We start from the raw sequence: 72,089 nt of genomic DNA, 5'->3' as shown, positions 1-72,089 counted from the left end.
CGCTGTAGCTTGTGAGGACCTTTAAAGAGTGTCGCCAAAGTAATTTACACCTTTTTGTTTGTAAGTATTTGTCATTATATGTGTAGTATTTAGTCTGTGTGAAGTAAAGTAATTTTACTTTTTAAAATTGAAAGCACTGGCTACACAATCAATTACTGCTGAGTTTTGAGTCTCTCGCTCACAGTCTCTCTGAGTAATTCTTGGACTGCTCTGCTCTTCCTAGATAAGAGTTACATGCTAAAAAGAATATTTGGTTCCCATGTTGGAGGTTTGCAATACAGGGGCCCACAACACTAGAGGTAGTTGAAGATCAGCTATTGTTACGATTGGGGTTCACTACCTACGGATTGTCCTGTATTCCTCAGATACGGTATTCTCATAGATACAATCTCATTCAGATGCATTGCTCAATTAGTCTTAAATTTTGAGCCAACTTGGTTTACTTCAATCTTTTATGTTTATGTATCTACCTTGATAGAAGAGAGGAAGGTGCCTTCCGCTATGCTACCTGAGAGGTGGACTATGTTTTTGAGTAAAAATGAAGGGCCTTCTTTCTAAGAGGCTTACGCCTCCGGAGCGACACTTTTTCCAATGCTCTGGCAGCGCAAGCCTCTCAAACATATCTTTGAGGTGACACAAGGCCACTCTGTGTGGCTTCACATGGCCTTGTAGATAAAGAGTAAAACAAAGCAGCGAGGTTTGCTGCGTTGCCTTACTCGTTGCCTAGGAGGCTTCCTTGCCTTACTCCATATCTATGAGGCCATTCAAAGCTATCAAATTGTCTTTGTGTGACCTCCTAAATATCAATTTGTAGTTTGTGCCACCGGACCATCACAAAAAGTGATGCTGCGGTGGTATATGCCCCTCAGGATCTAGAGAGGACCAAGAGATTAGAGATGTTGATTATTACCATAGCATCCCACGGCATCAGTCGGAAGGTCTCACTTTCTACAATGTGATAAACTCATAGCTGTACACACGTTGTTTCTTGGGAAATGTAAAACCTGCAACAAAAAAAGGGAAACAAAGAAGGAGGAATCACCATCTCAGTACAGTATGTCAACACGATTGCAGGAAAATATAACCCCTCAAGTTTCGCTCTATTACCTAAATCAGGAGAGAACAAGCATGCTGGGATAAGGAGGGTAATGGGGATTAGTAATATTGTTATTGACAAAATTGATGCAAATGCTTATCATAATACACTTACAAATACAAATGAAATCGCATCACTGTTATCAAATACACCCATCATGAAATCTCCATCAAACCCAACTCAGAAATACATGGTCAGGCAAGCTCTGTAGTCTAGGCCTGAGGTAACCGATTGATAGGTCACTGTTAGCTCATAGCGGGCAGAAAAACAAGTGAACAGGAAACGCAGGTTCATCCCCCAGATAAGAGCAGCAACACCAGAATGGTCCAGGGAAATTGGCCCCAATAAAGCACACGTTCTCAAAACATCATAAATTCAGATGCCAAATGAAGTTAGAAACACATAGCCAATCAGAACACGGCAAGGACAGCACGCAGTGATCACACGCTCCTCATGCCGGACATCTAGACACGTTACCCACTGGTCCACCTTATGTCCATGAAAAGTAGAGGCCCACGTGCATTTGCTGTCAGGGGCCTTAGTTACAGGCCTGCATTATTTTACCAAACAAGGATAGCTGGACGTATCTTTATTATACCCAAAAACTGTATAAAAACAAACTAAGATTGATTGCACTTTGAAACACTGCTAAGACCCATTTCTGTAAGTGTGATTCCAGCCAAACTGTTTAACTAAACCAACTGTTCCTGTTTTGCCAAACGCCTCTTGTTTTTTGTTTTTTAAGGTAAATTCATATTCGAGCAACAGTAGACATGGCTAATTACCCATACAAAGCACATCACTATTGCACATACAATAGACACACGCATGCATGTGTGCGGGAAACACAAACGCTTACACACATAAAGCCTTTTCCTGAAACCTTTACAAAGAAACTTAAAAAACTGTAGTAAATGCCTTAGTTTTTAAAAAAATAATAATTCTGTTGGTTATAAATAAACCTGCACTCATTCATTTCAAGCTTTATTTGATTTTAAGATAAAATCATAAAAGCACATAATACAAACTTTTTTTTGAATAAAACAGAGTCAACAACATAAGCTTATTCAATCATAGAATCAAGGTAAAATATCATTAAAAAGATTCAGAGCATAATAATTCGGAACAAATTAGGAACATGAGGATTACATAGATTTTCTAAATTTAATTACTAGTTTTAAAAAACTTGAAACTGCATGAATAAGGGAATCATCTTCTAATAGCAATAATTTCATGTATGCTAATTTACAGGTACGAATCCCCCCAGGCCCTAAGAACAGGTAACAGAAGAGCTCTACGCGGGACTTTGTAAAATACACAAAAAAAGACACAATGTATGTCCGATTGTCTGGAAATATCATCGCATGGGCACAAAGGGATTTCAGTGGACCAGTCATTGCAAAGGGGGAAGGTGACTAAGTGAAAAAACATGCCTAATCTGAGGCGGGTCAGCAATGTGCGTGCATGTGGGCTTAATTCTAAGCTTAGATAATATTGGAGACCCTCGCACTGAGTAATTTCCTGAAACCGAAGTACAGTAGGTTTCATTTTCTCCTTGTCCCATCTTTCCGTTACCAGGTGATCAAGAGCCAACTTTTTCAAGGCGGCTCTCGATAGCCCATCCAAACTGAGCGGGTTATCAAAGAATTCTGGATGTCCTATCCTGACTCAAAGATTTTTCACGTAGGAGAGCCACCTAATATTGGCCATTCCATTCATTGTGAGACAGTCGGTGATTACTTCCCTATTTAAGGTTGTCTCTTCTGTCACCCAGACCTTGTGCCACAATAAAAGAGGGGAGATGTTAACAATGTCACTAATGTAGGGAAGGCCTACTTCTATATGGGTCATGTAAGTAGATGAAAATTTAGAGACTCCTAGTAAGTGACAGATAAACTGATTCTCACAGCTTTGTAACGTCTGCGCATTTTCTATCCCCCAGAGCCCTGCCCCATAGGTGGCTGAGGAAACCACTTTGGCCTTATAGATTTGTATTAGTTCCCTAGCAGGCTTCCCCCCGATTTTTGCAGAAAAATTGTTCAGGGCTCCGGCAGAACGTAAAAAGGCTAATTTCCTTGTTGCTATTGCCGGCTTCCAGCTCCCCCTCCTATCAAAAGTCACACCTAGATAACAGAATTTCTCAGTGGTTTCAATTTTTTGGGCGTCCAAGTAAATAGGACAAGGTGCACTTCTAAGGCTCCTGCCAGAGACCATGTTATAAGTTTTAGAAGTATTCACCTTTAATTCCCTATCCCTCATATAGGAGGAAAATTGGACCACCGCCCGCTGTAGACCTAACCTAGTATGCGACATTATTGCTGCGTCGTCAGCATAGAGTAATAGGGGCACTGAGGTACCCTTTATAGCGGGGTAGTCATATTGAAAATTACTTAGGTGTTCTCCAATAGAGTTAATATAGATGGTGAACAACAGGGGAGCCAATATGCACCCCTGTCTGACCCCCCGCGAGATAGTGAATTTGTCTGAGCATTCCCCCAGACGTCCGAATCTGACCCTTGCCCCTGCGTCCCTGTAAAGTTCGCGAATAAACGTGATGATTTGGGCATCAAGGCCCAAGAAAGAAAGTGTGTTCCAAAGGAGTTCATGATTCACACAATCGAACGCTGAGCTTAGGTCAATGAAGGAAATATATAACTTTTCGCGCTTCGCTTGAGTGTACTTTGCAATAATTAAGGCCAAGTTCAAGCACTGCTCAACCGTTCCCTTGCCCGTCCTAAAGCCATATTGTAAGTTAGAGATGGCCTGGTTTTCGGCCTCCCAGCTCTGGATCCGATTTAGGATGATCCTACCGGCCACCTTCATCAGTGCATCCAGAAGAGAGATTGCCCTATAACAATTTGAGTCGTTTCTGTCGCCCTTCTTAAATATTGGCACGACAGTAGCGTCAGGCCAAGATGCCACAAATCCCTGTTGATTAGACTTGTTTAAAACATTGGTAAGTAAGGGTGCCCATAGATCCAACTCTGCCTTATAGACGTCGATTGGGACACCATCGGGACCCGGAGCCTTACCGGATGGGCTGTCCTTAATAGCTTTAATGACCTCTTGGAGACTGAAAGTGATATTCAGCGGAAAAGCATTTCGCTCGCCTGATCCGCCGAGGTCCGTCAAACTGACAGTTAGCGAAGGAGGACAGTGCCCTACAGTCGGATTATTATATAACTGCTTAAAATGGTTCACCCAGGTATCCCCTGGGATAGCCACGTCTAAGATGTCTTCCGCTCTGCTTTGCAGGTATGGGGCATTAACCATTTTCCAAAATAGTGCACTATTGCGTTGTTGCGAGGCCTCACGTAAGGTCGCCCACGCCTCCCGCTTAAGGGTGGCTTTTTTCATTTTGATGGTCAGTTTGTAAGCTCCTCTGGCTTGACGGATCAGGTCTTGGTTTTTTGGTTTGGTATGTAGGGCCTTTTTGAGAGAAGTCAAAGCTTTGGTGCATTTATTGTCAAACCAACCCTGTGGGCGCTTAGCTGTTTGCCTATGTTCTCTAAATAAAAGATCTTTTACTGACCGTTGGATATTAGAAAAGGCAGCCACGACTTTATCAGGCTCCATGGCAGCTGTTAGACATACGTGAATATCCTCGAGAGACGTCGAAACCAAGCTCTTTAAGAAGCCAGCTGGCTCAACTTTATCCCATTTAATAACATACCCATTTGTAGCACCCAGATTAACCTTGGGAGCATAATTAGGGTTCTTCTTGAGTTGACTACATTCTCCCATTGTTTTTACTGAGAATGATATGGGGTAATGATCTCCGAAGAGAGCCTTTCCAGTCTCCCTGAGGATTGTGCAACCAGGATGGGCCGGAGACATTAAGGTGAAATCTATGGTGGAGTTACACCCTCGTCCGTTAAAAGTTGGTTGAAACGGAATAATCGGGCTGCACAGTTCATTTACAAAGGACAAATTCAAATAGAACATCATATTATTTAAGGAGTTGCCTAATTTTGAGTGGGTGAAATGGGTAGGGCAGTCTTCCCCATAATCTGCTAGACCACACAAGCCAGTTGCAGAAAGGGGACAGACAGTACAATTAAAGTCCCCTACCCAGATTAGCACCTTCTCACCTGCAAGATTATCTATTAGAGATGTTATGCTATGGAGAAGATTGTAAAGAACATGCTCTGTGTGGATAGATGGTACGTTATTATAAAAATTAATTAGAATTACATTGATAGAGCGGGGCCCTTTAAAGACCACGACCTGATAAAACTCTGCGTTAAGACACTTGATGGCCCTAAGTTCCGCCGTTGTAGCCACATAAGTACAAAGGCCTCCTTTATTCCTACCCTGCTTACTAATAAGTGCGGGCGAATGAAAGGTTTGGAATCCTATAATATGGATTTCCTCGGTCGTCCAGGTTTCCTGCAAACAGGCTATAGTGTGTTTATTAATAACATCCAGCCATGCTTGCTGGTGGACCTTTTTACTCAAACCTGCCACATTCCACGTAATCAGGCTGTAGGATGAAAAACTCGGCCTAACTTCCGTGATTGCTACACTAGATCTTATACTAAAGCTGATGTCGCTGGATAAATGTTGTGCCGTTAATAGCTGAGGAGTCACGGTGGAGGAAGAAAGCCTACATTCCCTGTTAGTTGTGCTTGCACCATCAAACGCCTGTGTCCTTATTACCCCAAACCCCTCTGTTTCGCCAAATATAACTGAGTTATTTAAATCAGGTGTATTAACATTACCCATAGTAGACTTTGGGTTAAAGGGGTCAATCAATGTTAGTGGTCAATCGACCATTTCTAAGCCACTGAATCGGTTATGTGTGGAAATACCGGACCAGGGAGCCCGGCGAGTGTGCTCGTGATTAACCGCCCTCAACGTATGTGTCCCACCCCAGCTGTCCCATTCTCTACCCAGATGTCGATGCCCCACTATTTGCCAGGGATTGTCGTGTTGGGGATGACAGGGACCCATTGTCTGCCTGTGGCTGTCATAGTCGAAGTAGTGGGGACCCATCGATTGCCAAGATGGCTCTTGGATGTTTGAGGACCTTGGAGGATAAAAAAAGGAAAGCCGTTTAATGCTTATTCCTCAAATTTCACATGAATATTCCCATGCGCAGATATTGTCGGCTGCTCTAGGATCATCAAAGGTTACCACGATGCAGTCGCCTGGCAGTGATTTCCTGCCATGGCCCACCCAGGTAGTTCTACGTACCATAAGGATCCTGTAGGACCTTGACGGTGGAACAGGGCAATTAGTATTGAGCCAGAATTGCACTTTGTTCTTAAGGGACCCTGTGGGTTCTGAATTATAATTCAAGAGTTCAGGGACACCCGTCATTACCACCACAAGGGGGTAGGCTTCCGGGGGCAAGTCAACAGGAAGTCTAGCCTGTTGACCTACCCTCATACCACCTGTGTCAGAAACTGGGGGTGCTGTTTTTGAAGCTGGTAGTGGCCGGGACAAGTTTTTTGAGGCTTGAGCATTTTGTACCATTATTTTTTGAGGCAAAGTACTTGCCACTGTTAAGGTGGTGATATTTTTAGGGGCGGGTTTTTCTGAACTGTTAGTTAGTGGATGGAATTAATTTTTCTAATGGGGCAGTAGGAGTAGATATACAGTTTTGTGGAAGTGCTGATTTGGCTGGGTTCTGAATCTGTTTTTTTACTCGTGGAATTTGTGTCTCTGATACCTGCTTAGTCTTATACAGATTTAAAAGATTGATCAATTTATTTTCTATATTTGTTAACCTACGTTCTATTGGGGTGAGTAGAGTTTTCAATAGATCCGCTATACTGTTTGATGACATCTGTAAATTATCAGACCGGAGTGGTTCTCCACCGCTAGGGACATCAGTCAATGAGGCCACAAAAATGGGGACTGAACTATCGTGTGCTGGGAGATGTGCTATCGCGGAGTGAACTACTTGTACCTTTCTCGGGTGTAAGTACTCAGTTGAACTAGGCCTAGAAACTGATTTATTAAAACCTAGTGTATTGGGAACTAGAGAAGGCTGATTTATGTCCAACTTCTTTTTCCTCACGGCGCCCTCCCTCCTCCCTCTATCTCTTCTTGTTTCTTCTGGCGTAACTTGCGAGGATAGCCGTGGAGATTGCGGGAGAAGGTCAGGGGATTTTTCCAGATCTGTGCTGGTCTGTAAGTCTGATAGCAAAGTTGCGGATAGATCCACCATGTTTGGTAAGCTACGCCTACCTTCATTAAATGACCTGGGATCAGGAGCAATAACTAGCTCAGGGGATCTTACACTCGCTAGAGCACCCAAAGAAGATCTGTTGGCGCGTGCAAGGTCTAAAGACACCCTGCCCTCCATAAGGCTAATACTCTGGTCGATAAAAGAGTTTGCCTTAATGATAAAATCGTCCATTGGACCTAAAAGGTTACCCACCCCTCCCGCGGCCTTTTTTTTTCCTGCCTCTTGTTAACACCATTGTAACAGTGGGATAAATGGCTTGCCGATGAATATATAGGGAGCAGGTGTACGAACCCCAGGGGGGTCCAGCAAGACAGGACAAATGAAGGGGGGGTGGCCCGTTCCCGGCCTCCACCATCCTCGAATGGCCTCAAACGGCCCGCCCTTTGCCCGGGCTTAGCCCCGGGCGCTCCCCCGCGCGCTCCCGCGCAGCGGGGAGGGATATCAAAGATATAATTAGTGTGACGTGCAGGGGGCGGGGCTGACAAGGAGAGCGGGCCAGGTGTTTTCAATCGGCCAGGCAGGGACTCCTGGCACACGGAGTCCCTGCTGAAACGCTCGCAGCCCTGCCCAGTACCCCAGAGCACCACAAGCCTCACGGACACAGCGCAGGTCTCCCAAAGGTAATACTGGTGAAGCGGGACCCGCAAAGCGGGTCCGGCGAACAGTTAAAATCAAAGGCAGGTCACCAGTGGTCAGAGGGCAAAGAGCAGCAGCAGGGCTTCCTCTTCAACAAAGCGTCCCAGTGAGGAAAGGCAGGCAGACTCCTTTTCACAAACCGTGTGCAGGGGGCGGGGCTGACAAGGAGAGCGGGCCAGGTGTTTTCAATTGGCCAGGCAGGGACTCCTGGGACACGGAGTCCCTGCTAAAACGCTCGCAGCCCTGCCCAGTACCCCAGAGCACCACAAGCCTCACGGACACAGCGCAGCTCTCCCAAAGGTAATACTGGTGAAGCAGGACCCGCGAAGCGGGTCCGGCGAACAGTTAAAATCAAAGGCAGGTCACCAGTGGTCAGAGGGCAAAGAGCAGCAGCAGGGCTTCCTCTTCAACAAAGCGTCCCAGTGAGGAAAGGCAGGCAGACTCCTTTTCACAAACTGTGTGCAGGGGGCGGGGCTGACAAGGAGAGCGGGCCAGGTGTTTTCAATCGGCCAGGCAGGGACTCCTGGGACACGGAGTCCCTGCTGAAATGCTCGCAGCCCTGCCCAGTACCCCAGAGCACCAAAAGCCTCACGGACACAGCGCAGTTCTCCCAAAGGTAATACTGGTGAAGCGGGACCCGCGAAGCGGGTCCGGCGAACAGTTAAAATCAAAGGCAGGTCACCAGTGGTCAGAGGGCAAAGAGCAGCAGCAGGGCTTACTCTTCAACAAAGCGTCCCTGCACTCTTACCCACCGCCCAGGCAACCATAAAGACTCCCTGACCACTATGGCAAAAGGTGACATGCACTTCTTCAAAAAACAGAAATTGAGAAAAAATGAAGAACACAGTCAGGGTTACTACAGTCAATGAATTGCTTTCTCTATACAACCCCCTGGTAATGTTGTCAATGATTAATTACCTGTCGATTAAGAAACACAAATACTATATACTATTAGTAGGTGGCAAGAACAAAAACTGAAAAAATGCAGTGCATTCAGCCACCTTTAAAGTCATTAGGGCATTAGACGGGCAAATAGTTTAAACAGGTAAAAGAACAGTGGACAAATACCCACCCAGGACTCAGCTTTAAACCTAGACAACAGAGCTAATTATCCAACAAGTAATTGCCTTCAATATATAATTTCAGCTCCAATTTAAAATGCTGCACTTGAATTTTTTGTGAAGTGATAAGAAAAAGTATTTGGGTAATTATGTGCTTTTTCCTAAGTTTTCTTTGTAGTAATAACTGAGTTAATTATGTCAGAAACTATTCATGGGGCAGCAAATGAACATAGAATGATTAATTTCTGTGTGTTTCTGTGCTTGACAAAGTTCAAATAGGTAGCTGCCTTTGGTAATTTGACGTAAAGTTCACCACTGAGGTTTGTTCTGAAACACATACTAGAATAGATCAAATAAATGAGAAAAATACAAGTTCAAACTTACAATTGAGTTCTTTCATGGGAAAATAAAGTAAATATACTGGTTGGTATTACACAATCTATAATTAATAACTAATTACACATATATTCTGTCTATGTTGTTTTTGGTAAAATGCATAATGGTATTCAAAACACAGGACCACATTTAGAGTATCAAACACACAAAAGATGATTTAAAAAAATGCTTGTAATACATCTAACCATTGACAATCACTTATGGTGGCATTCTAACCAATTGTATTTTTACAAACCATGCCAAATCTGTGTGGACCCAGCCGTTCCAAAAGGAACAATCAGGCTTCAGAACCAGGCCAGGTCCTTTTTGAACCAGAACATAGGCAACCGAAGACCAAGCTAATTTTGTCCCCATGTCTGGAAGGAACACACATCGCACTATAGGAAAGCCATTAACAGTCATGTGACTCTGGATACTGAGAGAGGCACTTTTAGTTTGGGCAAAACAATGCCAACTTTCTAAAAGTGGCATTTTCATAATGGTAACTTAAAATGCGACTTTACCATTAAAAGGGATTTTAAATTACAATTCAAATGAGTGCAAATGTATTTTTTCGGTACTTCCAAAATGAAGTTATCACTTATTAAATGTAATAACGTTGCCCAGTTTTAGTCATCAGAAAATCTAGCCTTCCTACATTGAAAAAAGTCTTTAGGATTTCTTTTACTGTTACGACATGGAAATCTTAAGTGCACAAATACTGCTTTTCAAATACCATACACCCTGCCCTATGAGCTATTACAGCCTACTTTAAGAATGAACTTATAAGTATTAAAAAGCAAGATGTAGGACTTATTTTGCCAGGGTGAAGTGGCAGGCATGAGACATGATTTACAGAGCTACTTTAGTAGGTGGCACTATGAGTGTGGGAGCCCACTTGCAGCATTTAATTTACAGGCCCTGGGTACATGTAGTATCATTTACAATGGACTTATAATTAAATTAACAAATGGGTGTATATGTTAGGGAGTGAACACAAGCACTTTATCAATTGTCAGAGGAGTAAAAGCTCACAGAGCTCTAAAGCCCTGCAAGGATGGCTTATCAAACAGACACACACAGACACACACACAGAGACACACACACAAAGTTCAACATTTTCAAAATAGGTTATTGTTTGATTATTTATAATCATCATACTACACGGACGGAAACCAAACAATATAAAGGAAAAAAATATTGCAGTTAAAAGATCCAACCCATTTTCTTAAGGCCATCAAAGATGCACATTTTAAAAATGATTTAAAACCCTTGTGGGTAGGTATTTCTGGTCAGCCAGTGCCAGTGACAAGTTTGCTCATGGACCAAAGTACATTTAGTCTTAAATTGCTCCCATTGGTAATAAAACCATTACATGTTCAAAAAAGAACACAGTAAAAGTTCCCATTCAAGATTGATGGTAAAGAAACATTTTGAATCCAAGACGGAAGGTACAATCATGCAACCAATGCCAACAACAAATTTACTCATAAAACATTAGGTGCAAAAGAACATCTTAACAAGCTCATCTGAAAGTATTACCATTAAAATAATGCCGACAGCAATGTACATGGGGCATTAAAGTTAATTTTTTGTTGCAGTTTGTTTACGACATTTCTCATGATTTGATCATCTGTAGATTTAGTCTTCCATTGAAAGAAGCTATAAGTCCTAGTCAGCAAGTCTGCACTTCCATAGTAATGAAGAATTGCCATAAAAATTGTTTTTGCTCTGTTAAGAAAGCAGAGCAAATGCAAATGATATGTGTTATTGAAGACCAAAGCTTAAGTTTAACTGACACAAAATCCTAACTTGACGACTTTTTATTATTTACAAAGGGCATTTAGGAGTGGTAAAGTTAGGATTCCTAACTTTATTACTCCTAAATGCCATTTGTGAATACTGAAAGTGGTAAATTTAGGATTTTGTCTCAGATTACTTTTGTGAATCGGGTCCAGAGATCTGAAGTTGAGAAATTGCCTAGGCGTAGACACATTATTTCCATTTTTTGTGAAGAGGATAAGTGGAGCTTAGGTATGTTTGATATGCTAGAGTCCTACAGGATTAGATGCTTACCATGAGTGAGCACACCTTGTGAAGATATTGTTGTTATCCTCCAATAGAGAAGGCTCCCAGGTGATTTTGTTGACTTGTTTCCTGAAGATTTGAAATGAGGTTGCAAGTTCCCACAAATTGTTTATTTGTAAAGATTCACTGCTGGACTGTAAAAAGTCACTATGCAGGCCCTTGTTTGTATACAGTTCAGTCAAGAGACAATTCCTTGTCTTACATATGTGTGCCTTACAAGTCCATACCCCATCATGATTTGCACTGGAGAGGCATTTTGGGGTAGAAGAAAGACCTGCCTAAAGTGTTAAGGTTTAGTGACTCAAGCTATTCTGATTATCGACCACAAAGTGCTTAGCAGTCATAGGCTCTGGTGAGTAATAGCTTTCTTATGATAACCTCAAGTATAGAGAGGATCGAGTTACCTCTTATCCTCCACTGCACGGACGGAAATGCGGCTGTCAGACACCTTACCTTGGCTTTCATTTATTACTTATGTAAAAAAAAAAGAGCCATTTGTGTCAACTATCATTCCCAGGTACTTAAATGCTTCCTCTTGGGTTAGTTTGTGACTATTTAACTATCAAGGCCCTGCTTTCATAATTCTTTTACTAAAAGATAACACCTTTGTATTTGTGAGGTTAATGTTCCGGTAATTTGTATGAGTATAGATACTTAGTGGCGGATTATGGTAGAGGTGCGGTGGCAGTCAAGGACCATTGAACCAGCTGTCCGACTGCCATATTACAAGTACAGCGGTTGGACCTCAAGGAGATCACCTAACTATCAGTAATCTGCGATTCCTGGGGGTCTTGTGGCGGTCTTTGGTAGCAATATGATTGGCGCTGCCTCTGCTGTAGGCCAAGCATATAACATGTTTCTCCACCCTCAGCGGTGAGCTGCCATTAAAATGCTTGTGGTGGGGAACAAAGGTAGCCCTACCTGCTGCCCTGTGTACGGGGATTGCATGCAGGGGGTACATGCTGTGCCCCCTGCATGCAATCCCTGTCCACAGGGGCAACAGGTAGGACCCCCTTTGTATCTCCATCCCCAGCCTTTTCATGGCAGGCTAGGCTTGCGGAACCGAAACAAAGGGGGACGTACTTGTTGCCCCTGTGCAAGGAGATTGCATGCAGCTGGTACATTTTGTGCCCCCTGTCTGCATGCACCCCCTTTCCGGCATGGCATGGACTACACAGTCCATGCCGAGCAGGAACAGCCTTAGGCGCTCCCATTCCAGTGCCTTTTTTATTAGGCAGCGCAATGGGACTGCCACGCCACCAACAACCTTTGCAGGCCAACCTTTGTTCTGCTGAAAAGAACTATATCATCAAAGTCAAGTCAAGTCAAAATTAGCTTTATTCGATAGCAGGTATTTTAAAGGCATTGACATTCATAGAAGCATAGATAAAATCCAAGTTATCAAAAAGCAGCAATAAAAATTTGCAAATCCATAAGCACAGAATAAAACTTAATATGCATGTAAGATTAATTCGATTCCAACTTACTTGCAAGTATTATATAAAGTGGCAGTGCAATATAAATAAGTCGACCAAATAAACTCTGAATAAGAATAATATAAAATCATGGGTAAATAGACATATTATCGAAAAAAAAATATCGACTGGACAGAATATCGAGTTTTTAATATAGAATGGACAGAATATCGAATTACCAAAATATAATGGTGAAGAATATCGAAAATCAGGTAAGAAATATCGATTTAAATAATATAGAAGTAAGTAATATTGACAGTCATAATGCAGTAGTTAAAAATATCGAATTTTTTTATAGTGTTTTAAGTGTTAGTATATGTGTTAAAAGTATGTGTCAATATTGGAATGTATGTTAGAATATTTTTAAAGTAATGAATTTTATGTTATTTCATTTTTGTGTAATATAATTCCGTAGCGGGTTGTGGGTTTATAGGGGAGTAGGGTTGGAAGTAATTTAATTATAGTACATTAAATAATAATTTATAGGAATTATTAATTATTTTTAATTTAATTTTGCGTTTTACTTCTGTAGCGGGTTGTGAGTTTATAGGGGAATAGGGTGGGAAGTAATTTATTTGTTATTAGTTAATTATTAATTAGTATTGAAAATTAATTGGTTGTTGATTAATTATTAATTGGTAAATAATTTGTATTAATTGGTAATAATTTGTATTAATTGTTTAATTGATAATTATGTTAATTGTATTCATTTAATATTTGTAGCGGGTAGTGGGTTTATAGGGGAATATGGTGGGAAGTAATATAATTCTAAAAAATTAATTATTTAAATAATTTGTGTATATTGATAATTAATATATTATTAATTAATTGGTATTATTTGCATTTATTAATGTTTGTTATAGAACAATAATTGATTGTTAATTAATTATTAATAGGTAATTAATTAATCAAAAATTTATTGGTATTTATAATTAATTAATTATTAAATATTGTGTGATTGTTAATTAATTTTAATACTTTTTTTGGTATTAATAATTCATTTATTTTTAATAAAATATTAATTTATTATTTTCCCTACTATTGCACTCACTGGAGTGGGAATAGTAATTTTTACCCCTATGCTATCCAATGCTTTCCCTACTATTGCACTCACTGGAGTGGGAATAGTAATTTTTACCCTCCCGCTATCCAACGCTTTCCCTACTGTTGCATTCTCTGGAGTGGGAATAGTAATTTTTACCCTCCCACTATCCAACGCTTTCCCTACCGTTGCACTCTCTGGAGTGGGAATAGTAATTTTTATCCCTACGCTATCCAACGCTTTCCCTACTGTTGCACTCTTTGGAGTGGGAATAGTAATTTTTACCCCTACGCCATCTAACGTTTTCTCTACTGTTGTAATCACTGGAGTGGGAATAGTAAATTTTGCACTCCCGCTATCCAACGCTTTCCCTACTGTTGCACTCTCTGGAGTGGGAATACTAATTTTTACCCCTACGCTATCCAATGCTTTCCCTATTATTGCACTCTCTGGAGTGGGAATAGTAGTTTTTACCCTCCCGCTATCCAACGCTTTCCCTACTGTTGCATTCTCTGGAGTGGGAATAGTAATTTTTACCCCTACGCTATCCAACGCTTTCCCTACTGTTGCACTCACTGGAGTGGGAATAGTACATTTTACCCTCTCGCTATCCAACGCTTTCCCTACTGTTGCACTCTCTGGAGTGGGAATAGTAATTTTTACCCCTACGCTATCCAATGCTTTCCCTACTGTTGCACTCACTGGAGTGGGAATAGTAAATTTTACCCTCCCGCTATCCAACGCTTTCCCTACTGTTGCACTCTCTGGAGTGGGAATAGAAATTTTTACCCCTACGCTATCCAATGCTTTCCCTATTATTGCACTCTCTGGAGTGGGAATAGTAGTTTTTACCCTCCCGCTATCCAACGCTTTCCCTACTGTTGCATTCTCTGGAGTGGGAATAGTAATTTTGACCCTCCCGCTATCCAACGCTTTCCCTACTATTGCACTTACTGGAGTGGTAACAGTAAATTTTACCCGCCCGCTACCCTACGCAGAAAATATTGAATATTTTTAATTAATATTACGTTAATATATATGTATAATATTTTTTTTTATTTACATTAATTATTTATTAATTTTAATGTTATTTAAGTATTTTTAAGTATGTGTCAGTTAATTATATGTATTATTTCATTCATTTTACATTACTTTTAAGACATTTAAAAAATTCGATATTTTGGCATTCTATATTTTGGCATCGATATTTTTGTATGTCTATATTTTGGTAGTCGATATTATGTCAGTGATCCAAAATCATGATAATTCATTGGGATGTCCCTCTTAAAAATGTGAACCTTACTATCCAAACGCGGCCAAGATACTTTGCCACACCACAGGCAAAAAGTTATCAAAGTATAACATACTCGTCAATGATTTCCACCCTAGTTTGAGTACATGAGCATTGATCTGAGCTAAGGTTTCTGTGAGGTCCTCCAGAAAGAGGTTAAACAACGCTGGGGCTGATACACATCCGTGTTTAAGGCCTATTGTTGGCTGGATCTCATGGGAGACCCTCATTCCACCTCCTATTTATATCCTGGACTTGCCTCTCTTAGCTTCTCTGTGATCCCCCAGAGTGCAAGTTTGAACCAGAGTTTAGTTGTGCCGACTCAATCAAAAGCAGCCTTTAATTACACAAAACAGACAGACAGGAAACTTTTAAGCTTCTGAGCTTTTCTTATTGTCAGAACTAATATTGACAAATTGATCAAGTTGCTCATCTGAGAGTGAAAGCTGGCCTTTTGCTTGTATGCGATGATCTTCTGGTCTCCCGCCCAACAGTTAAATTGCAGAGTAGAAGCTCTGCATACTATTTATCCTTGTTATCTAACAAAATTATCAGATGGTAATTTTAATAATATCTATTTTTCCAACTTTAACGATTGGGTGGATACCCCCCTTTCTCGTCCAAACCTTACTTCGCAAAAGCAGGGGTCCCTCAAGGATCTATCATCTCGTCCATGGTTTTCAACATGTACATGAAGTCATTACCAACACTAATCAATCAATTTTACCTCATGTACTATAACTATGCAGATGATACACAAATACTCCTTCAACTAGAATGCCCCAAAGATATTGGAAACTCACCAATTTTTAGTTGTCTCATAGCCGTGGATCAAGGGATGACTTGGAGCCATCTCAAATTGAATGCTTCCAAAATGGAAATACTCATGAGTGGCGAGTGGAAAAATTATGCCCTGTTTGCCGACCTGGCCTGATGATCTGGGAACACCACCTAAAGTATCGAAAGAAGTAAGAAACCTCGGAATGACCATGGATTCCAAGCTATTAATGAATGACCAAGTGAACATACTAGCAAGATCAAGCTATCTTACTATAATAACTCTGTGACATATCTGTCACACAGGAACCAGGCTACCATCTCTCTTGTTTTGTCCAAACTAGATTACGTCAATAGCTTCGAATAAGGATCACCTTTTACGACTATGAAAAGACTACAATGGATTAAGAACCCAGTTGCCAGACTACTCTTACATTTAAAGCTGCAACCACATCTCCCCTGCCTTGAAAGCCCTGCATTGGTTACCGGTTGCCAGAAGATCCATGTTCATGCTGCTTTGTATCACTCACAAAGCGATACATGGAATAGGACAGCTCTACATCAGGAATAAATCACCAAACACATTCAACAAATGAACCGCCGCTCTAGAGTGGCACCTCTTCTCAGAATCCCAGCATACAAGAAAAACACCATGGGTGGCACATCCTTCTCTGTTCAAGCAGCCAAACTATGGAACTCTTTACCCACCAACATAAGATCCATGGATAACCACCTCATCTGTAGAAAACTACTCAAGGCCCAAGCCACTGCTAAGTCCCTCCTGGTGGCCCTGTGATCGGCTCTGGCACCCAGTCTGCATGCAGTACCACACCATGGTTGTGTACCTGTTGTGGTGGGCAGCTGCGACTGGTGAGGTCTTTCCATTTCTCTACCTGGCCAGCGACTGGATGCAGCATGATCGTCAGTGCATGGCTGGTGCTGTCCGTAGCGAGGGTAGACTCGGCAGCTGAGCCACCTGCTTGGCCTTTGGGAGGCAGGCTGGAAACTCCTGCATGGTTCTCCTGCCTGCTCGTCTGGATCGGTGGGGGGCCGACGTGGTTTACACAGAACATGGCCATACCGATTAAGAGGCCAGCAACGCAACAGTCCTACATTGAGGCCAGATTTACCTTGTGTACCGGATGATGAGACTGCAATGAATGTGAGTGCCATTTTTGCTTCCACTGATCTGCACTTCTGCTTCTGGGGGGAATCTGCCATGGCTCCGGAGGCAGGGGAAGATCGACCTCTCAAGCCCATCCAGACCGTGAGGAGGACTGTCCCCGGCACTGGCATCGACACCGGCATCAACACCAGCACTGGCAAGCAGGAGGTAGGCAGGCAAATTGGGAAGGGCCATTAGCGGAAAGGCATAGCTGCTGGTTCCGAAATGAGAGCCTGGCCCCCCACAGAAGTGGCCAAGCGAGGCCTGTGTGTGGCTTGTGGCAGACATGTGAGCTCCCTCTCGGGCTCTACTTCCCCTGATCTTGCTGCCTCTCACAGGAAACCTTGGGGCTCCTTGGGCAACCCCCAACCTGGGCCCCCTCCTCCTCTCACACCTCCTCTTGGATCTACTGGGTGTGGGGTTAAGAGTGAGGGACCTCACCCACTTTAAGGTTGGTCCATCAAGCACTGAGCACCCTGCGGCCCAGGAGACATCCAACCCTGCAACTGGTAGTGGCAGTGGAGGAGAGTGGTCTCCAGTTGGGCTCTGCTTTCCCCTCTGATATCCCAATACTCTTAGCTTTGCCTTTTCCAGTGGGGGCCGCTGGATTGCCTGGAAGCAGTTACGGCATGGGATAGGGACTACAAGTCTCTGGCGCTTTGTGAAGCTGACATGCAGTGTGGGGGCAGAGCCACCTATATCCCAGAAGATCGTCCACGCAACGCTATTGGAAATTCAGGACAGCTGCGGGAGGGCTTATCGTTCAGAGCTGTATCTCCTACAGTCATGTAAGGGTGCATTCGCACCATCTATTTTTAGCTTCTCACTTCCTGTTAAGAAGTCAGTCTTTTTTCAGTTGGCAAGCTATCAGTAAGCTCATGCGGAAGGAAAGACGAACTCCTTGCTCCCGCCTCAACCCTTGATATTAATTAGATTCCTCTGTTGGTGAGTCACATTCCCGATGGCTCACGCAGAGGAAATCATTTAATCATAACTCCTTGCTCCCGTATCAACCCTTGATATTAATAAGATTTCTCCATTGGCAAGTTACATTCCAGATGGCTTATGCAGAGGGAATCATTTATGCATAATAACAAGAGTGGATAGAAGACTTACATTACATCCCTCAAATGAGCATCTTGTTAGGATAAACCAGTACAAGATGCTGGGACAGCTTTGTGTCCATATGGTTGCAACATATCTTTATTTGTTCTTTTGACAATCACCCAGTGTACACTATCTTGAGAAAAAACGATTGAACAACCATAAAAGTACACTTCCTGTTCTGTTTTCTTTGGTTCTCAACAGGGGTGATTGCAAGAGCGGTATAGGAATACGCTTAATCCCGTGAGGCTAAGTGAACACAATTAAGGGTAGGTTCTTAAAGTGGAAGAGAAACTATGCACATGATGTTGGTTATATGAACAGAGGATTAACTTATATATCTATATCTGTTTGTTACATGTCTGTTGGTTTATCTGTTATACCACAGCAGAATAAACAAGCATTTGCAATGCAATAGGTCTCGCATTTACGCAAGTTTAAACTATTGGCATTGTAAATGACAATACCTTTTATTTATGTTTTGGTTTTTTACAACATAAATTAAAGGCATTTCATTTACAATACCATTTACAATACCAATAGCTCCAAAACTCGCAGTGGCGTGACCTATTGCATTGCAAATGCTTGTTATGTGTATGATGCTGGCACTCAGAAAAACAGCTCCATTCTTCTACCCATCACTGGGCAGTGCTTTAAATGGAAATATAGAAGTGCAAGTACTCATTATTCTGAGTACCTGTTGGCTCCTCAGAAGTGCCGGTACATTTTGTGAAATGGATTGTAGCAGTGCTAAGTAGTGCAGGTAATGTGGCTACTCAGCTGGAGGCACGCTGAAGCCAGTAGACAGTGCTCGTTACCAGCTGAAGCCCTGGACAGTATGGTGCCCACAAACATCCTGAACCATAGAGTATTAAGCATTCATTTACTATATCTTTTTCAGCAGTGCGCACTCCCTGACCAGATAACATTGTGGTCCCAAGAGATTTAGACCTTAGCTTATTGTTCCATCTAATGGGTTGCAAAAAAATGTAGAGGATGTTGTGTTTCATGGATTTATTGGGGTGGCCACCACTCCCAAGGTCATGATGAACAGTGTTCCTAGTCCTGGATTTTTACATGGTGACCTAAGGCATTTTGGGTGTTGTAGTCTTGCTTCGCTTGAACTATCTAGAGACTAACACACATGAAATCAATGATTTGCTGGTGAAACTGGAGGCAGTGACTGTAATAACATGGGATGAGGTGGTCACCCTAGTTTAGCTGTGACTTGGATCCCTTAGACCAGGGCTAGCAAGGACAAGAGAGGGATAAGAACTGCTACCCCTTAATGTCCTTAATAGTCCATGAGTAAATACTCTCCAAAATCTAAAGCACATTGTATTCACCCATCACTGAGTTTGGCAAGGAACTTTCATAGATCCAAATCCTAATTTTGCAGTCCCCCACCTTCTCCTGGGCACCTGATTCCCTCTTCCTTAAGCAAAGTCTGGATGACGGACTGCATTACTACCGCCCAAAAAACTTACGTACACTGTGCCGCAGACCAGCAAACCTTGCAAAAGTTGCCTAGTAATGCATGTCGTCAGCGGTGGTGTGCACGGAGCCTAAAATAGAAATTACCTCTTTGATTGTAAAAGAGAAAAGGGAGAGGATGCAGAATGTCCCTTGACTACACAACCCATTCTAGTGCCATGCTACTCAAAGTAGGGGAAGGATTTACAAGCACCCTTTCACAGATAAGCACCGCCGGCATCGCCATATTGCTCACTTGAGCTGTACTTCTGACTAGCTGTCAGACAAAAGGGCTTGCTGCATGACCTTGGAGTAGTCACCAGTCACTGCCTGAAGAACATGGGGTATTAGTCAGAGTAGCAAACCTGTCATAAGGGCGCGTTACAGACATTCGAGGCCCCCTTCTGCTCCAATTCCGAAAAAAAACATAGGTGTACGCAAAGGAAATTTGGAGTTTTATGACTTTCCACCAACCTCTAAAAGAAGCTGTCAGATAAACAGATGCCCATTTAAACAAGTTTTGGTTTTATTTTTTTGTGCCATGAAATCGTTTTCAGAGTGAAAACATTCTTTCCTCCACAGTCCTTTAAAAACGAACGCATTAGAAGCAGGTCAGAAACTCTGCGGGTCTAAGTAGAAATGTCTGCAGATAATTTACTTAGCGGAGATTCTTACGTGCACGGTCAATCGAACTCTTCCGCAAGCAATATTCAGTGCATGTACTTACCGAGAAATCCATAAGAGGGAGCCATAGCACAGAGAACAGACAGCTATGTCTGCAGTAACAAATTCAAACAGTACGCACTATACCATCCTTCACAAATTAAAATAAGATCACCTGGGCAGCATCTCAGATTAATTATATAGAAAAAACGTTTAAATTTGATCCAGAAGGAAAAAAGAGCATTATTCATTCTGTTGCAATAGTATCAAAGTATTAACCCCTCGAACAACAAGCGTTAGCCGCGCGCGAGCTGCCGGAGACGCAATATGTGGTGGGGGAGGGGGAGAAGCGGGAGTTGTGTGTGCGCATGCTTCATCGTGATCGCGATCGCTCTGAAAGCGAAAGTGATCGCGATCGCGATGATGCACGAGTTTTCAAAGTGCTGCTGGCGGCCGGCTTCGCGCGTGCACGATCGCGTGAACGCAAGCGTTAGGCCAGCCAGCAGCACAGTGAAAAGCCCACATACAAAATGTCTCTCCGAGCCAGCGCCCATGCGCTGGGCTCAGCGAGACCTAAAAAGGAGTTACTGGTGTGGGCAACACTGGATCCACAGACTAAATGGGGAAATTCTCTGGCAGCACATTTGTTTCTTTGCAGGTATAAGTTGTTTCATAACCTGGTCTGCTTGTGTGCTACTGTATACTCCTAAGTAGTGACATGAAGGATTACTCGAGTTTATAATTCTTTGTATCATATCAGGTCTCCCTCCCGCAGTTCCCTTCCTATACTTTCCTCACTTGATCATCCATCTGACCTGTGCTATCACAGCAATTCAGGCTTGGGACTATCAAGAGGTGGACCATTCTTACCATCAAACCGATCCAGAGGATTTTCTAGTCTGACAGAATTTCCAACCAAGAATTATTATCCTCCTGATCGGGTTGAGACAGAATGTCTTCCCTAGAGGATGTGTTGGCAGTCTTAGCGGACGTACAATCTGAGGTAGCTGCATCCCCTAATGAAACTGCAGACCTAAAGGCCAAGGTAGAGCGCATGCAAAGAAATCCCTTTGATGCTGGAAGCCCGTCTATTTTACTCTCACACCCAGTTGTCGTAGAGATGCCTCTTCCTATGCCATTAGCCACCCCAGAAAGATATCATAGAGAGGCAGACAAAGTGCAGGTTTTTCTCACTCAAATCATGCTACAATTTTCATGTAGACAAAAAGCTTTTCCCACCAATCAAGCCAGAGTAGCTTTCCTAATATCTTACTTAGCGAGCGACGCAGCCCAGTGGGAAGTTCCTCTAGTGAATAGAGATGAACCTCTGCTATATTACTGGGATGCCTTCCACATTGAGTTTTAGGAGGTGTTCGACAGATGTGCAGACTCGTTTACCGCAGACCAGGAGCTATTGGAGCTAAGGAAAGGAAATAAAGATCTGCTGGTATATCTCAATGCCTTTCACAGACTGGTAGCAAAGACCAAATGGCCGGAGTACAAACAAATGGCACTGTTCCATCATGGCCTACGCGACAACCTCAAGGGTGTGATCGCTAAGATTGATCCCCAGCCTACATCATGTGAGGACTTAATCAGCCTGGTGTTGCACTTGGATCACCAAATCAATGAGCGCAAAATGGATCATAAGTGAAGAGATCAACCTATGCCTCAGTTTGAGCGTCCAAAACCTACAGACCATGGCACTACATCCTTGCATGAGCCCATAGAGATAGGGACGGTGAGATCAGCAGTGACACTGGCGGAACAAAGAGGCTCGTCAAAAGCAGGGCCTGTGCTTCTTTGTGGCCAGAAGGGTCATTTTGTGAAAGAATGTCTGGTGAAACCAAAGAGTAATTGTTTCTGTAGCTGCAGGGTGGTCACAAGTGCGATTGACAAACCCTCGGAAAACTAGCATGCTTGAAGTATAATGAAGGGGCTCCTTGGGGTAGGTCATACATCGCTTCCTTGCATAGTGGGATAACTCCATTTAAGGGACATTTGTTTATAAATCTCAGCTTAAGGATACATCTCGAATGGCTACAGATACCTGCCATGATCCACTCCGGAGCCATGGGTATATTCATGGACAAAGATGAAGCAGAACGAACTGGAGTATAATTGGTGCCCAAAGAGGAGCCGGAAGTTGTGTTTGCAGTCGATGGGAGAAAGCTAGATTCAGGGCCTATCAAATTCATGTCCAAGAACATAGATGTAATGTATGGAACCTTCCATTCACAGAAGTTAACATATAACGTTATACAAGCCCCTCAACATGGCATACTTCTCAGATTACCATGGCGACATAAGTGCAATCCAGATATGACCTGGGTGACCAGAACCCATCCAGATGAATTCCCCATATTGTCTCGAACACTGTCTGATAAAACACGAAGGGCCCTGCAAGGGACTAGCATCTGGTTTATGTATAGCCACCGCAGCTGAGAAGGATGTCCTGCTACCAGAGGAATAACTAGAGTATATTGAGATGTTTAATGATATCCAGGCAGAAGTACTACCACCTCCTCGACAATATGATTGTCGAATCGACCTAATCTCGGGAGGAAGTGGTGCCTAGTGATAGGATATATTCCTTAACAGAGCCGAAAAACCTACACCTCAGACAATACCTTGACTAATGGAGATAGGGTTTATTCATCCCTCCAAATCTCCTGCCACATCTCCGCCTTTTTTTCATCCTGAAGGCGAATGGCAAATTGCGCACCTGCATAGACTACAGAGCATTGAATATCATTAGTGTAAAGAACCAATATCCCTACCACTGATTCCTGTGTTTTTGGAACAGGCAAAGAAAGCTATGATTCACACTAAACTAGACCTCAAAGGAGCATACCATCTGGTTTGCATGAGGAGCGGCGACAAATGGAAAACAGCATTTAAGTCACAATATGGATTGTATGAATACTAACCCTGGGCGTAGTTCGCGAAGTAGCACTACGCGAAGCTACGCAAAGTGCACTTCGCACTACGCGAGGTACGCGTAGCACTTTGCAAACTGCGTAGTACCCTGTTTGCACTGTGCAAGAGGCCGTTTTCAGTGATTGCACAGTGCGGGCAAGCATCCAGCACTGTGCAATCATTGAAAACGGCATCTTGCACAGTGCGAGCTGTAGTTTTCTGCTGCTCGAGTAGATTTTTACTCGAGCGGCAGATTTCTCAACGCGGACTGGTAGTTTCTCATCGCGAGCGGTCGCGAGCATACGCAACCACTCGCAATGAGAAACCTGATCTCCTTACGTTGAGAATCTCGCCGGGATGTTTATTTTCCACGCTCGCGATCGGCAACTTGATGTTGCTGATCGCGAACAACGAAAAAGTCTCGTCGGGATGTCATTTTGCTTGCTCGCGGTAGCCAACTTGATGTTGAGGACCGCGAGCAAGCAAAAAATGACAGCTGCACTACGCAATGCTACGCTACGCATGTTTGCACTGTGCTACGTGCAATTCGCGTAGTGCGAAGTAGCGCAAACTTTGCAAACTGCGCGAGCGTAGAGTAGTGCTTTACCCAGGCTTAATGAATACCTGGTATTGCCCCATGGTTTATGCAATGCCCTGGCTGCTTTTCAATATTTCCTGAATGATGTTCTTCATGAGATTCTGGACCACTACGTTGTAGTGTATATAGATGACATGCTCATCTATTCTGAAGATCAAAAAACCCATTGACAACTTGTGAAGTCGGTGTTACGCATCCTTCAAAAGAATCGCCTTTTTTAAAAAATCAAGCAAATGCGAGTTTCACGTACGCACTGTGGAGTTCCTAGGAGTCATGCTTACCCCATCGGGGCAGGAAATGGGATGAAAGAAAGGTAACGACATTCCTTTCTCAGCGACACTCTTCTACAGGACAACTACACCCTGTTGCGTAAATGTTGAGGAAACTAAATGATGCAGAAAAGAACTGTACCATTTCAGAGAAAGAACTCCTGGCCATAAGGATGCTTTTATGGAATGGAGACACGTCTTAATGGGAGCCAAGCACATAGTCACTGTATGCACCGGCCACAGGAGCCTGCAATTTATAAAGGCCGCCAGACACTTAACCCCATGACAACTCCGATGGATGCTCTTCTTCTCTGAATATCTTTTCATCATTACCTACAGACCCGTAAGTGAAAACAAGAAGGCGGATGCCCGCACTAGACAAACATCCCTCAAGGAACTGAAAATGGTACAGGAATGCTCCATCATCGATCCCAAGATGTTCCTCTGTGTTATACAACCAGATACCATCCTCGAGGACATGGCCCTTGAGGGTTAAAACACTTGGAGGACCTGGCTAAAAAGTCATTCAGAATGGCAACTAAAACAAGAAATCTCGATAAACAGAAACCGAATCTTGTTACCCACAGAACCTTTGTAGATAAATAGTTTTTCATTGGTGTCATGAATTACCAAGCCCTGGACACAATGGAGTAGGGAAAATGGTTGATAGATTCACACGTCAGTTCTGGTGGCCTTCCGTTAGGATCGACATCAGGCAATGGATACGTGAATGTGAGACCTGTGCACAGATACAAACCAACCATCAAAGATCCCCAAGGGTTAGTACAGCCCATTCCTACACCCAGTACTCCATGGGAAAATATTTCCTTGGACTTTATTGTTGGGTTCCCCAAAGACAATGGGTTTACGGGTATCCTCGTAGTAGTCGATTACTTGATGAAGATGGGGCACTTTATAGCCTACAAACAGATACCCACGGTGGGCCAATTAGCTCAGCTACGCCTGATGCACATTGTCAGTCTACACAGACTGCCAAAGAAGATAGTGTCTGATTGTGGTACGCAATTCATGGCCCGATTCTGGAAGGTGTGGTGCTCATCTCTACAAATATCAACAGCCCTAGCCACAAGCTTTGACCCAGAAACAGATGGGCAGGCAGAACACCTCAGCCAGACCTTGAAGCAATATTTACGTTGTTACGTTGACAACAGCACAGAAGCATGGGTAGACTGTCTTTGGTTAGCTGAAATCGACCTACAATTGTACCACACACAGTTCCACACGAGTGTCACCCTATTACAGCACCTATGGTTATCATCCTAGATTTATACCATTTATCCATCCCACTGAGACAACCCGAGTGCCAGAGGTGTCCAAAAGAGTAGCCCATATTCAAGAACCACTAGTGAACACCCAGAAACAGTTACAAGAAGCAAAAAAAAATACAAGGCAACTGCAGATGAACACAGAAGTCCAGGGCCATTATATAGAATGGGGGACTAAGTAGGGTTATCCACAAAGAACATCCATTTAAGAAACATAGTGTTTTTAACCCTAGGTATATTGGACCCTACAAAATCAGCAAATGTGTTAGTCCTGTTGCTATGAAATTGGCCTTACCCACACATCTTCAGATCTATCCTGTTTTCATGTCTCCTACTGAAGCCTTCCTTTATGCCTGTGAAAAGGTTACCTATTCCTGTTTGGATCAATGACGAGGTAGAATATGAAGTACGCAGTGTCATAGACACAAAGCTGAGGAGAAACAAGCTGTGGTATCTGGTGGCTTGGAAAAAGTATGGGCTAGAGGAGAACTCATGGGAGCAAGCCTCCGCGGTGCATGAACCTAGGTTAGTGGTTTCTTTTCACAAAAGATTTCCACAGAAACCCGGTCCCTGTCTGTGTTCTCGTTAGAGAGAGGATGTATTGTCATGAGCACAGAACTATCTAGCTCTTGATTCCTAGAACTTACCTGCACACGAGGGGATGCCATCTGTGTCGCTGTGGTGGAGAAAATTCACCAGAAGCAGTTACAGCACGGAATAGGGTCTATAAGTCCAATGACACTTTGTGAAGCTGACGTGCAGCATGGGGGCGGAGCCGCTTATGTCCCAGAAGATGGTCCATGCAACGCTGTCGGAAATTCAGGACAGCTGCAGGAGGACTTGTGGTTCTGAGCTGCATCTCCTACTGTCAGGTAAGGGTGTGTTTCCACCATCTATTTTCAGACTCTCATCTCCTCTTGAGAAGTCAGTCTTTCTTCCGTCGGCGAGCAATCAGTAAGCTCATTTGAAAGAAAAGATTAACTCCTTGCTCCCACCTCAACCCTTACTATTAGTAAGATTCCTCCGTTGGCGAGTCACATTCCCGATGGCTCATGCGGAGGGAATCATTTATGCATAACTCCTTGCTTCCGTCTCAACCCTCGTTATTAATAAGATTCCTCCTTTGGCGAGTTACATTCCTGATGGCTCATGCGGAGGAAATCATTTATGCATAATAACAAGAGTGGATGGAAGACTTCTATTACATCCCTCCCATTGACATCTTGTTACGATAAACCAGTACAAGAAGCTGGGACAGCTTTGTGTCCATTTGGTTGTATATGGTTATTTGTTCTTTTGACAATCGCCCAGTGCGCACTATCTTTGGAAAAAGCGATTCAACACCCATGAATGTACTCATCTTGTTCTGTTTTGTTTGGCTATTAAAAGGGTGATTGCAAGAGCGGTATAGGAATACGCTTAACCCCGTGAGGGTAAGTGGACACAATTAAGGGTAGGTTCATAAAGGGGAAGAGGAACTATGCACATGATGTTGGTTATATGAACGGAGGGTTTACTTAGTCTATGCCTGTTTATTACATGTCTGTTGTTTTATCTGTTATACCACAGCAGAACAAAAACTGAGTTACTGGTGTGGGCAACACTGGATCCACAGACTAAATGTGGAAATTCTCTGGCAGCACATGTGTTTCGTTAAAGGTATAAGTTGTTTCATAACCAGGTCCGCTTGTGTGATACTGTTGCTCCTAAGTAGTGACATGAAGGATTACTTGAGTTTATAATTCTTTGTATCATTTCAGGTCTCCCTCTCCGCAGTTCCCTTCCTATCCTTCCCTCACTCAATCATCCCTCTGACCTGTGCTACCACAGCAATTTAGGCTTGGGAACGTCAAGAGGTGGACCATTCTCGCCATCAAACCGATCCAGAGGATTTTCCAGTCTGACAGAATTTCCAAACAAGAATTATTATCCTCCATATGCAAACAGAAATATACTGCATATCCCTGGGTATATAAGCATTTATTCGGACTATTATACGTACCTATATATGTGTATTGCTTTGTAGAAACATGTATAATTATGATGTTTTTTAAAATATACATATATCCGCTAGCACATGTTACTGATAGTTATGTTTTAACATGTATATAAGTGACTACATAAATAAGTCAATCTTTTATCATAACTATCTACAATAGCTTTACTATTAAATTACAAAAAATTAAAAATAAATAAATAAGTTAAAAGTACAACAACACTTGAAAGTCAGAGTTTAATAAATGTGTATTTAATCTCCATTTTCTACCTTCCTTATGCATATATATACCTTCAATGCACCTATGTATCTATATATTTAATAATTTTCTTCTTATTCAGTATATCCAATGAACTACCCTATTTCTCACCATATATCCTCCACTTCAACTCTCTGACTCATCTCAAACCTCATTTTACTACTCTTTCTAATGCACTACCCTATTTCTCACCCTATACCTCTATCAATATATCCTCTACCTCCACTGTCTCATTTATTCACCCCATACCACTACGATCATCCCCAAAATAACCCTTTTTAGACTCTTCCCTAATCTACCCGTCCTTGCAACATCTCATAACTCTTTTACTATTCAGATCTCCTAAACAAGCCTTGCTAAATCCTTACCTCTGACTCTTTCCCCTGCAACACCCTTTTAACTCAACCCAACCCCCGCCTACTGTTATAAACTAAAAAAAAGATTCTAGACTCTTTCGTCTTCTATCCCTCCTTCCCACTTCCATTCCTCCACATGTCCAAAACTCACATTAATTTTGTGTTTCCGTATACTAACTCCCCTCCACCTCCCCTTTACTCACCCCAAACCCCCTCCTATAGGTATCAAAACTCCCCCCAAAAAAATAATTTCTAGACCATTTCCTCTTTTATTCCTCTACTATTCCTTTCCAAACCAAATAATAGACTAACATGTCCAACACTCAAATTAATTGCATATTTCCCTATAACATTTCCCACTGATCCTGTTTGGGTTCTGGAGTAGTGTGCTACTCAGCAAAAAGTCCTTCAACACCTCACTGGGTGTCGCACTCGCTATATAAATGCAAATATTTTCCCTTTTCTCTCCCTCCACTATCCTTCCTAATCCAAATAACTGACTAACATATCCACCACTCAAATTACCTTCATATTTCAATAGGTATATAAATGCAATTACAATACAAAACAATAGTGTGTCAAGAGGCTGGAATATGATTGGAGGGAGGGTTTCTCTTGGGTACGTAGAAGGAGAATCTTTCGCTAGAGGTATTGGGGTCTGGTGTTGTGGAGGGATTTGTAGGCATGGGTGAGTAGCTTGAAGGTTACTCTCTTCTCAATGGGGAGACAGTAGAGATCTTGCAGGTGTTTGGTGATGTGTTTATGTCGTGGGATGCCGAGGAGTCTGGCCATGGTGTTCTGGATGGTCTGGAGTTTGCGGAGCAGGGATTTGTTGATTGTGGCGTAGAGGGCGTTTCCATAGTCCAGTCTACTTGTTGTGAGCGTGTTGGTGACGGTCTTTCTGTATTCGGGGAGGATCCATTTGAAGATCTTGCGAAGGATGTGGAGGGTGTTGAAGTATGTGGAGTCAACGGTGTTGATCTGTCAGGTCATGGTGAGGGAGGAGTCGGTATGATGCCGAGGTTTTAGGCATGGTCCTTGGGAGTGTGGGGGGGTTGCCGAGGAAGGTGGGCCACCAGGTGTTGTCTAATGCTGAAGTGGTGGATCCAAGGCTGAAGACTTCTGTCTTTTACGAGTTGAGGTTCAGGCAGCTGCCGCTCATCGAGGATGTGACGTCTTTCATTCCTTCCTGGAAGCTGAGTCTGGTGGATCCTTTGTGAGGGAGAGGATGAGCCGGGCATCGTTGGCGTAGGATACTATGCTGAGTCCATGCTGTCTGACGGTGGCAGTGAGGGGTGCCATGTAGATGTTGAAGAGTGTGGGGCTGAGCGATGATCCCTGGGGTACTCTGCAGTTGTACAGTGTAGTTGTACAATGGGATAAAATAGTTTGCCCGTTTCTCCAAACTTGATTTAAAGAGTGGATTCAAGCTATCCTGGCTGATGCGGGGTGAAATCCTTAAACCGGTCCTAGGATGATTGTTTCTGGTCCTGGGAGGACCTGGCTTGGTAGTTCGGGCTGGACTGTTCCCATAAGGCACTAGGTCAAGACTGATTTGCATTGGACAGGTCCAAACCGGGGTGGCACCGTGAGAAAAAGAATGATGGATTTAACCCAGATCTCTTGACTGGGGGTGAATGTTTTGATTTGTTCTGCATTCCGTCCATGAATTGTGTGTCTTTTGTTTTCTCGCCCTAAGTGCTCCAGGTATGCGCAGATGTGTGTCCCAGGCTCATTGTGCCACTGGATTCAAGCTATCCTGTCTTGACAGGGGTGAAACCTCGAAACCAGTGCTAGGATGCTTGTTTCTGGTCCAGGGAGGACCTGGCTTGGCAGTTCAGGTTGGACTGTTCCCATGAGGCATAGGGCCAAGACTGATTTGCATATGGCCAGGTCTAAACTGGGGTGGCATGGTGAGCAAAATAATGATGGATTTTACCCAGATCTCTTGACTGGGGGTGAATGTTTTGATTTGTTCTGGCTTCCGTCTATCAATTGTGCGTCTTTTGCTTAAAGAGTGCATTGGGCAGGCGGCTCGGCCATTGGGCGCCATTTGATTTACTTTATGTTTTCTTCACAATTTGTCCCGTGTTAAACATTATTGCATCTGAGTCATTCATGTCCATCACTTAGTGAAATGCAGGCTCTGTTTCTTTGATGCGTTATCACATAAACGAGGAAGAAAATATGAAGTATAAAAACGTCTGCTCACCTCTACTTCTGTTACGTCTGGGTTGCCGACGAGCGGGGATGGGGTTTGTCTCAACAAGTGCAAACTTGTTATCTTAACTGACTCTACCTATCACATTATTCCCATTGGTGGGTACCTTTAGAATTTTATTTGAAAATTGTACTCTTTCTTTTCCGCAGCTGGTTTATTATGATCGTTTCCCTATATATTTCCAACTCTATTTAGTCATTCAGGGTATGTACTCTATATAACAGTATTTTTTGTCTTGCAGATCCATGGGTGAGTTATTTAGGATCTGCTGTGAAATTCAGGCCCTACCAGGCCGGATCATCAAGGCCATTTTGGTTGATCGCATCGACTTCATTTAACAGGTTGCCCCATGTACCAGATGTAGTAATATCTTGCTGCTTATCTTGCAGATATGAGTAAGGCTGGTGTCATTTAGAGACTTGACAGTTAACTTTAGGTGCTGGGCTGGGGCTGTGTGTCCTTTTTCAAATTGCCATGCTCAAAAAAGTGTTTTCCATCTTCTAGTTCAGATAATATTTCTGAGTGGGGTGTCCCTCCCTGTGCCTGTTTTATAGATGCTTACTTCTCCGGACGGCTTTTCAAAATTTCCTTAGAGAGCCAGGATTGAGTTCTTTTATTTCCATGAAAAATCGAGAAGAATATAGTGCATCATGCTGATTCGTTTGGCCTAGATGATGCTTCCTGAGTGACTGATAGTTGCATCTTGTTTCTGCCCTCACAAAGGGGCAGATTTATAATAACTGGCGCATCCCTGCATATCAGCAGGGATGCGGCAGTTATTGTGCGTCACGGCTCCACCACCATGGATGCGCCGCATTTACAATGCCTAAAAAAACAATCAGGGTCTTGGCTAATCAGCAGCAAGGCTTAGCCTAATTAACAAAACAAGGAGAGCTGCCAATGCTGCCCGTTATTTAGCATCCATTTGTATTCAAAATGTGATCAGTGAAACAACACACTTGTGACTTCTTTTTCTGTCAGATTTAATCTTTGATCATTTAGATTTATAAAAGACAACACATAACACTACAATTGTGCCCCAAACAAAATTCAACTTGAAGTGATAAGCGTTATTTGATATATACAAAAATCATTTTTTTGAAAGAGAAGACGCAACAAACATATTTGTACAAAAAACATTAAATACATCAATCATACCCATTCATACCACTCATATCTTGTACAAATTGCAAAATTACAACAAACATTGAAAAAGGCCATCAATAAAATAGAAATCAGTAAACTCTATTTTGTTTTAACTAGAAGATTGGCCTTAGGACTAAAGGGCGACGCGTTTCAGATCCCCTTTCATGTGGAGATCCTCATCAGGACCTATGTATGACTGAAACAGAAAACAAAAAACCTCGTTTACTCAATGGCCCAATATATCGAGCGTCACAGTGAGGAAATATGAATTTTATGATCAGTTATGTCCCCTATCGTAGACCCCAACGGCTCCATGTGCATGCTACAAGTACATGTATGTTCCCTCCAGTTCCAGTTATGAAGACGCAAATATATGTGCGTCCACCGTCAACATGTCCTCTTTCAGATCCGCCATGAATGGGTCAGATATTCCATTCCTAAGTATGAAAGGCCACCGACTTTATGTGGTTCACTTTCCACATTTTACAGATTCAGGCGTGTAGGCCCTGAATTCTGCCATCAAGCCTTTTCCTGCCTTCTGCCTCTGACAGCTCCAGTCCGAGCCCGCATCTGTATCCATGAACTTTGTCCTACTTCCTGCGCGGCTAACGGTGCCTGATCCGGCCTGTTGCCTGCCAAAAACTGTATTTCACCTTCAAGATTATCTGCTTCGCTCCTCATCCGATGCATTCCTGTCTAGTAGTTTAGGTAAACATTCTTCCAGCTACCGAGCAAAGGGCCAGGCCTCACTGTCCTCATGCAAGTAATTCATAGCCCTGTTACTATGGAAGATTCCTGCCCCCTCGCATCTCATGTAGACACTTAGACGCTTGTACACGCACTAACAGTCAGTATAGAATAGATTCCGTCCTAGAGACCTTTCCTTTTGGATAATACAGTTCTTTAAACATAAGATATTAGATATGATTTGGGATTAGGTTGACATGACCCCTCAGACTTCTGTCTCCACATGTAGAGCTAAATGTCAAATCCCCGTCACCCTCTAGTTGCACGTCAATCACACGTCATGCGGCTGCGCACGCATCTCTGCCAAGTATTTCTGCCGACATTGCAGGATTCTCTTATGGATCCACCCACTTGTGACATCATGTTTAATGACGTCTCTAGTTACGCCTATATGTACGCCTTTTTTCATTACGTATGTGTATTGTTATCTGTATTATCAGCTGTTACGCCTCCTGCATCTGTCTTAATGTAATGCTTTTCATATAAATACCTTTACTTGTCAATAATGTATTGCCTTCCCTTCCTGAACCTTCGTGGTGATGGAATTTGAAGCCTATGGTTCGAACTATAATTCCTTTGTAGAGGAATAAAGCCTTTCAGAACCTCTAATACCACGGATTCTGCCTCTTATTTTTACTGAGTTATTCTTACTAGACTTTACCGCATAAAAAATAGTACCGGTAATTAAATATTTACCACATAAATTGGCGCCCGAACAGGGACACTTTCTCATCTCACGCGCCGGAGGTGCGTTGCAGGCCCGGTCTCCTGCCACAGCTGAACGGACAAAAACGCGTACCTGCAGGATTTCCTGTATCTCCCTCCGGCCAAGCGGGGGTGACTGAGGCTGCGATCAACACCCAGACGAGGCGGTGAGAAGTGCGAAGTATCCCGACCAGAGCCTAGCTGAGAGAGCAAGATCCGAGGTATACAGAGGCCCACCAGGTTCCGAAGTTCCGAGTCCAGTCGAGTCGAGTCCAGTCCGGTCCAGTTTCAGTTCAGTTCCGAGGCCTTCCGTTCCGTGCTACCCGGTGAGTACCGTTGCCGGGGAGGCATTTAAACGTGCACATAGGTTGTGCCGGTCAAGACGGGTTTGGGTACACAAATCCGGTCTGCACTGTTTCAGCAGTGTATCTGTACTGTTTAGCAGTATATCTAGTATGTCTTGCATATAATTCAGTATTATCTAGTGTTAGTATTATGTCAGTAAGTAGTTTTCTATTGGTTATCATCGTTCGTTAAATGTTAAATGTTAAATGTTTTAATACGTTCTACATATTGTGGTGTGAATGATTGTTCATTATTGTGTTTATTGTATTAAGTGTGTTCAAGTAATAAGGTCTAAAAATGCCGCTCTTTTCAAAATTAAGACAGATCAAAACCAGAAAAGGGGTACTCGAAGAAGCTGTTCCCATTCCACCTAGGGACACTCCAGGATACTTTATGTATCATAAACATGGCCTAGATGCCGTATTATTTCTTGATTTATGGGTGGACTACACCAAAGGTTTACCAGAAAGTCAGAGATGGCCCACAGCCGGGACCTGGGATGCAGATTGCATCATGAGAGTAGAAGAAGAATTATGGAAAAATAAAGCCAGACAGTCACAGAAAGATGCCATTGAATTATGGCGTAAAGAATCATATAGACGTACAGAAAAAGCGCTCAGACAGGAAGAGAAAGGTAGGGAGAATTCGAATAAAACCCGAGAAAATTTATTAATTGAGGAAGGTACCCGAGTAAAAGCAGAACAAGGAGACAGACAACGAAACACTCTTATGAATGGTATGTATCCTCTTCTGGCCGAAGGGTTACCTCAGGCCACCCCGGAAATACCGAAAAACTTGACACCCCCATTGCTCCCGATAAAAGCACATCCCAAAACAGCAAAAGATATTTTCCTTTCTTCCTATTTAGATGATGTAGCTCCTGAATATGCTAATGCTCCGCCACACACACCGCCCACCGATGGTGCTCAACGCCAAGATCATCCGTCTGTATACCCGCAACAACAAACTCCTACGCACATTCCCACAGGTCCATCTGTTTCTACCGCTTTTCCTACCTCTACAGTTTCTATCTTACATCCGACAAATCCTTTCGTGCCTAGCACCTCAGACGGTGCGACAGGAGGTACGACAGAAATTTTTGCCACGCCACCCCGAGGAAATAAATTATCCCTTAGAGATTTAGCATACGAACGTACACCACAACTAGCAACATCCGACATGTTTAAAGAGCATCTAGTGGATTGTAGATATGATCCTGTGCCCGGGAGACGGGACGGTATGCTGTTGTCATCACTACGTATACGACGAGCTTCAAGGTATTTAGCGACGCTACCAGGAATGGTGGCACATCTAGACAATATATATCACTTTGTCCAATCAGGGCGTGGCCCTGAAAGTATTGACGAAGCTATGGAATACCAGAAAGTGGATGTACAGAGACAACTGTTACGCTTCTTCATAAACTGTGTGATCAGAAACAGAGATAGGCCTGGGGTAGATCAGGAGGAAATGCAAGTACTTACCAGATCGGGTCAGAATATATCAGAAGGGAAACATGATAAACAGACATGTATAGTAGTTATGTGCCGTAAGATTCGCAAAGAAGTAGAACGAATACATGAAGAAAGATTAGAGACAGATCAACATGAATCAGAGGGAGAGGAGGACGAAGAATCAGAAAGGCCCACAGGACACTTAGAGACAATGGCTTATGTAGGTAAAGGAAGATCTTTTAATAATACCAGATGCTTTAATGATCCGATACGTCCGATACGTCCAGAATGTAATAGACATTTTCAAGCTCCTATGTTAAATACAAGGTCTCCTGAATACCTATTCCAAGCCGCTGATAAATTACTCCGAGACCGAAGGGGGTACCATATGCTCGATTCCATGGATGAACAAGAATTAGCCAGGTCAGCAGTACAATGGGCTGACAGTCCCAGTAAATACAGTGATGATGCACTAGCACACACGTTTCTGAACCTTACCCCATACGAACAGCGTTTAGCTAGTATATACATGATTCAACACCTCCTTATATTATATAAAAGCCAACACTCCGATCCTGGACCCCTACCTGACATATTGACAGAATTACTCACGAATAAATGGAGAGGTTCAGGTACTGATCTAATTAAAGAAATTCTAGAATTTCGAAACCGGTATATAGTTTTCGTATGCCCAGAACATGTTCCAGTTCCCACTATGGGAAGAAAAATGTATCACATAGATAGACAGAATCCCTTACGCGAAGTACACCCAATCAGGGGTGAAGATAATATTTTTAAACGCGTGTTTGTGTACACGCCTATAACTAAAATTGAATTATTAGAAATGAAGAAAGTAGTACCCAGCCATGACAAGGATCCTGCAGGTTTCCACCGTGAGATAAAAGACATGTTACTCATGGGAGAGTACACCTACCCCGACATTATGAAAATATTAAAAGTGTTAATGCCCGCCGGTGTTTACGAGAAACTCAAAGAAAAGGAATGGGAGGTGGGAGACCAAAAGATAGATTGGACAGCATTAGAAAACGAAGAAAAGGCCCGAGCTGCAGGATCAGGGCTTGGGGAAAAGACTACAGCACTACCAGGATTACTAGTGCAGGTACTGCCACGTTTATTAACTACGAAAAAGGAGGACTGGGGTGCAATCTCAGCCTGTAAACAAAAGCAAGATGAAGACACTAGTGATTACTATTCCCGATTTGAAAAATGTTTTGGTATAAATAGTGGCATAAAAGCAAGTAGCGAGTCATACCCACATCTGTTTGTGACAAAATTAGTTGAAAATTCCCTGCCACAAGTTAAGAATAGAGTATTGAAATTTGAGAGTACCTGGCAAGGTAACACCCCGTCACAGATGTTACAGATGTTACAATATCACCACAATAGAATTAGAGAAGAACAAGAACATGAACAAAGACGTATGAAAGACACGAAAATGAAAATGCTTGTTGCTCAGTCAGTTCCAGCTGATGGTCATAAAAAGGGTGATTCCGCAGGTCCGGCGAAAGGGACATGCAACTATTGTAAACAACAAGGTCATTATATACACGATTGTCCAGTTCTGAAACATAATATCGCCACGGGTAGAACCCAGGAAAGACCACGTCCACCTAGACAGGATCAGAACCAACCACAAATCCCTCAGCACGCACAACCTAGGCCAGCTCCGCAACAGGCAGCTCCACAACAGACCATAGCAACACCACAAGCGCAGCCTATTGCTGCAACACAAGCAACAACGCAACAGATGTACCAGTATGCACAGAATGATTATCCCGATTATCAGCGATACACATGAAATAGCCTAGAGAGGGAAGTTGGCTTACCCCTTATCGAGGTTCCTGTAGATCAAGAGGGACCTTATGTACATAGTGAACTATTAGGGGAAGACAGAAAGTTTTTACTTGATACAGGGGCAAGCAGAACAACTATACGACACAGTGAAGTTCCAGGGGCACCCCTCTCAGGCTCACAGAATATTTCCCTTGGATTCTCAGGAAAGCCTATCATTAATGAAGTAACGCAACCCCTTCCACTTACGGTTGGTCCATTGACACGAACTACAGATTTATTGCTTACTAAATCATGTCCAGAAAACTTGTTAGGTATAAAAACATTGAAAGCTCTAGGAGCTATAATATGTTGTTCTCCGGAAGGAGTACGATTATTTTTACGTGACTTCAAAGGTCACTACGTGTCCAGAGACATGGATCACCAATTGCAGAATTTACCTACACATTTATGGGCACAAGGCCCCACTGATGTTGGTTGCATGAACATTACACCATATCGAGTCACACTAAAAACAGGAGTGGTACTACCTCGAATGCGACAATACAAGTTACCACCAGATGCTGTTGTGGCTTTGCTGCAAATCATTGACGAGCTCATTGCACAAGGAGTGGTTGTAGAAACCGACTCCAATGTATGTAATTCCCCGATAATTCCGATTCTTAAAAGAACGGATCCAAAAGCACCACCAGTATATCGATTAGTTATTGATCTGCGCGAATTAAATAAATGCATTGTACCACAATACCCTGTGGTTCCAGATATCTCTTCATTATTAACAGCTATTGATTCAGAAGCAACGTTCTTCACTGTAATTGATCTCAAAAATGCCTTCTTCAGCGTCCCAATAGATCCGGAAAGTCAATATTTGTTTGGATTCAGTTTAAATGGACGAAGCTTTAAATTCACACGCGCACCTCAAGGATTCACAGAAAGCCCCAGCATCTATAGCCAAGCACTGAAACGAGAACTTGACAGTATCCACATGCCAGTTAACACTGCCTTGCTTCAATATGTCGATGATCTGCTGATCACCGCCCGAAGCGAACCTGAATGTGAAAAAGCGTCACTGACGGTTTTAAAATTTCTGGCCGACAAGGGGCACAAGGTGTCCCCTTCTAAGCTGCAATTCTGTGTCCAGCAAGTTGTTTACCTTGGGCACTTGCTGTCCAAGGAGGGAAGACAGCTTACACCCGACCGCATCCAGTTAATTGCTAACATGTCACCACCCAAGACACAAAAGGAGGTGCGGGCTTTTATAGGCCTCACTTCATACTGTAGGCAGTGGATCCCTCAATATGCATTTCTAGCAAAACCACTCATTCAGTTGACAACACAGGAGGCAGCCACATCGACTGTCCTCCCTTGGACTCAAGAACATACACAAACCTTTGAAAGCTTAAAGAAAGCTTTATGTCAAGCACCTGTTTTAGCAACACCATGTTACAGTAAGCCTTTTACACTCTTTGTTACAGAACGCGAAGGTACTGCCTTGTCAGTACTCACTCAGGAACAAGCAGGATCACACAAACCATGTGCTTATTTCTCTAGTACATTAGATCCAGTAGCTCAGGCTCTTCCTGCGTGCCTGAAATCAGTGGCAGCAACAGCTTTAGCAATCAGACAAAGCGATGCCATAGTGTTAGGACATCAATTGACAGTACAAGTACCACACGCAGTAGAGGTTCTCTTGAACCGCACACAAACACAACACTTGACTATAGCAAGACTCACCGGTTATGAATTAACATTGTTTCAGCCACACATAGAAATCAGACGATGTAATACATTAAATCCTGCCACACTTTTGCCAGTAAACGGAACAGATCCCCTAGCACATGATTGTATTGAAGTCATTACTATCACGACGAAACCCAGACAAGACTTGACGGATATCCCTTTATTAGATCCGGACCTGACATTGTATGTAGATGGTTCATGTATGAGAACAAGTACAGGAGAGTTAGTGGCCGCTTACGCAGTCACAACAGACACTGAAGTCATTGAAACAAATTGTATTAACACTTTGTCAGCTCAAGCAGCAGAGCTCATCGCTCTGACACAAGCCTGTATTCAAGCCAAAAATAAGAAAGTCAACATATACACAGATTCACGTTATGCATTCGGAGTCGTCCATGACTTCGGCGTACTGTGGCGAGAGAGAGGTTATTTAACTTCTCACGGTGCCCACATCCAACACGGACCCCTCATTCAAGCTCTATTAGACGCGATTCATCTACCTACTGCAATATCGATTATGAAATGCAAAGCCCATACAAAAGTTACCGATATCATTTCTCAGGGTAATGACCTAGCTGACAGAACAGCTAAACAGACTGCTCAGAACCAGACTCATACAACTGACACGACAAAGACAATAGTTCCGACACCAACACATTGCATGACAGTTAAGGATCCCGCCCTTGATGTAATTGACATACAGACACATGCTACACCAGAAGAAATAAAGAAATGGACTGAATTAGGAGGGATCCAAACGGATCAAGGATGGATGACGAAGGAAAAATCTATATGGTTTCTTCCCGACTCCATGGTTCAAGTCATCATTAACACAATACATAGTCCAGCGCACCTAGGAGAAAAAGCTATGCTAGACAGCATTCAACACATTTGGTTCAACAAACACTTGCGAGCAGCAGCCAAACAGAAAGTACGTACCTGTATGATATGTTGTCAGTTTAATCCAGGTAAAAGCATCCCCGTAGAGCAGGGTGGATTTCAACCTCCCGATCACGCTTTTGAAGTCCTCCAGATGGATTATATCCAGATGGAACGATGTCGAGGATTCAAATATGTTCTCGTAGTTGTCTGTGCTCTTTCCCGTTGGACAGAAGCCTACCCGGTTTCAGATTACACTGCCCCGACTACTGCCAAACAGCTAGTTCGAGAATTCTTCCCACGATACGGTTTACCACGTGTTGTATACTCAGATAACGGCCAGCCATTCTCATCCGAACTAATGAAACACGTTTCACTTCTGTTAGGTTACCAATGGAAATTCCACTGTGTCCGACATCCCGAGGTAGCAGGTCTCGTGGAACGCCATAATCAAACTCGGAAAATTAGATTGTCCAAAATATGTAGAGAAAAAGGTGTCGATTGGATAGTAGCCTTACCAGTTGCGCTCTTTTACATGAGAATGGTAGCACATTCTCGAACAGGGCTATCCCCGTATGAGGTGATCTTCGGTAGACCACCAAATATGTGGGGGACGCCTATACCTCGTAAAATCACTGATGTTGACTGTAATATGCTGACAGATTACCTGGCTTCCTTGATGTCTGCACTACAATCTTGTCGTTCACAGGTAGCTGCAGCTTTTCCCGATAACACTGAGGTGAAGCCCCATGACGTGGTTCCAGGGGATCTGGTTCTTGTGAGGAATTTCGACCGGAAGACCCAGTTGGAGCCCAGGTGGAAGTCGCCCAAACTCGTCTTGCTGACAACAAGGACAGCCGTGAAGATTGAGGGACGTAAAGGGTGGTTGCACTCGAGTCATATCAAGAAATTTTATGGACTACCGTCCGATGTGAACACTCAGCCCTGTATTTCCTCACAGACAGACTCAAAGCTCCCCTTGGTTGAACAATCGAAGAACGAACTCTATAAACTGAAACTAAGGTCTAGCAAGTCAGACAATTTGATTGTTTAAGTCCTCTCCAAGGTGAATCGGTTGAATTTGTCTCTGACATGTATCCTCTAGACCGAAACAGAGAGAGAAATAGACAGATACAGCTTAAAAAACACGCGTACTGTAAATCGCTTCGTAGTCACTGCACAGTGACATTATTAATTTTGTTTTTTTTAAGTCTTCTGATCATCATTTCTAGTGTATTGCTACATATGTATTACCCTATTTCTATACGTGCTTACAATGCTACTGCTGAACATTCTTTTAGCGAACTACCTCCGCATGAGTTGTCTTATAGATTTGCGCTGCGCAACAACACTTTTATTAGTATGTTACATCATTCCCATCAGACCAGCAATGCTACTAATTGTTGGATATGTGGCCGACTCCCTCCCTATCAGAACTATAAAGGAGTTTTGCCTCTCTTTCCGTACCCGTTCACACACAATGGCTCCTGTGGAGCATGGTTTAGTTTAATTAATTCCCTAGATTCAAATTCCGCAGTTTATCAAGACAACTGGGTATGGGGAAACCTGAACCTAGTTTTGCTTAAAGTCTGCTACCCTAACAAGGAGGGACTTCCCAAAAGAACAGGAACTGATCTAGAAAATGAAGTATATGGATTAGGTAACTTTACACTTAACCTCATGATTCTGAATGTTGAATCCGAAGCTACACCAATCTTGCCCGCTATGTCAGTATTTCCAGTCAAAGGAGAATTATGTGTAAGAAAGAATGGTTCCATACACATGGGCCATAGTAAATGCACCACTGTTATAAAATTCAGTGATCAAGGCAAGTCTACATTTAGAGCTTCCCGTCATTCCTACTTCATATGTGGCCAGACCGCATATATACGTTTACCTCTAGATTGGGATGGTACCTGTTACATTGCATTTCTTCTGCCACCTGTTTTCCTAGCCCCTCCTGATTACCACAGAAATACCCATTTAGTACACAATAGACAGCAGAGAGATCTCCCGATTGTCGATTACACTGAAACGGCATGGGAGCAATACACAGATTTCAATAAAGGTTTCTTTCCCTATATAGGAACAGTCACTAATAGTAAACTGATACGTAGATTAACTAGAACACTTGAAGCAGTAGTAAACGAGACTACTTCCGCCTTAGGCAATTTAACAGAAGAGCAGTCTGCTATGCGGATTGTTGTGCTTCAAAATCGTCTTGTCCTTGACGTCATCTTGGCCGATAGGGGCGGAGCTTGTAGGGTCATCGGATCAAGTTGCTGTGTTTTCATACCAGAAAACTCGCCGTCAGTATATAAAGCCATAACTCGCCTTCATAAGATTATAAGCCAGATACACCAGAGTCCAGGCACCTGGACTTGGTCCGGTTGGTTCTGGAGCGTGTTGTCAGCCTGGGGATGGAGGATCCTATCCTTCCTGGGTATTGGCTTCCTCATACTATTCAGTTGCTGCTTATGTCTACAATGTGGGCCAGCGATTTGTGGTTTGTGTGCCACATCGTGTATCCCGCATCCAAGTTTTCGTTCAAGATCCCGGAAGAAGAAAGAAGAACAAATGATGCTATATGAACAGATTGATGGATTGATGAAGATCGATATCTCCTGAGGGTCCGTAGGGGACAAGGAGGGAATGAGGAAATATGAATTTTATGATCAGTTATGTCCCCTATCGTAGACCCCAACGGCTCCATGTGCATGCTACAAGTACATGTATGTTCCCTCCAGTTCCAGTTATGAAGACGCAAATACATGTGCGTCCACCGTCAACATGTCCTCTTTCAGATCCGCCATGAATGGGTCAGATATTCCATTCCTAAGTATGAAAGGCCACCGACTTTATGTGGTTCACTTTCCACATTTTACAGATTCAGGCGTGTAGGCCCTGAATTCTGCCATCAAGCCTTTTCCTGCCTTCTGCCTCTGACAGCTCCAGTCCGAGCCCGCATCTGTATCCATGAACTTTGTCCTACTTCCTGCGCGGCTAACGGTGCCTGATCCGGCCTGTTGCCTGCCAAAAACTGTATTTCACCTTCAAGATTATATGCTTCGCTCCTCATCCGATGAATTCCTGTCTAGTAGTTTAGGTAAACATTCTTCCAGCTACCGAGCAAAGGGCCAGGCCTCACTGTCCTCATGCAAGTAATTCATAGCCCTGTTACTATGGAAGATTCCTGCCCCCTCGCATCTCATGTAGACACTTAGACGCTTGTACACGCACTAACAGTCAGTATAGAATAGATTCCGTCCTAGAGACCTTTCCTTTTGGATAATACAGTTCTTTAAACATAAGATATTAGATATGATTTGGGATTAGGTTGACATGACCCCTCAGACTTCTGTCTCCACATGTAGAGCTAAATGTCAAGTCCCCGTCACCCTCTAGTTGCACGTCAATCACACGTCATGCGGCTGCGCACGCATCTCTGCCAAGTATTTCTGCTGACATTGCAGGATTCTCTTATGGATCCACCCACTTGTGACATCATGTTTAATGACGTCTCTAGTTACGCCTATATGTACGCCTTTTTTCATTACGTATGTGTATTGTTATCTGTATTATCAGCTGTTACGCCTCCTGCATCTGTCTTAATGTAATGCTTTTCATATAAATACCTTTACTTGTCAATAATGTATTGCCTTCCCTTCCTGAACCTTCGTGGTGATGGAATTTGAAGCCTATGGTTCGAACTATAATTCCTTTGTAGAGGAATAAAGCCTTTCAGAACCTCTAATACCACGGATTCTGCCTCTTATTTTTACTGAGTTATTCTTACTAGACTTTACCGCATAAAAAATAGTACCGGTAATTAAATATTTACCACAACAGCCTACCAACTATTTTAATTCGACTCTTACCTGCAACAATGCAGCAACAAGAAGACAAAGTCAGAGGACCTAAGGAGGGATAAAACAAGGACTCTAAATATAGTCATATTTAGTTGCAAGTCAACGTCCGTCTACTAATGCTGGCAGTTTCGTCATTGTTTTATGTCAAACTGATGGATTCTTACTTGTAATATCTTGATGTTGTGTGGACCCAGCTGCGGGCGGAGATGGAGATTGGTGTGCGCTGAAATAAATTAACGCACAACTATGAGAATCGGGCTTACAGACGTTAAAAAAGGGGGCTTAAACACACAACTAGTTAGATGATAGTACCTTGGATCGTGGCGTTTTTTGTTGGAGCACGAACAGGACCAACGAAGATTTTGTTTGTTGACGGACAGTTGTTTATCTAAGATAAACAGAAACGGACAATTTAGAAATCTATGTAACAGCAAATATGCCGGTCGGCTAAAGAATGTTAGTAAAGCACAGCTCGTTGTCTTTACCTCTGAGTAAAACGGTGTCCTGTATGGTCTCTTTCCCGCATTGGCGCCTTCTCCAGGTTGAATTGCCTGTATGTCCCGCTTGCTCTCGCGATATTTATTGCTGCTGGGAGATGTAGTTTTTTTAGCATCGTTCAATGCACGTGTGTGCATCAACAAACTTTATTTAGATCCTAGGAGTGCACCGCTGTCCTCGAGTTACGCTTATTGCCAAAGGTGTTTTAGAAGGATGTCTTTTGGCGGATTAATACTTTGAATATGTGAATATATTTATAGCCATATATATTGGTAGCTGTTTTGTCCATATCAAGTGTACTTGATCAATAAACGCATGAATGTGGCAAATGAACATTATAGATTGTAAATTTCGGATAGTTCATTCAGCCCATCTATAGATGTATTAAATTTGACAATGAGCATTGCCTCACGTTTTAGTAGTTTGGAATCTAAATCACCTCCTCTCATGTCCTGTTCAACTTTAGAGATCACGGTCCATCTCAGATCTTTTTCCGTGTGGGCAAGGGCCAACCAGTGATTGACCAATGGTGCATTCTGTACTTTTTTGCGTACTCTCGATTTGTGCTGTTGAATCCTTAATCGGATTTCTTGGTTTGTTTTTCCAATATATAATTTGTCGCAAGGACACAATATTCCATACACAATATACTTGGATTTACAATTGGTGAATCTGTCATGTTTCCAATGTATTTCTTTGTGTGTGAAAAGTTCTCCTTCGATAGTAGATTCACAGCACACGCATGAGCCACATTTGTGGTGGCCCTGTATAGGTGGCAGATTTAGGAAACTTCTCATCGTCATATTTTGAGTTTTGGGAAGGGCTGCTCTGACTATCTGGTTGGCAATGCTTCTGTCCTTTTTAAACGCAAAGAAGGTACTTAAGAATAATCTAGTAGCCCGAGGATACCCTAAAAAGCTTCTAAAAAGAGCAATCAAACGAGCATGGTGGACCCCACGGGATATGTTACTTCAAAGAAAAGAAAAGAGAAAAACAGACAGAATTGTGTGTGTGTCGACTTACTGCCCGACTTCTAACTGGCTCAAAAAGACCATAAATCAAAATTGGCACCTAGTAAAAAACCTTGATCCAACACTCAAAGAGTACAGGCGACTGTTTGACACTGCTTTGGAGGCCAACATAATTTTCCCTACCTGCCTAATCACCTGGGTGTTGTCCCGCGAACTTCCTTTGTCTCCCTCCCGCCGCCGCCATCCTAACGCGGCCGCTGTGCGGAGGGGGACTACCTTTCCCAGGATTCCTAGCAGCGGACAGGAAGCTGAACTGGAACCCGCCTCCTGTACTCTCGTGCCTGGAGGCGCTTAAAAGCAAAGGGAGCCACTGGCAGAGCGGGCGACTGTTTGACACTGCTTTGGAGGCCAACATAATTTTCCCTACCTGCCTAATCACCTGGGTGTTGTCCCGCGAACTTCCTTTGTCTCCCTCCCGCCGCCGCCATCCTAACGCGGCCGCTGTGCGGAGGGGGACTACCTTTCCCAGGATTCCTAGCAGCGGACAGGAAGCTGAACTGGAACCCGCCTCCTGTACTCTCGCGCCTGGAGGCGCTTAAAAGCAAAGGGAGCCACCGCCTCGCGGGTCCGCGCGCGGGCAGCGCCGGGCTAAGCCCGGGCAAAGGGCGGGCCCTCTGTGGCCCTCAGAGGCCAGAGGAGACAGGGCTGGGCCACGGACCTTGTATTCATTCGCTGTAGAACTTGCTCATTCACTACATTGTGATTTTTATTGTGCTTAACCTTATGTGTCATTAGAAGTTAGAAATACAATAGGGACACCTTGACAAATGTGCCTTTGCTGCCTTTGCTATTTGGATTGCCCGTGGATTCCTTGCATTTCGACCAACGCTTCGCTGAACCCGTTGCGCGGGTCCCGCTTCACAGAGGGGTGCTCTCCTTTGTGGGCTGTTAGCTGCTGCTGGGGTAAGACAGGGGCTGAGGGCTGCGAGCAAGAGGGCTGGGACTACATTTCCCAGGAGTCCCAGTAACCCCGCCCGTTCGACCTGGGCTGCTCTCCCTCCCCGCCCCACCCCCAACGACCGGGTGGTCACCGTAAGAGTCATAAATCAACGTGTGAATACCGCTGCGCGGGAGCGCGCGGGAGCTCGCCGGGGGCCGAAGGGGGCCGGGCTGGGCCATCCCCCTGACAAGTATTCTACGGTTCCTTCTCCAGTAAGTGAACTCTGATATATTGTATCCTATTGGTGTGAAGTAGGGCAATGTCTGCCTCAACAAGTACCGCCAGTGCCCGTTCAACTACTTCACCGGTTGAGACTGGTCCACTGGCAATTGGCCCTTTGGATAAATTCTTTTTTAACCGTTCATCTTCAATTGACAAAGAGCTAACCTTGGCCGAGAGGCGCGCAGAGCGCAGACTATCAATTGAACTGCTTAAAAATTGTACGGACAAGTACTTAACTCTAACATATCCCACTCTGGTAACTCCATTATCTTCTGTAAATTTTCCAGTTGCCAACGAACAACCTGAAGGACAGGCACAAATAATAAATAAGGAAATTGTTACAGATTTGAACAATTCCAGTGGGAGTTATATTCATCCTATATTGCTTCCTGACCCAGGTGCTCAGGCTATCCCGACTCAACCTAAGCTTGGGTCCAAAAGGAAAAGAACAGCCCCACAAAGAAAATGTAAAATTGTGGCCAAACCCCCTCAAAAGCATAGGAAGCTACACAAAACTGTGATTACCAGAGAGGCTGTTATTGAAGAAAACCATAGCATAGGAAGTGTTCAGAACTCAAACCTTGCTCCTTCGGGTAGCCTAGACTCTCAAGAGAAAATTTGCCCTGAGTCTGCTTTATCAATTAACGATAAATTGCTACCACTTGCAAATCTGCTCCCTGAGCTAGAAAGATTACTTAGATTAATACTTATCCCGATAGAGGATAGAATTGCCAAGCTTTCTGATAGGTTAAACCACTTTGAGCAGGCAACACTAGATCATTTTTATTCTACAAAATCTTTGATTAAAGCTAATGCCAGGGTGGATTTAAGTACAAAGCCCTATGACAATATTAACCTTGTCACTCAAGATAAGGGAAGGAGGCCTCAAAACAACTCCCCTTTACCCTCTAAGACAAGTAACACCACTGTCAACACAACTACCAAATCTACTGATTTGGTATATTTAGGCCCTGTTCAACTTCAGCCTAATACTATAAATCCATCTCAGTCTATGGTATCCCAGTCACAAAATTCATCTCCTGTTGCTGGTTTAGGGGTTACTGTATGCCCCTTAGTGGGTAAAGCTCCAGTACCCACAAACGCAACCAACAAGCAGATAGTTCGAAACAATCTTGCGGTTGGGAAAGGGGCTAATGTATGTCCTCCAGCGGGTAAAGTTCTAGTACCAACCCAACCAACTAATAATCAGTTGGTGTTGAAACCTGCACCCCGTCCTGTTCCTATAGTTTCCAAATCAATCCCACCTCCCTTGATAAAGCCAAAACACAGAAAACCCCCAGTAAATCTTACTCCGGATTCCTTCCCCTATGTAGTAGTCCTTATAAATGTTCCACCACTTCCCATAGGGCAGAGAGAAACCTTCCAGATGCTCAAAAATAAGATCATGCACTGGTTAAGGGAGAATCGACCTCTCCCAGGAGACATCGATGGGTTAATCATAGGGGTAAGGAGAATAGACTGGATAGGGTATACACCGAAAAGTCTGGGTGGGGACTGTGTTGTGGTCAACTTTCAAGATCCAAGGGTGGCGGGATGGATAACTAGGCAGGGATGGGGTGAAAACAAGGGAGGTATTAGAATTGTAGATCTTACCTTTTTCTACCCCCGCCCAACCAGTGTACTGACTAGCCTGCTTAATGAACCCCTGAACCCTTCTACTGCACCATGGCCAATTACTTCCACACCAGCTTCATTATTTGGTCAGAATTATACCACATGTATAAACTATAATCCTCATGCTGGATGGCAGGACCCAGGGTGGGGATATTGACAAATTATTAGAGAGTTGAACAGTAGTAATGGAGGGAACAATAATGAGTCCAAGGGGGCCTGTGAAGATCATGTTGGTACTACTGTTACAATCTTAACTGTTGGTTACACAGAGAAGGGGAGTTTTGTTGTAGAGGGAGGTACTGGGATGGAAAATATAAATGCTAGTACTGTGAAACTACCCTTAACAACAGCTAATATGATTGTTGACCCCACTGATGATCCTGGGAAGGTCGTTAATAACATCGAAAGCCCAATGATTTCCAGAGTGTCTTCTTATACTAACAATTATGATGGGTCTGAGTCTAGCTTTGGTACGCTTCTATCCTGGAATGTTGCAGGGTTGAGTAGTAAGTTAGACTCCCAACCTTGGGTGGAATATATCTGTGGGTTTGATGTTTGTTGTTTCCAAGAAACCTGGGCTTGTGACCCCCTGTTTTGTTTCGGTTACTTAAACTTTCCGATACCAGCATCGAAAGGTTGAAGGGGTCGGCCCATGGGAGGTCTTACTGTATGGATAAAACAAGACTTGGACATTACCATCAAAATATTGGACCTGGGAACTAGCGATTTACAACTGCTAAGAATCTCCACAGATAAGGGTCCGTCATTGGATTTGTATAACGTTTATGTAAGAGGCAGTAATACAACCAATTCCTCCACCTTAGAGCTGTTGTCTGCCTGCTTAGAGACCAAGTCCCAAGATAGCAGGGTAATAATAGCCGGGGATCTTAATAGGACTTTTGAACCTTTAGACTGCACAAATGATCCCTTAGGGAAGGATGAGGACAATCTTTGGGGAGTACCATCTTTATGTTTAAACCCCGTCCCAAGGTGGACAAAAGACATCCTATTACTAAATGCTATTTGTATGGAACATGGTCTAAGAGCACTGAACGGGAGAACCACAGGGGACAAGGAGGGTAGTTGTACCTTTGATAACGGTAACAGCAGGAGCAGAATTGATTATATAATATGTAGTCTCCAGTTGTGGCAGGGGGTTATTGATATGGCCATTAGGCCTAGAGTAGAAAGTGATCACAACCCCCTTTGTGTGACCCATAGGTGGTGGAATGTTGGAGTGGGAAACTTGCACCTAAAGAATGATCAGATTCCAGTCATGAGCAATGACGAACGTAGGCTAAAATGGCCAAGGGTATTGGCTAACGAGGAAACCATGACCTATATCAACCATGAGGTTGATAGTGCAATTACCGCAATGGAGGCGGCTGACCCAATAGTTCCTGGGGTTAGGGATATCACTGATATCCACAACAAGTTATTTTCCCTCCTCAAACCATGTTTTTTGACCAAGAGTAAGAAAGGGAGGAAAACCCAGGATGTTGGAAGGTGGTTCAATCGCCAATGTAGATCTACACGACTAGAACTGGGACAAGCTATTAGGAACAGGGACCGCGTTGCAATAAAAGAGGCAAGGAAACTGTACAAATTGGCCATTTTCCAAGCCAAAAGGAAATGGGACGAAGACCACTGGGCTGAGTTAAAAGAGGCTTCTAGCAATAAGGACTCTAGGACCTTTTGGAAAATTATTAAGTGGGGTAGAGGAGGTGGCCCAGCAAAGCCTGATAATAATGTAGCTGAAGATGCCTGGGTTGACTACTTCAGACCACAATATGCCGAAGTCATGCGCCCCGGGGTAGGTGAGGGCATAACGCCAGTCTATGCTATTGACAATTTGTTCTCCCCCAAAGAAGTAGAAATCGCGATTAGATCCGTGAAAAGTGGGAGAGTGCCAGGGCTAGATGGGATACCCCCGGATATCTTCAAGTATGATATGACGAGATGGGTGAGGTATATCTTTTTAGTAGCAAACGCCCTAGCCAAGGGGGGGGTGGTCCCCGACCTTTGGAAAGGTGCAATTATTATTCCCATCCATAAGAAGGGAGATCGCTCATTGCCTGCCAACTATAGGCCCATAAGCCTAATAGCAACCATGCAAAAAGTAGTGGAAGAATGGTTGCAAACCAGCTTATGGACTGGGTTGACGCCAACAACGCCCTTTCCTTATATCAAGCTGGATTTAGGCGAGCTACCAGCACCATTGATCAGGTCTTCCGCTTTACCATACTGCGGTGGAAGACGGTTTTACTGGGAAGAGGCTGCCTGTATGTCGCGTTTGTCGACCTGCGGGCGGCATTTGATTTAGTCCCCAGGTTTAAGCTATGGTTGGTTTTGCAAAAAATGGGAATTCCTATTGATTTGCTTACACTAATCATGCGTCTACATGAATCCAATTTCGCAAGAGTACAGTGGGGTGGGAATGGCGAGTTTACTTCGGACTTCCCCGTGGAAAGGGGTGTCCGACAAGGCTGTTCCATGGCTCCCTTACTCTTCTCATTATTTATTAATGGGATTGTCAAGCGAATGTTGGAAGCAAGCGTAGACGCTCCTTCGTTAGCGGACGCCAGGGTCCCGATCCTGATGTTCGCTGACGATACCCTTATCTTGTCTAAAACCCCTGTAGGGCTGCAACGTGCATTAAATATTTTTGATATTTTTTGCACAGAGCACGGGCTTGAAGTAAACGTGGGGAAAACGAAACTAATGGCCTTTACCCCAAGCCGTAGAATCTATCCCAAGGTAACCCTAAATAATTGCAAGTTAGACACTGTTAAGGAGTTTACATATTTAGGGGTACAGATAGCAGAGGGCGCTGGCTGGTCGCATCATTTGGAAAAAGTGGCCATAAAACATCAACAGCTTTCAGGTGCTTTGAGGGGAGAACACCGCAAATCCAAGACAAAACCGATTAAACTCGCACTTATAGTGTACGATGCAAAGGTCTTAGGTGCCACTTTATATGGTGCGGAGTTATGGGCTTGGGACAATCTTGCGGCCCTACAGACATCAGAGAACAAGTTCCTCAGAGGGATTACAGGACTCCCACAGAGCACCCCCCTAATACCATTGTTCCTGGAGTTGGGTAGACGCCCAATTACCGATAGAGCGCGATTGCGCCCTGTTCTCTACTGGAGACGTCTTTGGACAACTCCAGAGATCAGACAATATGCAGAGGGTTTTCTTTGGATAATTAAGGAAGACATCTTCCACAAGATAAAATGGCTTAAAAATCTAAGGGCCATGCTAATTAACTTGGGGTTTTCCAATCTTTGGAATAACCCAGTGGAAGAGGAGTTCCCAAGCAAAGAAGCCCTCAAATCACATTATTGGGATTGGGTGGGTGGTAATCTGCTGAAAGACGTTAGGTCTGACTCTATGGCTGGTCGTTTTTTGGAGACAAAAATGTTTCCTATCCTAGAAAATTATTGGGATACTATTACGGTACCAATGGATAGGAAGCTAGTCTTCCAGCTAAGATCCGGATCTATTCCCCTAAAAAAACTAACGTCAGGTTGGCATAGGTCGACTAGTAGGTTATGTCCAGTTTTTGAAAACGCAGAGGAGAGTGTAGGTCACTTTCTATTTGTATGTAAAGCCTACTCATTACCCAGGAGATTATGGCTCACACCTGTATGTAAAAACCTGGGGACACGTGACAGTGCAGTGGCTTCAAGAATTTTGTGTACAACAACTCATGAATCGATAGTCATTGGGGTAGCTAAATACTTGGGATGGGCCTGGGTCATCAGGCGACGATTTCTGGGGGGGATTAGTTAATCAGGTTTTCCTTTTATCTTTATTGTCTAATAATGTAAAATTACTTGTTACATGTAAATTTTTTACGCTATTATATCGTATGAGCTGCACAGAATGCCTATATGAATTTATATTTGTAAATGTTATGTTTTTATTCTGTAATGTTTAATTTTATGCTGTGCTTTTATGAGAAATAATCTCGAATAAAGCTTGTACAACAAGCTTATCACTTCAAGTTGAATTTTGTTTGGGGCACAATTGTAGTGTTATGTGTTGTCTTTTATAAATCTAAATGATCAAAGATTAAATCTGACAGAAAAAGAAGTCACAAGTGTGTTGTTTCACTGATCACATTTTGAATACAAATGGATGCTAAATAACGGGCAGCATTGGCAGCTCTCCTTGTTTTGTTGCATTTACAATGCAGCGCACCATGGGGCAAAAACGGACAGATGCGTGACGCATCTGTGCTGTAAAGGCAGCACATTGCTGGAGTTGCGCCGCAAGCGTGACGCAGCTCCAGCAAGGCTGTGGGGTGCCCTATCTTTACAGTGCTGCGTCAATCCTTATGCCTGCTTCAAGCAGGCGCAGGGTTTTGACGCAGCATGGGCTCAAAAGTGACTGAGTGAAATCTTGTAGATTTCACACAGCCACTTTTAGGACGCCTACTTCTGGCGCAAGGCTTTACAACGTGACGCATCTAATAAGATGCGTCACGTTATAAATACCCCACAGCATGGCGCTGGTTTTGCGCCGCTGCTGCGTCACAAAAGTGATGCAACAGCAGTGTGAAAGAGGCGCAAGGGGCTTGTAAATCTGCCCCACAGTCTCTTACGCTGATGTTTCAAAAATTGGAGGCTGCATGCATCATGCAGAACTGATATTTTGGGGGGCCCTCTGAGATGTCAACTTGACACCTGTCTGGATCTATTGTATCTGCAGTCTCTGCGATGTTTTTTCTGGGAACTGTGCTTTGCGTTTGGTTTAGGAGAGGGAGCCCCAATAGACCAACTTCGTGTGAGCAGTGAACGAAGAATTTTGGTCATAGGACCCATTAAATTCAAGTGAAGTGCCGGCTGGGGAGTCCAGGAATCTCAGAAGCAGTTTTCCTTTGAGGTTACGCTCACTATGTACAACTACAACCTCGGATTATACTATTAAGGATTTTTGAGTGTTGTCCTCGTTTTTTATATTTTCCAGTTTTGTTTTTATTGACTCAGCTGGTAGGCTTGTAATATTGTGATTTAGTGAAAAAGAGCTGATGATTGATTCATTTCCAATATTAATATTTGTGGCTGTGCAAATTGATTTGGATAGTTTATGTTGACTATTGGGGAGTAAAATCTTTGAGTAGTTTTTAGCTCTGTTATTAAGGGCTGCAAAAGTTTGGTAGTGAATTTAACTGGTCTACAAGAGGAGAGCATGAACAGTCCTTAGAATCTGCATTGACTGGCCTCTTTAACAAGATTGAATTGTGTTATTCGAGTGACATACAATGCCAGCATGTTTAGTAGATATACTTGAATTGCTAGTTTTTTGGAGTGAAAGTCTCTACTTTGGCCTAGTTCATGGCTCAGATAGATGACTAAGGATCCTCCCTAACATTCCTGTCGGTATTGAAATTATAAGTACTGTTTAGTGTGCCATCTGAGTCTTCTTTCTGCCCGAGTGCCTCCTTTTGCTCCTTAATACACACTTCATCATTACAAGCCTGGCTGTACTTTGACAACCTCCCACTTTCTCTGTGTCACCAGAGGAGAACTCGATTATGCTGAGCTCCCTGAGCCCATTCCTTGATGACCTCCCTGCTGATACTGCATTGTCTGGACCCCTAATATCCTTGTCTGGGTGGTTATAATTCTGATCATTTAGTCTCCAGCTGCTAAGTGGTGTCAAAGTACTTTGTCTATGCTCCCACTTTTCTGATAATGCTGGGATGTTCCTCGGTCTTAGATTATAGGAGTGCATGAAATCTGACCCTTCATTGCCTTTGGATGAGGCTTGTGAATACAGAGGTCCATAGCTGCGGAAGTCTTAGGCAGTAATGGCTAGATAATATGATCCTGCTTCTTGCTTGTAGTTGTTTTACAATTAATTAGCTGGGAGCCCTTGTTTGGGGAGATCGGGATGTCTGGTAAGATAATATGCATACAGGGAAGCATGGGCGGCATCTCATGCATTTCCTGCTCGTTGAAAAGCATTGGAGGTGAGAAATCTGCCTTGATCAGTGCTTGTGAAATGAAATGAAATGAAATGTGGTGTTTATAAAGCACAAACTGTCACTCCCGCAGGAGCCTCCAGGCACTATCAGACAACGAGCTTCAGCAGTAACAAGTTAGAATCTAGACAAGTGCAAAGTGTGAGTCATCAGATGTTCCATAGATCCATGTCTTTAAGGCCTTCCTAAACTGCACTTCAGATTCCATTACACTGAGTTTATTTGGCATAAAGTTCCACGCCCTTGCCCTTAATACCGTGGTCGATTTCCCTCCCCTGGTTTTAGCTTTTAAGCCTGGCAATTTGAGCAGGTTTGCTGAGGTGGATCTGAGTGTCCTCGTTGTCATGCATAATGTAAATCTTATGGATAGATATACTGGCCCTAACCATCGAGTTCCTCTGAAGGTCGTCAGGAGAAGTTTAAACAAAATTCTTTTATGTACCGGAAGCCATTGAAGGGTCTTCAGGGGGGCTGAGGCAGACGCTCTTCGGGGAAGCCCTAAGACCAGTCTGGGAGCTGCATGTTGTACAACCTGTTGTCTCCTCAGGGTTGCTTTATTAGTCCCTGCCAGAAGGCTATTAAAGTAGTCTGCTGCGAGAGTATTAGAGCCACTGCCACTGTTTTCCTTGCAGCAAGCGGAATCAGGTCAAATACATTTTTCAGACTTTTAATTAGTCCAAAACATGTCCATACTACCTTTAGTGCATGGGGTTTGAGGGAGAGGGAGGAATCAAACCACACTCCCAGATTTTTTGCCACCTCCACAGTAGATGGAGGGTCTGCCGTCTCATCAGGCCACCAATCCTTGGGTTGAAATGGATTATTTTTCCCTATCAATAAGATTTCGGTCTTATTGCAGCGGAGATGGTTATTCTGCATCCATTTACTGACCGCCGTAAGACAGGCTTTGAAGTTTTCTTCCGCTTCCATGGAGTTCTTTTCTCGGGACAGGATCAGATGAGTATAATCAGCATAAGACGTTGTTTCGATCTCATAAGCCAAGATAAGCGAGATAAGTGGGGCCATGAATATATTAAAAAGGAGTGGACTGATGGAGGCCCCCTGTGGGACACCCGTGGTAACGGTGTGTACAGAGGAGAGAAAGGTTCCCAGGGAGACAGCTTGCTTCCTATTCGACAGGAAGGATGTAATCCATGCCAGGGCTGAATTTGAGATGCCACAAGATTTCAATCTGGCTAGCAAGATTTCATGAGAGATGGTATCAAATGCGGCAGACAGATCAAAAAGGTTCAGAACTGCCTTTTTGCCGCTATCTGTAATGAATTTCAAGGTATCCGATATCTCCAGTAACGCAGATTCCGTAGAATGTTTTGGGCAAAACCAAGATTGACGGGGGTGGAATATCTGAGCTGACTCAGAGAAATGTAATGCTAAACCCCTGGCGTTACCTGGGAGAGTGGAGAAACAGGATTCCAGGGATTCATTGCTTGGCGAACCAGTTTGAGCTGCATGGACTTAAGCTACATTTAGTTGGCTCCATGCTTGCATTTCCTTTTGGAAGCACTTTTAAACCTGGCCTTAAATACCATCATTGTCTTGTTTGATTTTTCACACATCATCCTTGGATTCAAATATCCAATTGAACCTGCCCACTTTTGAAATCTCTAATATTTTTGTGCACTGAGAGGCATCTACAATCTTCTTGACAGCTGATGATGGTGCAGATATTTCTTTTAGATCAACTCCTTGTGTGTTTATGCATTATGGAGGAAGATAATTTGACTGGGTGTCTCCATGCCTGCACACACTGTCATTCTTATTTGCTGACCTGGTAGCTTCGGATTAGTACAGATTCACCTCTGTCGCAGACTCAGAAAGTAATACCCTGGGATGGAGAAAGAGAAGGAGACCTGGTAGAGCCATCAGGTGGCTGGATGTTGAGGCTGCAGAGCAGGGAGAGGGCAGGGGAGTGAGGATGGAGCAAGCTGCATTCACTTCTAAGTGGGCCGCTTCGGCGCCACCCCGAAATTGACCCTTCCTGCGGGTGTATAATGTCCCAAGCTCATCTGCACCCTGGTCGCGAAAAGCTTCCTGCCTCCAGAGACAGCTGTAATCCAGCCCCAGTCCAGTATAGGCAGACCAGCCAATCAGCGAGCAGTGAGTCGTGCTGCAACTGCCGGCATTTCGTTTACCTCTTTGGGGACTTCAGGAGATGTGCAAGGCATCCAAGAATCTTCTGGAAACGCTGCAGACACTGCACCACACTGTAGCCTGAGCCCTTCTGGGTCTGATCGATTGTGGGCCTCGGTTCTTCTGTGGCAATCCTGCGGCTTCTGTCCAGTGGCAATCCTGGTGGACTCTCCTTGAGGCAGTGAAGTGCGAGGCCAACCTCCACCTGCACATCTCGTACCCCCTGTGCTATGCTCTGAACTCCACACACACACACACATATATCCTCTGCTTAAAGTCCTGGCTGTAAAAAAGGCGAAGAACTTTGTCACTTTTCTAGCTCTGTGTAGATGGCACGTTGTTATTTATTTATTTATTTTTTGTGTCCTCATTTGCCATTACCTCCACTCGCCGAAGAAAAGCCAAGCACCAATTATCTGCCATAGAATGTTGTATCGATCTATCCTCCATATCTTTTTTCCGGGCAGAATATGTATATCAGGCGGGAGACTACCTCTTTGAGCAAGGAACGGAGAGGCACCAGTCAATATAAGTCGACCCAGGAAAAAAACGTACGGGGGAGACCACTTCCCAGGATCTACTGAAGCCTAGTTGACATAATCATCGGACCCGGGGAAAGAAAAAAAAAAAAAAACCCCGGTATCCTATCTCCAGTTTGTTAGCAATTCCCAAAAGAACACCTTTTGTTTGGAGCATGTTCTAGCCTGATCAGTCTTGGCGGTTTCATACATTGATGTCAGCCACACTGCGTGAGATGGGGCTTTGGCGTCCACCCACAATTTACATATTTGTCGTCTTGCCAGGATGATAGAGTAAAAAAGGAAAGACTTTGCCTGTCCAGATATATTTCCCTCCAGACCAAAAATTATTAGCGGAAGAGTAATTTCCAATGATAAGCTTAGAATTGAGGCCAAGGTGGCCATTACTTCCTCCCAAAACAGCCTGATGGCCGGGCAATCCAAAAACATATGTATATCTGAGGCTGCCACCATATTACACTTGTTGCATTTCTTCCCAGGGAGAAACTTGGAGAGCCTCAGGGGTGAAAAGTAGGCCCGGTGAAGGGTAAACAGGTGATTGCGTCTTAGCCAGACTGGTTTCACAATTTTATAAAGAAAAGAAAATGATCTTATCCATAAATCCTCACACTGGGGAATCAACTCCTTCCCCCATAGCTTTTCTGGAAGGACAAAGGCTCCATCCGCCTCCTCCACCATACCCCAATACCAGATTGCCACTTCTTTGCCCCCTTCTTGCTTTTCTACCAGTTGTTGTTCAAACTGGCTATAACTCTTGAGGACCTTTCCTATTTTCCGCCCGTACCCAGCTATCCAACTGTATATACTTGAATCTAGAGAAGGCCGTGCCCACCCTGTCCCTCAGAACCTCCCAGTCTTGTACCCTTCCATCCACCAGTATCTCTCCTCATCTTAAGATCCCAGCGTCCCTTAACGGGGTTGCAAGGCTATTCTGCATACAGGGTGGAAGGCCGGGAGAGTCCCAAACCGGCGTAAAATTAGAATAATAGTGTAACCTGACATTTTTTCTTATCTGAACCCAATTTAATAAGGCAGATTGCAAGGTCTTTAGTCTGACTTTTTTTAAATATTTCATGTCTCCAAAATTAAATAAAAAACCATCCAATGGGATGTCCATTCTCCCTAGCATAGCCCTGAACATACTGGGGAGATGGCACTTTGTTAATCTTATGACTAAAACCTCTGCTAGAAAAACAGACCTTTGAAGTGAGACGTTTTGGAGTGTTGGTGGTGTTATAGAGTGTTCCATAAAAGATTATCTAGCTAAGACTTGGGAACTACTCAGAGTTGCCTACTTAATTTTCACATAATTTATGTTGCAGTGTAAACCTGAAAGTGTATTGCTTTGATTCATACTGGGTGCTCCCTTGTGCCTGGACAAAGCTATGTCTCTCTGAGAGCAAAACAAATGTGTCAGGGACTATTTTTATTAATTTCATATTGGCTTGGATGGTATTTTACCAATCTAAAGTTGTAATACTGTTACTGGAGTGGTAAAGGCTTTTGCAATGTTTCAGCTCATTGGAATGGCACTAGCTAATCCTATACTTAATGTCTTTGTTGCAAAAATGGCAAAGGACTTTTTCAATTTTATAGCTTGGGAAGGATGGCACTATGCTAATCCCATGCTTATAATTCTGCTAGAAAAACAGACCCCTGAGGAAAGCAGTACTAGAGTGCTGGTGTTGTTGTAGTGTACCATACATAGGTGCTGCTCTCCACCTAAAACTTGGGATCTATCATATCTATCTTCCTTTTTAGCCGTAGTATACTTGAATATAGAATTCAAAGGTCAACAACATATACTAATTGCTCAATTATCAAATATAGAACAGTATGAATACAGATACATTCAGAGAAGCCTAATAGAATAGGATCTCAATAATTGATATACAGAATTATTTTACATGGCCCTGTATCATGTGGAACCTAGGAGAAAGAAGACTATCTAACATTTACATTATTGGGTTGCTTTGACAGAAGAGAGCTTAATAGTAAGGTGAGGTTGCTTCTTTTAGCTCAAGCTGGTGAATCATGGAGATAGGAAACATGTAAACTGGATTCAGTTACTCAAGAGAGAATGCATGTGTATTTTACAGAAAAAATAATTACTTATGGAATGGAAAATGATGACTACAGTATACAACACAGAATCTAAATTACACATGAAGTGATAAAAAATGTTATATAAATCAAGCAAGTGTATTTCTACATAGACAACTAATTAGTAACATAATACTGTGCCTATTAGAGCTCTCCCTAGTGAGAGACGCCAGGGCTGCGAGCGTTCTCTTCTGGAATCTACTTGCTGGCATATGTATTGTGGAAAGTGTGTTTTAAACTTGTAAATAGATCGTTTTTTATAACTTTTACCTGGGGGCTTTAAATTGAATAGCTAGCTGGGGAATTGAGTTAGGCACACTGACACTTCTCCAAAAACGCTGATCTTCCTCTGCCTCCCCCAGCCGTCTTCTGTTATTTGCTGCTGGAGGCGGTGGGCGCCATTTTAGGTAGGGCTGGGGGTGCGCTCTAGTCGCGCTGCCCTCCCGCCCTCCCAGGCTATTTAGAGTGGTTCTTTGAAGCCCTCGTTGCCTATTAGAGCTATCCCTAGTGAGAGACGCCAGGGCTGCGAGCGTTCTCTTCTGGAATCTACTTGCTGGCATATGTATTGTGGAAAGTGTGTTTTAAACTTGTAAATAGATCGTTTTTTATAACTTTTACCTGGGGGCTTTAAATTGAATAGCTAGCTGGGGAATTGAGTTAGGCACACTGACACTTCTCCAAAAACGCTGATCTTCCTCTCTCTGCCTCCCCCAGCCGTCTTCTGTTATTTGCTGCTGGAGGCGGTGGGCGCCATTTTAGGTAGGGCTGGGGGTGCACTCTAGTCGCGCTGCCCTCCCGCCCTCCCAGGCTATTTAGAGTGGTTCTTTGAAGCCCTCGTTGCCTATTAGAGCTCTCCCTAGTGAGAGACGCTAGGGCTGCTAGCGTTCTCTTCTGGAATCTACTTGCTGGCATATGTATTGTGGAAAGTGTGTTTTAAACTTGTAAATAGATCGTTTTTTATAACTTTTACCTGGGGGCTTTAAATTGAATAGCTAGCTGGGGAATTGAGTTAGGCACACTGACACTTCTCCAAAAACGCTGATCTTCCTCTCTCTGCCTCCCCCAGCCGTCTTCTGTTATTTGCTGGTGGAGACGGTGGGCGCCATTTTAGGTAGGGCTGGGGGTGCGCTCTAGTCGCGCTGCCCTCCCGCCCTCCCAGGCTATTTAGAGTGGTTCTTTGAAGCCCTCGTTGCCTATTAGAGCTCTCCCTAGTGAGAGACGCTAGGGCTGCGAGCGTTCTCTTCTGGAATCTACTTGCTGGCATATGTATTGTGGAAAGTGTGTTTTAAACTTGTAAATAGATCGTTTTTTATAACTTTTACCTGGGGGCTTTAAATTGAATAGCTAGCTGGGGAATTGAGTTAGGCACACTGACACTTCTTCAAAAACGCTGATCTTCCTCTCTCTGCCTCCCCCAGCCGTCGTCTGTTATTTGCTGCTGGAGGCGGTGGGCGCCATTTTAGGTAGGGCTGGGGGTGCGCTCTAGTCGCGCTGCCCTCCCACCCTCCTCACACCCTATATAATGTGCATCCCGGCCAGACGGCGCAGCGGGCTGGCGCAGCGGGCGCGCCGGATGCGCGCCGAAGCCGCGCCAAAGCCAAGCCCGTCTGCGCCTGTCCGCGACCGGACACGGCCTAGGGCCCCTACCCCTGGCCCTAATCGTAAGTGGAGTTGGAGTAGGAGTGACTTAGTAAGTTTTTCCTCGATTGTGTGCCCTCTAGGTCACCACAGTGTAAGGGTAGGGGAGAATGAAGGATGTAGCCACTGTCAATTCCGCTTCAGCTTAGCCCTACCAGACACCAGGGCAAGCAATCCCTCGCTGTCCTGCGGCCTCGTTAATGTGAGGTCGCTTAGCTGCCACAAACATGACATATATGACCTTCTCACTGATAAACACTATGATCTGCTGTTTATCACTGAAACGTGGCTAGACGCCAATTCTGATCCTGATATCATCCAGGCTTTACCTGATGATTATCAGATGGTGTGCCTGGACAGACCGATAGGCAGAGGGGGCGGGATTGCGATCGCCTTTAAACAACGATGGCCTTGCAAACTTGAACTAGTTGACATGGTGGGATGTGAAGCGGGTGTCTTCTCCATAACAATCGATGGGAGCATGACTGTAAAGGGCCTGCTAATTTATCGTCCACCGGGACCTATGGCCAGTTTTAAAGGAAATCTCCTAGAGTGGGTCAGAGAAACAGCGATTAGGAGAGCCAAGTTTCTGCTGTTGGGAGATTTAAATATCCACCTGCAAGACGCCCTAGATAAAGGGGCGGTGGAGTTCCGGGAAGAACTTCACACCCTACAGCTAGAGCTAAAAGGTCAGCTGCCTACACACAATCGTGGGCACCTGTTAGACCCAATATTCGCCAACTGGGAGGGTGTTTTAGCCGCTCCCCCGGTGCCCCTGCCCTGGACAGATCATTTCTTTGTTCCGTTTACTATTCACTTGCCTAAGCATAAAGCTAGCGCTCCCACCCCTCTTAACTATCCTCGACGTAAGTGGGCAAGATTCTCCCTGCGAGAGTTTAATAAGGCTCTCACTGTGCAAGGGCCCCCAGGAGGGATTGACGTGACAACGGCAAATAAATTGCTCATTGACCGTATCACGGCTGCTCTGGACCACACAGCCCCACTGGGCCGGTCAACTAAAGCTGTCCAAAGACAAAGAACTGCCCCCTGGTTCAGCGAGGCGTTGCGTTGTGCCAAAAGGGACTGCAAACGAGCAGAAAGACAATGGAGAATGAGCTATGATGATCGGACGAAGGAGGCCTACCTCACTAAGAGACGATTCTATCATAATAAAATTCGGATAGAAAAAGCCACCTACTATGCAGATAAAATCTCTGGGGCAGAAAATTCGGCCAGAGAATTGTTTAGTATATATAAATCTCTATCCACCCCAAAAACCGTTACTGGAGATGAAGATTACTCAGTAACAGCTTGTAATCGTATTGCCAACTACTTTGGAGACAAAGTGCGTAAGATTTACTCCGCTTTTCCCGACACGCCACCCCTAGCGGAAGAACCTGCAGACTTAGCAGGAGCTGAAGTCGATCTAGATCTGCTACTTCACTTCACCACTCCTCCCCCGGAGGATCTTGTCAAAATTTGCAGATCCGTCAGATCTGGCTCCCCACGTGATCCTGCTTCCCCAAAAAGGTTGTATGACAGCCTAGAGACACTAGAACCCTATATCAGGCATTTGCTAGATGTCTCCTTTCATTCCAGTTCTTTACCTGAGGACTGGAAACAGGCTGTGGTGCTTCCTCTTCGGAAGAAGCCCAATATCGGCTTTGACAAGCTGGATAACCTACGCCCCATCTCTCTCCTGCCTTATTTTTCGAAGGTAGCAGAGAAGGTGGTAAATAAGCAGCTAATGAAATATGTGGAGGACAGCAACCTCCTTCATCCGACTCAATTCGGGTTTCGGCCACGCCATTCCACGGAGTCCGCCCTTCTCAGGGCTTCCGAAACCCTCAGGCAGGGCGCTGACGAGGGTCAAACCATGGCTCTCATCCTTTTAGATCTGAGCGCGGCGTTGGACACTGTGGCACATTCCATCTTGCTACAGTGTCTGAGCAAAGGTGGGGTGAGAGGGGCAGCGTTGAAATGGATTTATTCATTTCTTGTTGGCCGTGGCTTCCAAGTAAAGCAGGGGGACTACTACTCTGAGCGAATCGCTCTGGACCAGGGGGTGCCGCAGGGCTCGTCCCTGAGCCCAACACTTTTTAACCTTTATGTAGCCCCGATTGCCTCCTTGGTAGAGAGCTACGGCCTCCGAATGATATCCTATGCCGACGACACGCAGCTGGTCATCTCCCTATCGCGCGCACCCGATCTTTCGGCGGGCACCTTTAGAGCCTGTATGCAAGATCTAGCTGCCTGGATGTCCGCTAATTGCCTGAAGCTTAACGGAAATAAGACCGAGGTGCTTGTCGTAGGGGGAGATCGCTCGGCGTGGACGTCGGCATGGTGGCCTCCTTGCTTAGGTTCAACACCTATTCCGTGTCTGAAAGCGAAGAATTTAGGCATCTGGTTCGACTCCGACTTAACCTTCGGCCCTCAGATCAACCGGGTGGTCGGATCATGCTTTGGGACCCTCAAAAGTCTCAGGAAGGCACTGAAGTTTCTACCGGTAAAGGCCCGTCAAACCCTTGTGCACGCATTGGTCACCTCTAAGATGGATTATGGCAACCTCCTCTATCTAGGGACCCTGAAAAAGAATTTGAGCCGTCTACGGGTCCTACAGAATGCCGCTGCTAGGCTGGTACTTAGACTACCCAGAAGAGCCGCATCTTCGATGGCCCTTCGGTCCTTGCACTGGCTCGCAATCAGAAGTAGGGTTGATTTCAAAGCACTCTGCATGTGCCATCGGATCATCAACGTGAGGTCTCCTCTCCCTTTGAAAGGACTGCTGTCGCCTTATGAACCGCCCCGCTCCCTCAGATCTTCTGGCTCAGGATGCCTTGTTGTCCCCAAGGTATCAAGAGCACGGATGGGCGGAAGATCCTTCAGGTACCTTGCAGCCGTCAGATGGAATACATTACCCTTAACACTGCGTCTCGAACCTTCTGAACTAATCTTTAGAGCTAAGCTCAAAACTGCACTATTTGAACAGTAAGTATGCACATCTGTAGGTTCCAGTTAGCAGCCGCTCCTTAGCGCGGGGACACGCCGCTGTGCGTCACCAAGCGCTTTACAAAACTCCCTAAATAGAAATAGAAATACATATAGGATGATGTTGCATAAATCCAGTACTTAATTTGTGCCGGTGTTTTCTGGTGCTCAGCCCTTCCACCAGGCTCCCGTAGCTGAGCTGAGGCGAGGCAAGCTGGACCTGCGCAGGTGCAGGATGAAGCTTTGTACAACTGCACAACACAATGGAGAGCAAATTAAAAGTGTGCACTCCTCGCTACCTAGAAATAAAAGCAACTGGCCATGCTCTGCCCTCGTTGTTGTGTTTGAGAGTGAGACCCTTGCTGCTTGCTTGAAGACTTCCATATTTGGAAGAGCAAAGGCACAGGCACGTAAGTCAGGCAGTCGTGACAACAATGGTTCTGTACAATTTGCAAAAGGTAGGTGTGTGTGTGTGTTCCCTGATTTTAAAAAACTAAAATGATTGTGAGCGGTTGCAGGACGGAGCCCGGGCACTTTCCAATCATTCGCTTTTTCACATTTACACTGGCAGTCTGAGTAGCGTCATTTTAGAGGAATATTTCCTTCTAATCCATGTTATAAAAATGTATATACATACTCAACTGTTGAAATGATATATCTCTTAATATTAAATAGCAAACAAAGAAACCCAATGTACTGTGTAGTCTCATAAAGAGATCATCGTAACAGAAAAAAAGCCATTTGTACCATTTTCCGAGAGGGAAAAGGTATTTAAATCAGATTTTTTAGTTCTTCTTCTTCTACATTTCGATCGTAAAACAATGACATCATTAAAATGCATTACAGATTTTATTTAAAAGAAGTAGTTGCACAATGGAGGCTGTCTTTAAAAGCTTTGAGACAGAATGTTTTTATCATGCAATATATAACCCATACGAAAACCTAGAAAATACAATATTTTGCAAACATTCCTAGATTAGATTGGAGTAGGGACCTTAAAAACATGCATGCCCTGTGAACGGTTTTAATATGTAGCCCTGGAAAGCCCTGTTTCTACCATGAGCAGCAGCTGGGCTGGAATGTGGCATGTTCCAACCGCTCTACTTCCGTAAAGGGTAGAGGTGGGATGCTGAGGCCAGAACTCATCCCATTGCTGCCTCCCTCACATTGAGTCCCTAGTTCGTGACCTAGAGGCAACAGACTGTGTTGCCAGTGCTTAATCTGAGTTGGGGATTGCCAGGTGAAGCCCACAACCACCAGCACTGATTTTAGGGGACCAACATTTATTTTACCTCAACAAACTTTGAACCAGGGCCTCCGGAAGGAAAAACACAAATGGAAGAGAAAAATGGAAACACAGTCACAGAGAGAGAGAGAGAGTGTGTGTGTAAGGAAGAAACGTAACCTGCAAAAGTGAGATATAGAGACAGGGAGTGACTGGTGGTGGATTAAAAATGCTTGAGGTATAATCTAGAGTCACAGTCGTTGTATTTAGCACCCAAAAGTTCCATGACTTTGGCCGAGTTTGTGCGAGGTAATGTTTTATCCCCGGCACTTATTCTTTTACAATTTAAGCACTGCATAAATCTATCAATTACAGTGAACAATACAGAGATTGAAAATCCTTATCACAAAAGATTGGGGGAATAAACTACACACAAAGGAAAGATACATGAGAAGAAAAGGTGTTTGCTTAAGGTAAAGTGATTACTAACACAGTAATGAGTGATATAGAAAAGGATTTTAAATAATTCTTAGGGTCCACAAAGGTCACTGCTGCAAAAAAAAGAGGTAAAATAACTTAGTAAAAGTAGAGAATTGTTTTTATAATTCGCAAATTGGTCTCCTGGGTATTTATAGTTTTGTAGGGTAAAAAGTATTTTGGATAACTAAGGGATGTGATAACCACAAACTTTTCTTTAAAATGTCTTTTATTTTGTACAATCAGGTAATTGTGCAACAAACTGTTTAAAAATGCTTATTTTGTCATTTGTATTGTGTTTGTTTTATTAATTGTACTGATGCGTCTATTTTCTCTGTCTGTAACAGACCTGAAGAAGCACAGTGTGAGTGAAACATGTTTTGGCTGTATTGAGAAATTAACCACGTGAATGCATAAAGAAATTATCACAAGAAATTCTGTTGCATGGTATTGTTACTATCTCAGTATTGTTGTTTAATGTATCACACTCACCACACTGGTAGGGTGCCAGTGTACTGAGAGGTTAGCGCCGGGCATTATTCCTGATTCCCATAATCATACATATTGCAACTATGATTGTGGGTAAAAAGGAATATTGCCTGGTGTTAAACTCTCAGTACACTGGTAAGTGTAATACATGACAAAACAATAGTTAGACAGTAAAAATATCATGCAACAGAATTTCTTGTGATCATTTCTTTATTATTATTACAAGGTTAATTTTATATATATATATTCGTAAGACGTTTTCCGCCAAGATTGCTGCTCTTGACACAGCGGGTGATGCAGATCACAGGGGCGGACTCGTGAAATTTATTGCACCAACAGTCGATAGACAATGCTGCACACTCAGGCTTATTTGAATAATTGAAACATTTATTTGGGCTCCTCAAAGCAATGCCAAACTGACAAATGCGTTTCAGCCTCCTGGTCTTCGTCAATGTAAGTGATAAAGCATGAACAGTCACTTTATAACAAAGTACAAGTTTGTTGGATGGCAGCTAAATCATGAAAATGAATAATGGACCAAACAGTTAAGGTGGTAAAAATTACTGAAAGGTGTCGGCCATCTTTAAAAGTTTCTTGCGGTTCTCAATTTGCATCAATATACATTCACAAATAGAACTATTCTAAATCACGGACTGTATTAGATCAATTCACATACAAATATAGATCCGTGATTCCAAAGGATGGTTATTTACATTGATGAAAACGATAAATAAAATGCAAATGAAAAATGGTGGTTACATGAAAATACCAAATAATACAGTATATCATGTGGATTTCATTAATAATAAGAGTCACAATTGATTTCTATGATCAACTCATTTTCAACCTGGACCCACATCCAGCCCTTAATGGGCATACTTTGCTTGTCATGATTTCAGCTATCTACCAAATACATAGCAGTGATTTTGGCCTGCATGGTGATGACTATTTTAGCCAATGTATGACCACACTTCTTCCTCGCTGTAAAGACCCCAAGGAGTGCGCGTTCTGAGATCTACAAGGCATCTTGCCTCCAGCTGCCTTAGAAGCCTCACTCGATCACCCCTTCTCTCTTTTATGGTGACTTGATCCAGGCAGAAGTAACACAATTTATTGCTACTATCGTTGTGAGTACTGGTAAAATGCCTAGCCACGGGATACATGTTGTTGTGGTTGGTATTTGCCTGTGTGTGCTCCAGTATCCCCTTCTTTGCTGGATGTATCGTGCTTCCAATGTAATGGAGACCGCACGGACATACCAAACAATATACCACAAAGCTGGCGTTGCAGTTTTGTTGATACATCATTTTTCTTTCTTCCCTGGGACCTGATAGTCCTTGACCTTCTTGCTGTTTTTGCACACCTTACAGGCAGTACATGGGAAGAAACCTGTGATTGTTCCTTTACCCGGGGATTTCTCAAAAAAATGCTCTGCACTAGAATGTCTTTCAATGATGCACTCTTTCTGTATGTCATATCTGGTCCATTGGGAAGCATCTGGTCAACTATGCCATCTGTTTGTAGGATACTCCAGTTTTTCTGTACCATATCCCTGATCCTACGTGATTCAGCAGAGAAACTGAGTATCAACCTGACATTCATTGTTTCATCACTTTAATATTTACTTCTTTCAGTCTTACCTACAATCAAATCTTGCCTTTCCTTCAATTGAACCATTTTGGCAGCTCCCTGAAGTACTCCCGCAGGTAGCCCCTTTCAGTGAATTAGTCCAAAGACTCCCTCTCTGCCTCATGATACTCCTCTCGGTAGGAACAATTGCACTTGAGTCGAAGTAGCTCTTTATAGGGGATGCTGTTAATTTAACTGCGTGGGTGTCGACTCTGTGAATGTTATACTGCGTTCCCGGCTGTTGGCTTCCTGCATAACCTCGTGCATAGTTTATCATCTGCTTCAAACACCAAAAGATCTAAGAAAGCAACCTCTGTTTTGCTGATGTTCCACGTAAATTTCAGATTCAACTCATTATCATTTAAAATTTTGACATAGTCTTCTGCTTCCGTTTATGTTCCTTTCCAAACAATAAAAAGATCATCTATGTATCTAACCCAAAGGGCTACTTTGTCCACCCAAATTCTTTGTTATGTGCCAATGCCACGTGCTTCTCCCAAAGTCTACAACATGATTCGCATAGCTGGGGCGAAGCATGTGCCCATGGCAGTACCCTTTATCTGTAAATACAATTGACCTGCAAACAGGAAAATGTTGTTATTTAGGCAAAATGAGACAATTTGACAGGGGCACTCCAAACAGTATACTGTAAATTCAGAATTATAATTCAGTAACCAATTTATGTTCCTAGATGTTTTGCATCCTGCTCTACAACACTATAATTGATTTCCAAACAGCTGTATTTGTAGGCCTTGCATTTCATGCAGGGAAAGAATCTGGTGAGACTGTCAGTTTTGAAAGGGATGGCATGATATTGACTATGTACCAGGTGATCGCTGATGGATTTACAACATCTATGAGTAATCTGGGGTTGTGTAGGGTTGATTTTTCCTAGTGCGTCATCCGTTTGGAGAATTTTCCAGTTTTTCCCAAAAATCTGCACTATCTGAGGAGATTTTTTGTGATAACAGGTAATCATCCGCACTGGTCCCCCATCCCTCTTATTCTTAGGACCATCCGTTGTTTTGGCTACTAGAAGTTCCAATCTAGTTATGTTGTCTGCCCTTTTCTCTTCCTCATTGACAGTACTCTCGGTATAATCCCTGGACTTGAATCTTTAGGATGCCGATTTTGGCTTTTCGATGTTCAGTCTGAGTGGTGCAATTCCGTTTTATACGCAGGAGTTCGCCATAAGGAATTTTTTTAATCAAGCTTCTCGGATGATAACTACCTGCGTGTAAAACAGAATTCCCTGCTGTGGGTTTCCTACACAATCTCGTTAGGAGTTTATCATCCTCCACATAGACTTCTAAATGAAGATAACACACACTGGTATCACTGAACTGCCCGGTAAATTCCAGAGTCAGATCATTAGAATTAAGGAAAGCTATATATTCTTTAACAGATGAACGACTGCCTCTCCACATAATGAACACGTCATTTATATAACAGGCCCATAGTGCCACATTGTTGGCCCAATTTTCAGGAACCTCTCTTCAGGCCACGTGCTTCTCACACCAGCCCACAAACAAGTTTGTGTAGCTGGGTACAAAGCACGAGCCGATCGTGGTTCTGCGTGGTCCAGAGAAGATAAAAATATTCTCTAGACAGAATCTAACCATATCTAGAAGCATGATGTTATGTTTTTTATATTTTAGTCAACACTTAAAACCAAGAAGTGTTGGCAGCCATCTTGTGACTCTGTTCAACTGGTTCAACTGAGTTACAAGAAACAAGGTGAAAAAATGTGCAAAGGGTGCAGGGTAGAAATACCCTGATCCCCTAGGCCTGCTCACAGGGTCCCACTGGAACCTGAGGGCCAAAAATAGCACACGCAGTTTGTGTCTTTTAAGCTCCTGGGTGGGAGAGGTCCCGGGAGCAAGCCTAATTATGCATCCTCCCCAGGGCATTGTTCATAAATGCGTGGAGGCACGCAGCCCCCCCGCATCCCGGGGGACCGCAACCTCCTCAGGGTTTATTTTATTAAATGCGGGGGCCATGCAGCCCCTCCAGCCCCAGGGACTGCCACCTCCCCCGGGCTATACTCATTAAAAGCACTGGGTCACACTCCCCAATATCCCCGGGGACTACCACCTCCCGGGGCTAACTTTAAAAATATATTGTAGGGCCTCGAGCCCCCCACACTGCCCCGGGGACCATCACCTCCCCAGGGAAAACTTGAAATTAAACCTCCCCGTGGCTTAAAATATGTTGGTGGGGGCCCCCTCGTGGAGACCTCCATGACCTGGGGACCTCCACCCCCAGTGCCGGCTCCAGCAATGTCCCGGAGTGCTCTACTGTCAACAAGTGAGAGCATTTTGATCTCACTTGTTCACAGTGGAGCACTTTGCTTTTTACCTTCAGGGAGCTGCATGTCAGCAGACCCCAGGGGTAAAGAGGCATGCAAGCTCCCGCAGGAGGTGGGAGCTGGCCAGGACCGCAGTCCCAAAACAGATGGCCATGCCCAGGAGGATAGAGTCCCCGGGCAGAATTTTGGCGGGATAGGGGCTGCTCAGCCCACACATTTTTTTTTTTAATAATGGTTGGGTCCCGGGAGATGGGGTCCCCGGGGCCATAATCAACCTGGAGAGGGGGCCGCACAGCCTCCCTCCTTAAAAATAAAATGTATTAATGTAATGGTGCAGCCAAAGGGGGATGGGATACTGGGGCCAAAATGGGCCTATGAAACTGGCGGAAAATCATTTTCTTTTTTTTCTTCTCTCGTGGTCAGAGTCTTGACCCTATCCTGGCTCTCAGCACGGTCCCCCAGTGTAACATCGTAGTGGGTTTGTGGATCCACCTTAAATAAATACATAGATAGTATACAATTCAGAAGGTAGTGTTGCAGTTGTGAACTTTATTATAGAGCTATTGAGATTGAAGTAAATAATCACATTAAAATTGATAAAGTTAGAAATAATATAAAGAAATATAAATTAAAAGTTATACTTGAAAAGTTAAATGTGTTGTAGTACATTGAATACTGGCTTTTGTTTTGCAAATTCGTGATGGGTTTGCAAATCCGGAACATATTTAAAAAGAGTATATCAAAACGTAGATTGATGTGATAGATGGAGCCCATCCTATGGTCTCTGAGGTAAGCAGAAACAGCTTTCTTAGCATGCTTCCTATCTTTGTCAATCTGTGGACAGAATTGTTTTGACCACTTCCGTTTCTGTCTTTGGCATATGTTAGAGTATACAAAGACAGTTTGAGAGAAAAGCAACATCAGTTGTGCAAAGGTATCTTTCATTAGCATTTTGAGCCCTACCCTAGTCAACGTGCCTAGGTCATTGCCACCACAGTGCACAATCACGAGGCCAGGGGGTTGGAGATGCAAAAAGGTTTTACCCTAATGCATCAATTGGTGCCACCTTAATCCTCTCTGTGCAAACCATTTAATAACCACGTTTTGCAAACCTAGGTATTTGTCAATACCTCTATGTTCAGCATACCTTTTGCCCCAGAAAACATAGCTCTGCCCTACAATCCATACTGTAAGCATTTTGAAGAGATGGGTGGAAGGAATCGGTAGCTGAGACAGTCAGTTGGTAGAATAAGAGGTATCTAAATTGGTGGAGAAGATATTGTTTTAGAAAAAGACATATATCTGATTGGTTGTATATAAACATTGTGTACTCAAAAAGTAGGATTCATGTTATTTTCCTGAACAATCATCTCTCTAGAAAAATGTTTGAAAGGTACAGTAGATATAATAAGCTAATATTTTGCATAAGTCAACCACACCTGCTATTTGCATTTGTAAGCTAGTGTGATAAATTTGAAAATATGGCAAACTTGTGACCTTCTGGTACAGTTGAATGTTTCAGAAAGTGTTACTATAGAAACTGGGATGAAACAGAATGGGGGAAGGGGTGAAGCATAACTCTGGTTTTGAAATATGAAATGCTAAGTTATATATAAGTGATATGTTACTAATGTAAGATTTCACAAATCAGTACTATGTCTAGAAGTGTTGTGTTATCAAAAAATATTAGTAGTATTATAAGAAATAGGTTTTGGAACTCTTGTAAGGGTTCGCGGCTCCATTGCGACGCTAAACTGCGGCACTGCGGTGGAGTCACAACTCCAATAAATTACACAAGCACATTGGGTATTTTGGGAAGAAAGTAATAAAGGGTTAATATGTGTAACCAAAAGAAATTATTTTTAGAACTTGAAAAACTGAAGGGAGCATTTTGATGTGTTACTTGCATTCATTTGTGTGCAAAAAGAGAGGGAACGTTTGCAATTACTGGTTTTACCTTGTTAAGAGTGGTGCAAAACATGTATTGTGTTGGAAAGAAAATCTTTAAGGAGTTTCTGACATTTACATATTCTGCAATAGTATTTCAGAGGTGAGTTGCAAATCTGTAAAGGTGTGTTATATATTGTGTAGGAGTGTTTGTAGTGATATTCGTAAGTTTGTAATGCATTATTTATAAAGCTTGCAAAGCATTAGAGAAATGTGATGTTTGAAATATGTTACCAAATTTACAAATGTGTGTTGTAGTTTGTTTTATTGTACTGAAATGAAGATTGAAATATTTGTGCATAGTAATATGTGTACTCCCTGAGTGTCTAATGAAAGTAGTAGAGAAACCTGATGTTTAAACCATGTTGACAGAAGTATTAATCTATATGCCAGTCTATAGAACTCTGTACCCATGTGCCCTGTATTATGGTCAGAAAGGAATACATACGCTTTCTTCTACATACATTTAGAGAGTATGTGGTCTAAAACACAGGTATTAAAGTATTTGTATGTTTATTTTCATGTGTCATATCACTAAGAAAAGGCACAGACACATACATGCATGCCTTCAGAAACATGGTGAGACTCACAACTGTGACATTGGAAGGATTGCTGGTTTAAATTTGGGTGGGTCCAACATTCTGAGCAGTTGGTTAATAGTGAAGCTGCAAGAGAAAAGTGAGGTTTAAGACATGTTGGCAGAGGGATTAGTGATTAGGCTACTTTGTATAAGTCTGTGGAAAGGTACACTTGAAGACGGCCATATAAATGTAGGTGTGTGCTAGAAATGGGAAGTGTAGTCTGTCAAGTTTGAAGGTCTGCATGCTCCCATGACTGTGGTGTCTACTAGTACATGTAGTATCACATTTGTTATGCATCTGAATATGCCAGCTTAAAAAGCTGGTAGCTTCTCCTACAGGTGGACAAATCTTCTCTGTTCTGCTCTGTTATTTGCTCACACCAGCAGACATGTGTTACGTATGAAGGTGTTATAGAGCCACTAAAATAGACTATTCAATAAACACATGCCCTGTTCTATGAGCAGAAGGTAATACATACACCTTCTTCTGAACAGATTTAGAGAGAATGCAGTCTGAAACAGAGGTATTCAACTATTTGTATGTTTATTTTGATGTATCATGTCACTAGGTAAAGGCACAATGCATGCATGAATGCCTCTTTATGTACATCTCTTCCATCTTTCTGTACCTGTCTTCCTCTTTCCGCAATTCTC

The sequence above is a fragment of the Triturus cristatus genome, chromosome 6 (assembly GCF_964204655.1).
Source record: "Triturus cristatus chromosome 6, aTriCri1.1, whole genome shotgun sequence".
NCBI classification, from domain to species: domain Eukaryota; kingdom Metazoa; phylum Chordata; class Amphibia; order Caudata; family Salamandridae; genus Triturus; species Triturus cristatus.
This window is presented reverse-complemented; position numbering follows the sequence as displayed.